Below are 71,155 nucleotides of genomic sequence, written 5' to 3'. Positions count from 1 at the left end.
AAACAAGACCTGACAAACAGATTACAAAACCCATGGAACAAAAACCAGTAAACGATAATAAAACAATCAATCAAATAATGTCAGTCCAATCCATCGCAGCCCGGAGGAAGAGCCAGGTCTGGGCAGCCTTTCTGAAGCCAGCCCAGATGGGGCTAATCCTGTGATGGGGGGGCAGGGGGAGGTCCTTCCGAAAGAGGGGTTGCCCCCCCTCCCCGAAGGATCTAGCAGCTTTCTGTTGCCCAACAGAGTGGAGTGGATGTCTTTGTGATGCAGGTGGCATTCTTTGACTCTTTCCCAGTCTACTTCCGGTTTGTTCCTTTAATTTCTCCAAGGAGAAGGAATCTTTCTGATGAAACATGTTTTGCGTGAGGATAACAGAAGAACAGGAGTTGGAAGGGATCCTCTAGGCCAACCTGCTCAAGGATGGTGGACAAAACATGCAGAGGAGACCACGTCCTTCAGTGGAGTCTGGGCCGCTTTGGAGAAACGTTTGAGATCCAGAGCGTGTGGTTTTTTAAAAACCCTAAAGATTTGGTGGCGATGTAGCCAGCAAAGTTCTGCTTGGATTTTTGGTCATGCATGTGCGACACATGTTAGAAATAGGTGGGTCTTTGATTAGACCATTACCAGAGGTTTCTCTGCCGTGGCTTGTAGAGCTCCCTGCCATCACTGTGGAAATTAAGCAACTGATTTTCAACTTGCACCTAGATAAAGACCCCAGTAGTTATCTACCGAATTGCTTTCCCTGCTGAGAATCTCTGCAACTCCTTTCTCCACAAAATTGTCTTTTATTTCTGTTCAGGACCCAAGAAACAGCCCCCAAGGAGGGTGAATATGAGCACCCACAAAGCATATTATGGGTGAGCAAGTCCTCTGAATGCTTGCTGAAAGAGGCAAAGCAATTAACTTTAAAGGTTAATGAAAGGTTGCCAAGAGGGAATGTAAGGATTTTTGGATTAATTTACTTCTATCTTTTTCTTTGTTTTTCTAAAAGTGACTCTGGATGTGTTTCCAGCTTTATCAAATAGTATTCTATTTACACAAGTGTTTCTCTGCTGCACGTGTGTGACACTTTCGGTCCCTTGTCCATGGGATACAGCTATGAAGCTAAAGAATCTAGAAGTTTTTGACATCAATGCTGAAGTTTTCACAGATGGGCAAACAGTGACTCTGTTCTTGGCCAGAGAGAAGAGCAAAGGACCATCTTGAGAACTTTTACAAAGAATTATGTGCTCTGGTAATAGTCATAAACATTATAAAATATGTGTGATTGCGGCATGAATTCAGATCATTGAGATTTTATTAAAATAGTCCTAGATCTCAATGCATTTATTCTATGTTGAAACAAATAAGAAGCCCGCCTTCTGAAAGAAAGAATTCCATTCATCTTGCAGATCGTAAAGTTAGGAAGGAGAGAAAAAAGTTCTCACCAACAGACAAGAAAGACAAGCCTGTTTCTTCCCCAGAGATCCTCCACCCCCCTCCCACAATGGCCGCCCTTGTCCGTAGCAGAAGGATGGCTCTCCACATCACATTCCACTGTGGAGAAGGACATGGGCATGGCGCATCCCGGTGGGGGCTATCTAGCCCATCAAGTCTATCCTAGACCCCTGGCTCTGCCCAGCTGGAGGACTCCATTCCTAGAAGGACCCTGCTTGTTCTTGGCCCTGGATAGGGACCGATCCTCTGCATACTACCTCCTCTTGATGGGATTCTCCAGTGATATATGCTCCCTCTTGGCCACTAATGCTCACTGTGCTCTATGCCCTGCGTACGTTTAAAAGATAAGGAGCCGGACGGTGACCCACCAGTCAAATGTTCAGAACTTGGGAGAAAGTCTCCGAAGAAGACAAAGCTGAGAAGGTGTCAGCCCTCCAAACTAGCTCAGGTCAGGAAACAGAATCCAGAAGCCATCCTGGGAGTCTACTTTACCTTAGCCTTGAAAGCCTGGCAGCCTTTTCCCTCCCTCCCTCCCTCCCTCTTAGATCCCCGGGAGTTAAGGCAGAGCTAGTTTGGGTTTCTTTCCAATGTTTTCTTCCTGCCCTGGACTTAAATCGTGTTTTGCTAACTGCAATCACTGTAGTTTCTCCAAGGTCATCTCAGTGGCTGTTTGCAACAGGGAAGGAGAGGGCCACCTCCTGCCTTTAATACCTCTGAATTCCCAATGACCGCAAGGAAGAGCATGCCGGGGTTCTGGAAATGGTTTCTTTTAAATCGCACTTCCTAGGAAATATAGTCTTATAAGGAAATGTGATCTAGCCAGGGATCTTCTGTATAATTTCCTCTAGGGTCTTCTAAGTCCTTATGGAAGGCGGGTATTGACTGGCGAGCCTCTTGCCAACTTCACTGAAGCCAGGAAGTCCAAGGTTTAGCCTCCTCTCAAGCTGTGGAAACGTTATCATGGCTCTGGATATCCCCCCTCCTCCTCCACTGAGGAAGCATGTCTACAGGGGGCCCTTCTTTGAGAAAAGGCCGGACCACACGGGTGCCATCGTGGCAAGCAGGTCCAATCATCCCTTCAGGAGGATCAGCTCAGAGCCAGGCAGTTATCTATATCAGAAATGGGCAACTGCGACCGGTGGACTTCAACTCCCAGAATTCCTCAGCCAGCACAGAATCCTGAGAGTGGAAGTCCAGAGCCCCCCCCCCCCCGCCCAAGACCTCCTCCTGCCAGCCAGGTACAAGATGAAAGAGAAACTGCTCTCAGGGCATCCCTGCCACCGGTCTCAGGTCAGCTAGCAGAAAGGGGTCAGCCTCCCTCCCAGGCTCTGCTCTGTAGCCACAGCCCTGCAGAAGCAACGGCCTCTTATTGCTGCTCACAAGGAAATGTGGAATATATTCCAGCAACATGATTTTTATTTCCTGGGAAACGGGCAGAGAGGGACTCCATGTCTGCTCTGTTCCTGGGTGCGTCTCTCCATTGCTGCCAATTTTGCTTCTCCTGGTGTCTCCTTCCTGCCGATATTCAGCTGCCCTTCCTACAAGGCCACCCGCCTTTCCCCAGGTGAGCAACCTCCGTCAGATCCCTGGACCTCTTGTTTCCCAGCCCAGGAAACCCCCAATCACGACCTGGAGGCAGCACTGCCCGTCCTTCGGAAGCCACCGGTCTCAGCAGGGCAGCTCCTGCTGTGGGCCAAACACAGTCCAGGAGGGGAGAGAAAATACACACTTTGTGGGTCCGGCAAAGAAGCCGAAAACCTTGCTCCCTTCCCACCCCATGGCAGGGCTCTCTGCGTTTATGGGGCCAGCACTGTATCCAGGAGGACCCCAGCCCCTGTTAAGGCCCTGGGCCAGGCAAAGTTCTCCCCCCCCCCCATGAGAGCCGTCTTGGCTCCCCTTCCCTCCCCCGCTGTCCCTGGCTCTGCTGCCAGCCCGTCCAGAGGGGGCTGCGGAGGCCCCACAGCCACGGCTGAGGAAGTGCGAGGGAGCGGCCACCCCCTTGGGAACGCCCTCCCTCGACCGGTGCCTGCCCCCAAAGGCCCAGGGGAGGAGAAGCCGAAGATGCTGGAGATGGCCATGGACGGTTACGGAGTCTCCTGCTCTCCTCCGTCTCCCTCTTCCCAGACCCGGGGGAGGGACCTTGCTTCCTGGCACTTCTCTGCTCCAATCAGAACCTGGGGGGTGGGGGGGGAGAGATGTCAGAGGATCCGGAGATCCATCATCCTAATTTTTGTTCCTGTCATTCTGCTATCTCTGCACCTTAGTTCTGGGACTCTGGGATTATCCCATGGCTCGGCTTTCTGATTTACTCCCGATCTCTGTTTATATTGGGACTGTTTGTGAGACCCCTGGACTGACCCCGGCTATTTACAGACTCGCCGAGGCTTCCTGACTGCAAGCTCTGGCAGAGACATTTGGTCTGGGCAGAAGAGGCTCTCGGCCGCCCACCCCTGCTTTAAACCCCCACCCCACCCCTGACCCTCCAAGGAGCATGTCTGCCAAGGGTGGCACCAGGGTAGCCCAGGGGTTGCTGGGGGCAGAGGGAGCCACGGAGGCCTCTGCATCTGACCTCCCACCCACGGCAGGAATCGCCAGGACCCCCCTCCCCTCCCCCTTGACTGGCCATTTCTGCTGCATGGAGGGCCAGCAGTGGGAAGAGAGCAAGGGGGGCCCTGGAGGAATTCCTGCCTCCTGAGAGGACGACGGCTGGAGATTTTGCACAGCAATATAAGCCCATTCATGCAGAAAGCTAAACAGTTAAACCGCTCGGGACAGAAAAGATTAAGAAGCAAGCAAAGAAATGTTTTCCCATTTAAAGATCGGGGAGGACGGAGGGATGGAGGGATGGAGGGATGGAGGGGCGGATACAGATAAAGGAGATCAGATAAAGAGAGGAAGTTCTGAAATAAGGAGGCGTAATTTCAGATAGCCCCTGCAGATGGCAGTATCTAGCCAACCTTGGATGATCTAGAACAGAGTTTCCCAACCTTGGCAGCTGGGAGATGGATGGAGAAGGCCGGCTGGGGAATCCTGGCAGCTGAAGTCCACACATCTGCAAATTGGCCAAGGTTGAGGAAACCCATCTAGGAAGACAAGGAGGTCAGATCTGTGAACCCTTGGGTAAGAGACGCCCAGGAAACGCCGGACAAGACTGGGAAAGGGAACCAATGTTCTCAGAGAAAGAAAGTGGTGGCCGGATTCTTCTGCACTGACCACCAAGCGAAGCTCTTGGACGTATCCGTGGAAGCCCCCCGGCCTCAGCCTGGCCTCCAGGGAGAGCTCACTTTTTCATGAACTTTGTCGTTTGGGTGTGAGATTTAAAAGGGATGACGAGGGGGGCCCAGTGGGAAATTGCCATCCAGCGTGGCAAAGACAAAAGGATCATTATGTACAAGATATGATGATGCCTGAGTGTGTCAAGGCAAATAAACAAACCCTCTGAGCTGCTTCCAAATGGATCTCCTTTGAAACAAAAAGTACCATTTAATTGGAATTCAGAGGCAACCTGCCAGTTTGGTAGTGACTCTTCCCTTCTTTATATATTGGATTTCTTGTAATTCATCTGGTGCGTGGGTGGTTTTGTCTGTGAGTGGATAAAGGAGGCCCAGAGAACAACATTCCCCACTGTGCTTATTGCAAAAACCCTCCCTCCTCCTCCGGGCTTCCTACTGGGGTCGTAATAAAGAGGGGCGAGAGACGATGTGTGATATCCATAGGACTAGAATCTTCCATTTAAAACAAAAAGAAGCTGGCGGATGACAGACGTCGGATAATCCCTCTGCATCTGAAGCCCCCCCCCCCCAATCCTAACCCGAGGGGTTTTGCTCCAGGCTGATTAAAAGAACGCTTTGAAAAAGTTCAGAGGCTCTGATTTCCATACCACCTTTATTATATAAAAAATGGGCCCTATTTCAAGGGGACGCATGAAGAAGAGAGGCCCGGCCCCCCTGCAGCCATCATAAAAGGGCCCCTTGATTTTTGTCCTTCTGGGCACAGCTTCAGGTCTTCTCTTTCATCCATGAGCTGCATTTGGGGGGGGGGGCTTCGCAGTGCAAGCGTTACAGTTTCAGACCTCTGTCTAAAACGTTTCCCAGGAGGGGATTTGCCTTTTTCACGGCCTCTTCTGCTGCGGCCCCATGGATCATTTTCTTAGCCCATAAAATGAGGCAGTTTTGCCCCGTTAGGCCTTTTATTCAGCCTCTCTTATGTTAGCCGTTTCGTTCGCCCAGTTTCAAGAGTTCATTCTGGAACTCTCCTGAACCCTTTGGCTTCTACCATCTGGAATAGTTTAGGATTATCTGGAAACTCTGCTCACTGCACACTCCGAAGTCCAGATGGTTTATGCGCTGGTTGGAAAGGCCCTGGTCCCAGCACTGCTTGCTTCCCTCCGCTGGGAGAATCACCGATCGACAGCACCCTCCTGCCTTCTGCTTTCCCACCGGTCCTTGCTCCATGCATGAGGCTTTGAGGAGGTGATCTGCCAACCCTTTGTGAAACCCCAGGATCAGCGGGTCTTCTCTCCCCTGCTCTGCCCCACCGGTTGGCCGGGGGAGGCGGAAATTATCTTTGCTGATTTCTCTTTGGCCAAGCTTAGTCCTCCGCCTGCCTAACGATTCTTCCCCTGATTAGCCTCCCTTTGCCTGGAACAGAGCAGCCGGCCTGATTTGGGGTTTTGTTCTTTCTGGATCGGCCCTGGTCCTTTTTTAAGCACCGGTGCCACGTTGGCTCCCTCCCTTCCCATCCTCTGGTGCCCAGCCTGGCTTGAGCGGCCAGCTACCTGCCAAGAGGTGAGCAATCTCCCCTTTGTGTTCTTGGACTTTTCCTGAGCAGATGCCATCCAGGCCAAAGGATCCTGTCTCCGAAGACTCCGATTTCCCATAGTTTTTCCAATTCCTTCCCTACAAAAGACAATGCTGGCTGAGGATCCGTCCTGTACCTTCATCAGGGAAGGCAAAGAATTAATTCTGTTCCTCTGTAAATCCCAAATCCCCCTTAAGTCAAGTTTGGAATCCTTTGCCATCTAGCCGCTCCTCCAGTTGTAGTTCTGCTTTGGATATAATTTTAACGATTCCTATTTTCACCCCACGTGCCTCTTTTTGACCGTAAATAATAATATCCACAGTACGAAAGAGAAAAATACCTGGAGAGGAGACCTGGCAGGGCAGAACAGAGGAGAAAGAACTGGAGGAAAATCTCCCAAAGTGCGAAATCCTGCACAGGACGTGGAAGGACTCTGGCAAAGAAAGCAAAGATATTGACCACCTCGGGTCCAATCCCAAAACATCTGGAGCCCCCCTTGAACATTACTGGCATTGGCAAATTCACATCTGTCAGTTGCAACAGGAAAGAGGCCTTAAAGACCACCAAACTGTCCCAGGTCCTTGGCAAGGGCTGGATAGGCGGACAAAAAGGCTAAACCCTTTCTAAACCTCTGCCTGGCTGAGCCATAATGATTCCTCCTCCTCCTCTTCCTCCTCCTCCTCCTCCTCCTCTTTTTTCCACTCCTTATTGCCACTTTATACCTTTTAAGCAGAGGTCGCCTCCTTTCCTAATCTCCTCAGCAGAAAAAGTTTCCCATCTTCACGTTTCCTCCCTGAATTTTACAGTTTTCTGGGAATTATTACAAAACCCCATATTTCCCCCCTGTGAAATGGATGCTGCTGGTGTGGAATAGCACCCTTGGCTGCGGCTTTAACTCGCAGCAGGTAAGATACTGATTGGGCCCATCTGTTTCCTGATGGTCCCCTTGTCCATTCTGGCTGGGTCACCTGTGTGTCTCCATTCCTCACAGAGAGGCCCTGCCAGTCTGGGTTGAATCAATCCCTTCCTTCCTTCCTTCCTTCCTTCCTTCCTTCCTTCCTTCCTTCCTTCCTTCCTTCCTTCCTTGGATCAGACAAATCTCCATCCTTTCCCATCAGCTGAAGAACGGGCTCTCCTTGCTCTGATTGGGTGTTTAAAAAAACCCAGGGACTTGCACTTACGGAGTATTTATGGGGCTGTTCCTAGGCAGGAAATCAAATACACCATAAGGCCTGCCAGGGCAGAAGAGCTGTTATCTGTTCGTTGGCACATTTGCTTTTCAGAACAGCCCCGGTAGTAAAGCGTACATTTCTTTTTTCTTTCTTCTGTGCAGTTAATTGAAGATAAGCGTGTAACTGAGAAGGAAAACATTCGAGACTCCCGCTTAATCTCTCCCACCGTGGACTCCCCAGGTGCCTCCGTGGACTTGCCCTCTGGAACTCGCCTCCTTGTGTCCCAGCTACAGTCTCCGCTCACTGAGCAGGAAGCGGTCATCCACGATGGGCAGGGAGCCGCCTTCAGGGTGTGCATTTGGCTGGATTCCTGTTCCTTCCCTGCAAAACCTGAGCGGGCCTTGTCCGGCGGCTGGGCTCCCCTGTTCCTTAGACCCACAGCTCTTCCCTTCCTTCTGTCCGCATCGTCCTTCAGCGGGATGGCACTTGCGAATGCAGCGCGAACCGGGCCTTCCGAAGCTCTTCAGTGTCATTTCTCATGGCTTAGGAGAAATGCCCGGGATCTTCCCCTCTTCCGTTGCGTTTCGGATCCCTCCGGCAGCCTCTCGCCCTGCTCTGGCAAAGGACGTTGATTCCCTTGACAGGCCTAGAGGGGCAAAATCCAAGACGGGAATAAGCCAGTGTGAAACCTAAGCTTATGCGCGATGCTTACTCAGCTGGAATTCATTTCCTCTGTGGAAATGTTGAAACGACTCTACATTTTCCCCCTGCTGCCACTTTCCCCCCATTCCTGAAATAAAATAACTCTAGATCCTTGTTTTCCTTGGAAGTCTTTGCTCCCTGCCTCATGTGCCCAGGTGTTATGGTCTGATTCTACTACTCCTACTATTCACGGAGAGACTCGAGCACAGAGGAGGGAGGGACACATTCCACAGAGCCTCCAAGCGCCAGTGAGGGGCACGAAGGACGGCCATAAGTCCAGTGGGCCTTGGCGCCTCCTTCTGGAGCCCAAGGCCTCCATTTCACGGGGCACATGGCTTGCGTCTGGGAATGCACCGGGGGGGGGGATGGGGGGAGCCTGTGTGCAGCTGTCACAGAAGGGGCCACTGAAGCCTTTGGGTCCAAACCCCCCTCCCCCCTTGAGGCATAAATGGTCCAATGGAGCCTCCCTTCCTGTAACCTTGAACCCATCGTTTCAAGTTCTGCTCTTTGGAAGGAGAGAAAATGGGTCTCGGACTCCTCCTGCAGGAGCCCATTCCAAGTAGTTCAAGAACGCTCTCCTTTCTATGAATATAGCAATCCTGTGCTGTTAATATTAATTTAATGAATAAATAAATAATCTGCAGAGGAAACACGTATCACCGTCTTCAAATGCAACTTTCCAGTAAAGCCCTTCATTATCATGCCATTCAGCCACGTTTGACTAGTTCATAACTGCACGGTGGCTTGATAAACTCCGCTCGCGCGCACACGCACCCACACGTATGTATATATGAACGGTTGCAGGATTTGGGTTTGGCCAGTCCAGAGAAAAGAAGGACTGGGGGTTGGGGGGGGTGTTCATGATTAGCAATGTTCCAGTGCAAAGAAGAGGAAGGTCAGCCTATTCTCCAAAGGCCCTGAAGGAAGGGATGGAAAGGAATCAAGGAGAGAGACGGAACCTGGAAGGAAGGAGAAACTTCCTGAGAGCGAGGAGGAGAATTAACCAGTGGAAGAGCTTCCCTTCATCCCTGGAGGCTTTTAAGGCTGCACTGTCACTTGTCTGAAATGGTATAGGATCTCCTGCTTGAGCAGGGGGCTGGACTAGATGACCTCCAAGGCCCCTTCCAGCTCTATTCTGATTATGTATGTATTATGTATTGTCAATATATATATACACACATCTTTCATTTTTCTTCTCCAGCTGCCTAGAGTAACCCTATGGCGGGATAGGCAGCAAGTAAAATTTAAAACTAAACAAATATGTCTACAACGTTCCCATACTATCTACTGCTCAACTTAGCCATGGGGGGGTGGGTGGGGGGGAGGAAAGCACAAGGAGGTCTGGAAAATGTGTTCTTGACAAGCCCCTGTTGGCTTCTGGTAAACGCACATTCTTTTCCAAAGTATTTCCAGAACTCTTCCTTCAGAATCCATTCTAGAATCTTCTTAAGTATCACCATCAGAAACGGCCCCTCCGTCCACAGAAACCCAGAGTGAACCAGCAAGCCTGAAGCTCAGCCACTTTCTTCCCTTTCCTCGAATGGGATCCACTGGGTCCTCCTGGGTTTTTCAACTCCTTCGGAGGGAAGGTCCCTGGCTGCGTTTTCTGCCAACCGCCAGCTTCATCTCCTGTGCGTGTTTCTCGGGCTTCACCTGGGGCTTTTTGCAGGAAAACTCTGGGCCAAAATAATTCTGATATTCTGATGTTTCACTTCTCTTTGCAGAATGTGAAACGTGGAGGGGGGGGGAGCACAAAAGTCATTAAAATGTAATGAAAAAGAGAGAGAAAAGTACACCGAATCCTTGATATAAAGAGCCCGAAAGAATGCCTATCATAATTACTTCTTTATTCCAGACTGTTGCCTTAAACCCTGGGAGTGACCCAGCTCTGAACTGGAGGCCAGTAAGTGGCTATCAATCTCAGGGGCCGCTCTACCTATTTGTCTTGGCTGCCCCTCCGCCTCAGCCGGGGGAATGAATTATGGCAACGGGGCCATAAAAACCAGGCAGCCGGTTCTGCAGGGTCTCCTAAAGGTAAGGAACAGCATTCCGACCACCAGCGACTTCCTCCTTCATCTGCCTGGAGCTGTGAACTCATTCAAGGGGAGCAGGTTATATTCCTATCAGGCGGAAGTAGAAATAATCCTGCTCCCGGGCTCTGCTCTCCCCACTTGAAACCCCCCTTTCTTAAATCTTCTGGGAATCTTGCCAAGAAAATTGCAGGGACCGGCCCAGGTAGCCATCAGGTGTACAAACGCACACAAACCCAGGGGTGGCTGATGCCCATTCGGAAAAAGAAGTCAGAGTTCTTCAAGAAAGAATCATGCGCAGCAGCATTATTAGCAATTAGCAAGCATTGAGCAAAGCAAAGGTATGAATCCTAAGCCTTCCATGTCAACTGACTCCCACACCAAACTATGCTCAGGTGGCTCACCCACTTTAGGGAGAGGCTCCAGTCCCTCTGGCCACCCCTTCCTCTCTGGGGCTGACAATTCCCATCAGTGGCCTCCAGTCTTGGTGCTCCCCTGCAAGGAGAACCCTCCCCTTGCATGCAGAGTCAGCTGGGAAAGCCCCCTCCAGCCGTTCCAGCTCTTGCCCCCTTTTGGACTCTGCCTGTGTTTGCTCTCTCCCCTTTGTGCCTTCGCCCTGCAGCAGTTTAGGACCCACAACCTGGCCAGAAGTTGTGAGGAATCAGCAAAGCCGGCCTGCCTTCAGCCTCCCCTTTCCTGGCCTGCTGGCTGGCTGAATCAGCACCCAAACAGCTGACAAAGGGCGTTTTGGAACCACACTCAAAATATAATAAATACGTTTATTCAATATAATCAATAAGCTCAATATAATGCCAAATAATGAACATGGCTGCTTCGCAAACCGTCACTGAAGGAAAATCCAATCCCTTATTGATGTATGGCGAATATGATGGGTTTTGCGTATGATGGGTTTATTTTCCTCCGAGCTGAGCAAAACAGCAGTGTAGCAAAGATAAACAGGCCAAAATGAAGCTTTCTGGCAGATTCATAAGACTCTGATAAAGAGTAATGGGCATATTGGGGAGAATTAGCTTTAAAACATGAACAATAACAGCAGCCGAGTGAGGAAAAATGCGTCAACATCAGGTTGGCAAAAAACCAGCAGCTGTAAATGCATAGAAAGGGACTCAACTCCGCAGAGACCAGAAGATAAGCCTTCTCCATATTTGGTCTTTGGAACAGCTTGGAGATAAAACATCGATTGGGCTTAAAAAAAATGTAAATATTTATTTCTTGCGCAAGGACAGAAAGTTGCTAGGATTGCGCATCAAAATGCAAAAAAGGGAAAGTTTGCTCCTTTATTATGCAATTACACAGAATCCTCCAGAGAGCCAGAATACGGGAAAGACGGTGTGAAATAAAAACGCACTATTTCAAAATCCATCAAGAAAACATGAAGCTAATGCGTTCAACAGAGGAAGAGTAGAGATCGAATAAAAGCACAGAGGAGACATTTTGCCTTTGGAGCCTCCTCACAGCTTTTTATAGGCAAAGCTCTCCGTTGCCTGTCAGGCGGGGAGCCAGCAGCCGTTCCCACGCAGGGAGGAGGAGGAAGAAAGTCACGGTAGAAATGGAAACACGGAGCCCGGTCTATCATTCTAATTCAGGGACAATCGATATGAGAATGATGACCAGGCAGCCAGAACGGATCCATTCCTCACTGAAAGGCTCTCAGCTCAGTCCGCTGTCAGGCCTTGCTGGACGATGCGCCCAGGGGCTTAGAGACCCCAACCCATCGCAAAGTGGCCGCCCTTCTCACCAGGCCTCATCGTTGCAGGGAAGAGCAACAGAGAAGACCAGGCATCTGACCAATGGATTAGGCTTACACACCGCTTCACAGCCCCCTCTAAGCGGTTCATGTGCCATCAGGCCGCCCTTGGCCACACATGCAGGGATTCTCCGGGGCCACCTGTCCCTTCGGTTCTTCCGAGGGAGCCCCCATCGCTGCTCCCCCGGAGCCCCTGGTTCTCCTCTTCCTGGCTTTCCTTTCACCTTTCCTGGCCTGAGAGCCTCCTCTGGAGAATTCGGGCTTTCCGCACAGGGAGTCCTCAACTTACAACCGCAACTGAGCCTGGAATTACAGTCATAAGTCATTGCAGGTGGAAGCAGAGGAATCACCTGAATCCACCTGGGTTTTTGACCTGTTTTGCAGTAAAGCAAACACCATTTATCATTAAGGAAATCCATTTTCCCCAGTGACTAGTTTTTGGGTTTTTTGCTAGAAATGGGAAGCAAATGCCAGAAAAATGGCAAAAATAAATAAATTGCAAACAGGAGGCTGCAAACACCTGTAAAGGTGAGCCGATTGCCACATGCCCAAAATGTCACCAGGTGAGCGGAGGGGGGAGGTTGCCACTATGGTAACTTTGGAAATTGGTTGTAAGTAGCTGTGGGTCGTCTCTCCTAACCTCAAAGGATCATAAGTTGGGAGCTCTCTGCAATGCGTCTGAAGGAGGATCATTTGAGCCCCGTCAATGGCTCCTGGGGTGTTTGGGATGCCTTTGTTGGTTCTGGGAGGTTTTCTCCCCATAAAATTCAGAAGCATCAACTCCTCCTCCTGACCTGCTTCTTCAAAGTCCACCTGCCTGGAGGGCTACAATAAGCTGAAGGCTTTCCGCAAAGAGGCCGCCTGGAGTCCTTGGAGCAGGGTCTTCTCATCTGATCTGCGGCTCTGCCTTTCCCATCACCCACTCCGAAGGAGGGACTCCGCCTCCCTTCCCTGCCACAGGGATGACTCCTCCTCCTCCTCCTCCTTCCCAGTGGGGGCGGCTGCAGCGTGGAGGGGTCCATCCTTCCTAAATGGGCTCAATCGCAGAGAAGAGTTTTACAGCCCCCGTTAAGCTATTTCGTTTCCTATGTCCATCTTCTGCTCTCCTTACAAAAGATCCTTTTTCTGCTCCTTAACCTTCCCAATCCTTTGGGCATGGAGGCTGCTTGTCCGCTTCAGTAGGTGAAGCCTTTCCAAAACCTTATTTAACGGGTTCTAACATGAAGCAGATAAATCATTTCATGAAAACGACGCTATCGAGCTCTGCACACCAGGACAACCAGAGACAAGGACAGTTTCCCCCCCCCAACGCCATCACTCTGCTCAACAAATGATTCCCTCCCCACCGTCAAAACTATTCACCGAGGCTGCATTACTCTTACTACCAGTCTTCTCATCGTTCCCATCACCCATCTCCTCCCACTGATGACTGCAGGAGTTTAACTTTGTGGCTTGCATCCTTACGATTTATATGGATATTGATTGCTTCCTGATTGCTTATTTGTACCCGAGGAGGACTATCATTGCTCTACCTTGGGATTCTTGACGAATCAATCTTGTCTTTTTATGCACACTGAAAGCTTAAGCACCAAAGACAAATGTCACACTTGGCCAATGAAGAATTCTATTCTAATCTTTACTCTACTCTACTCTATTCTGAATTCAATTCTATACTATTCTATTCTATTCCTTATTCTACTCTACTCTATTCTGTTCCTATTCTATTTCTAAATCTAATTCTTATTCTATTCTGTTCTACGGCCATGAAAACAGGAGGCCTCCTTTGCTGGCTGCCTCCGTCTGCTGGGAGGGGTCCTTCTGGGTCCCGTCTGGTGTCACCAGCTCAGCCGCAGCCGGAGGTTGCCAGACCACCAGGCTCTCCCACCCACCTGGCTTCCCCCTCTTCCATCTCTCTCTCCTCCTTCCCTTGTTCGGTGAAGCGAGCGATCCTTTCGTAAGTGAAACATGCACGTCTCCATCCTCGGGAAGAACGAACAAGTTTCCCTTCTGAGACTCAGAAATACGAGCCCCTGTTTCTCTGCAATGCGGAGTGATCCCAGATCTGGTCCTATCCCCAGAGTTATGGAGCAGAAGAAGAGGATCTGGGCAAAGAGGGTGTAAGGCATTAATGAACCTGCCTGGGAGCCACGGGGAAGGAAAACAAAATGCACGGGGCCAGGAAAAGCAGCACTGTAGAAAGTTAAGAAAACAGAAGAGGTAATTTAACAACCCCCCCCGCCCGCCCACCCCCGCAGCCCCGTTCCTTGATGGCTCCTCGGATGCTGGGCCTTCCCCCTGCAGAGCCCCCCCCCCCCGCCCCGCAGGCCACGCCGCGTAGTCAGTCCAGAGCAAAATTCCCCAATCTTGGCAACTTCCACGCGTGTGGACTTCGGCTCCCAGAATTCCCCAGCCAGCATCTAATTTAATCACCTAACTTAATCGTCTCATTGTGCCCGAGGAATTTGGGGAGTCAAAGTCCAGGCGTCTTGAAGCTGCCAAGGTTGAGAAAGGCTGTTGTAGAGGAAGGGGCTTCGCTGGGTTTTCCAGGGAGGGCAGAGACTGGGCAAGGGCTCCCCCTCCTTTCCTTGGCAAGGGGCAACCGCAGCCCCTCCCCCCTCCCGAGCGTTGAAGTTCACCCGTCCTCCGTGGAGCTTCCAGAGGCTGATCGGGGGTTGCGTTACAAAGAGAGCAAGAACACATTAAAGCCCTGAGAAGCAGACGGGTCCCTGAAGCTACATTAAGGATGCAGCATTATTATTATTATTATTAAATCTTTGTCGTTACAGAATGAAACACACTTACAGGGATTCTCTTCCCCTTCACCTTCCACACGTACGTCCAGAAACGCCTGAGTAGGCAGAAACGCCGCCTGGCCAAATGACTGCTGGAACCTTGGCATCCGGGCAGGTCCCTGAGATGCAGGCAGTGCCCAGGTTTCCAGAGCCACTCGGAGCCAAGCGTCGCTAACGGCTTCCAAATCCGAAAACAGAAATTCATCTGGCAGCCGTGAAATAAGTAGAATAATAGCTGCCTTTTATAATGGAGTTCCGAGGGCCAGATTTAGCAGGGGATTAATGGTTAGCGAAGGGTACCTGGGCCTCCTGGTTTAACGTGCCCAACCTGAGCAGGATGGTGTCCTTAGAGTTAGCAGGAAAGGCAGCAAGTGGCAGGACTGCCACTCAATCAGGCAGCCTCTTCCAGTCTGATTTAGCCTCCTAGGAAAGTGGGAAAGTCTTGGCTGATCAATAAATACAGTGAAACAAAAAAGTTTGCGATTGTGAAACTAAGAGAGAGGAGACGGACGTAATAGCAGTGAGTGACTTTGTAGAGTGGATGAACAGAAGTGAAATGATAGAGAGAGTTAAAATCTACATCAGCAGAATATGAATTGCTGTCATCCTGACAGTTGTGGGTAGTAGGAGATTGTGGATTGGTGTTACATGGTATATTCTCTAGGCAATAATGAGAGAGATAGAAAGATATGAGATATAGACAGAGAGGGGGCAGAGAGAGAGAGTGAGAAAGAGAGAGAAAGAGAGACAGAGAAAGAAAGAAAGGAGGAAGGAAGGAAGGAAGGAAGGAAGGAAGGAAGGAAGGAAGGAAGATGTGGATACAGCTTTTGCTTTGCCTGGAAAAACTGGGTTGGCACATGATGGCATGAAGTACACTCCAAGGGTTTTCCACACATATTAAGAGCCGAGGTGGCGCAGTGGTTAGGGTGCAGCACTGCAGGCCACTTCAGCTGACTGCTATCTGCAGTTCAGCGGTTCTAATCTCACCGGGCTCAAGGTTGACTCATCCTTCCATCCTTCCGAGGTGGGTGAAATGAGGACCCAGACTGTGGGGGAAATATGCTGACTCTGTAAACCGCTTAGAGAGGGCTGAAAGCCCTATGAAGCGGCATATAAGTCGAACTGCTATTGCTATTGCTATGTGCGACGGGAACCCCTTCTTTAGCTCCTCACTGCTTCTTCCCACTGTAACCCAACTAGCCATAGAAGGTTAGTGAGGGGGAATAAGACAGGATGCTTTTATTGGGGGAGGGAGGTTAGGAATGGGACTAGTTAAATTTCAAATGAATTCGTTCCTTTTCAATCACACTGTTCTGCTTATGGATGGAGTCCATACGTTACCCACAGATCTATGAGTTCTCCTGTGCTGTGCCTGTATTGCAGTGAACTTTCTGGGTTGATGTTTATGCATCAGAGTGAGATGTGCGTACGGTGCCTCCTCTTTATTTGCCTAAAGCCTGTAATTTCTGACTTTTGCCCCATGAAGCCCCCACCCACCCACCCGTTCCCTGGTCAAGAGTCCCCAGAAGGCTGCTCCCTGTGGGGGGGGGCATTTCACGTCCCCTCACCTCCGTGTTCCCAATCAGCCCCAGATGCGATTCTGCACATCCCCTCATTGTACAGTTTAGCCTCTTTGGCATTCCAGGGGACCATTATTTCCAGCCTCCTGTGAACAAGAGAGATGTTTACGTTAACTAAAATGATTTTTAATGCTAAGAATGGGCAATTATGGACTGAAAATATGACACAATGTAGTATTTCTTTTATGACATCTAGGAATGGCCTCCATAAAAATAATTCCTTGGAGACGTTCAGATTTAGAGACTCTGGAACTTACGGCTCGCAACGTGAAGAGACGTGAATTAGGAAGGCGCATTCTGGAGCCCTGAGGTCATTCCGGTCCCATTGTTTCAGCTCTTTTAGCAAACTACCTGATTGCCAGGCCTTTGTTTCCTCACAGGAAGTTTACTCCATCCCTGTCCTTGCTTCGTGGCCTTCGCCGTTTATAAAAAGCTCTCCTGCAGAGGCTTATGGTACCATTCCTCAAAGTCAGGACGGCTTCGTAACAATTGCTCCAGTGTTCACGAGAGCCCCCCACACCGCCCCCCCCCCGCACCCTCGGTCCCCACTCCGGGGTGTGATCAGCCACTCACACGTGGGTTTATCTCAGATCTTTCCCCCACAGGGGCTGCCTCAACAGAGGGATGGCGTCAGGATCAGGGGGGGGGGGGATAATAGTGGTCTATATGCCACAACTGGTGAGGCCCCATTCGGAACATGGCGTATAGTTCTGCTCACCACAAAACCAAAAAGATTCTCTGGTGTGACATTAAGGAGTCCACAACCCATGGACTATACTTTCACCTAGAAAACTGAGCACCCTAGTCCAAAAACACCAGAGAATTCCTGGAGGCACTCAGGCAAATCAGCCATCAATGGGCACATAGAAATAAACAGCATCTACACACCATTCAAAAGAGACAGTCAAAAAGCCCCGAAGGAAACAAAAACACCGAAAGACCTTTTCGTCAGTAATCAATGACCAGAAATTGATACCAAGTTTAACACCAGATTAATAATCTAGAAGTAAACAATACCCCAATCAAGAAACTGCTAACGAAGACAGAGAAGCTAACAGTAAACCACAACCTAATCAAGGAACTACCAAGATCGCCCCTACTAATACTGACAGGGAAAGCCACTGGTATATAACATGAGAGCAACACCCACCCACCCTTCTTGCACTGACGACGTTACCTAGTTTGGTAATGAAATGTCTGCAAGAAAACAACCGAGCTCAGAGAGCCCCCCCCGCCCCCCCCGAGCAACAGATTTTCTCTTCTATGGCTAAGGAATCCAGCCTCAGACGATCGCTGTGGAAGCCATTAAGAAGAAGAACCTGGCGAGGCAGAAACTTGGTCCCAGAGGACTCTGACTTCCTTGGACACCGTGGGAAGGAATGGAGTCAAAGGGGGGGTGGAAGTGATGCAGAAGCTTCAGTCGTCTTCTATCCTTATGGATTGCAAACACTTCACTGCAATCTCCTTCTTCTCGGCAAATGGGGGAGCAAATATTGTTGTAGATTGTAGAAGTTTATTTGTATGCCGCCCTTTTCCCTGGGGGGACTCAGGGCGGCTCACAACCCAAAGGGGAGGGGGAGACAAACTTTTAACATATAAGACAATACATCATTAAAAAGCACAACATTCATACCATTCGGGCGGGTTACAGTCTTAGCCCCAGGCCTGACGGGATAGCCAGATTCTGAGGGCTGTGCGGAAGGTCTGGAGGGTGGTGAGGGTACGAAGCTCCACGGGGAGATCGTTCCAGAGGGTCGGAGCTACCACCGAGAAGGCTCTCCTCCGCGTGGTTGCCAGTCGGCATTGACCGGCAGATGGGACTCGGAGGAGGCCTAATCGATGGGATCTAATTGGTCGAGTGGAGGTGATTGGCAGTAGGCGGTCTCTCAAGTACAAGAGCAAAGAGCAAAGCTGTAATAAAGGAGGTCGGAGACGGCATAGCCCAGCTCCACATCCATCTGCTCCTAACATCTCCAGGCCCGGAGTTGGAAAGATGGTGAAAAGAGCACCTGGGATTGTGGTGGGAAATCTGTGCATTCGTGGTGTGTGGGCTGCGGTCTGCTCTGGGCGTTGAGAGACGGATTGCATGATCTTCCAATGGGGGGAGAACTGCTGAGCCTGCACAACAGCCTCATCGATAAACATTTGCTCGGATTTGGGGGCTGAGCCATCGGTTTACAATTTGCTTCTCATCCATGGTTGCCTTCCTGAAAGCAGCTTACAAATATGTCAGAGCTGGCCTGCTGCACAAATAGTTCCCCTTTTTGGCTCTCGGGTTCCAAACATCTCCCGGGAGCATCAATTCACCTTGTCAGGAGCCTGAACCGATTGGAAGAGGCGCTTGAGTGGTTTCAGGTAACTGTTAGTGGTTTTGTCCCGGGGGGGTGGGAGGGGGGGCACCTTGCTCACTCTTACAGCCGGCTGCTGTTTTTAAAGCTGCCTTCAGATCAGGAGGGAGACAGGAGAGAAGAAAACTGCTCTCCGTATAGTCAAGGCTGCAGAACATCTTCCGGGAGACTGAAACCGTCGTCCCAGGAAGGAGAACTCTGTTCCACCAGCCTAATTCTTGAAGCAAGTTTGCACCTTTGAGATTCCCTTGCAAAGTTCACCTTTCCCTCCCCACCCAAAGCGCCTTTGACATTCCAGTCTTACAAGCTGAGATTTAACAGAGGCAAGTGCAGAGTTGTTCTCTTGGGAAAGAAAAGCCCAATCCCCACCTACCCCTGGCCTTGTGTGCGCAGAGCAGGCCCCGCCATGGGGTTCCATTGATCCCAATGGCTGCCGAGATGATCACTGAAAAGAAGGGATCAGCCCAGAGGGCAGCCCCTGTTCAAGGCCCGGCTTACCCCTTCCAGGAAACCCCGCCACGGAGGCTGCTCAGGCCGTACCTCTTAAAATCGCTGAGAGAGACTCAAGGAGAGAAAGAGCTCTCCTGTGAGTAAGCCATACAGTCTTGGCAAGGAAGGCAGCAATTACGAACGTATCTTCCAGATAAGCAGGGTGGAGAAAGGACTTAAACCTTTCAGCAGATCAGAGTTTGTGTGTTGGATTGTTTCTAAACTCCCTGCTTCAAATCAAATAATGTCTTTGGTTCTCTGTGAACTTGGTTGTCTGCTTGCAGATGTTTCTCTACTCAACCAGGGAGCACCGTCAGTGAGTTTGAGCGGGGCCGGTGGGATTTGCTGCTCCCTGTGTACATACAACCGCTGGCCCTGCCAGTGTGGCTGGAGGTTTCCTCCTTGGGGCTTCCCTGATTAGGACATTGTTCTCTGCCTGGCTGTTTGTGCCAAAAGGTCAAAGTTATTGGGAAGCAATCAAAGGTTAATTTCAACCCAATTGGAATTTACCTTTAAAGTCCTTTGTGACTTGGAGCCAAGTTAGTTACGGGAGAGTCTCTCCCCAGTGGCGTCTCCTGCCCTGTTAGATCCAGCAGGAGATTCATGCCTCCTGCCAGGAAGGGGCACCCGGCAGCCCCCTGGAAGGCCCACCTTCTTCCCAAAGACCAGGCTCAGGCTCCTCCGGAAGATGGCTGGCCTCCAGAGGTTGTGGCTGCTCCCTCACTGGAGGCTTTTCAGAAGAGACGGGCCTGGCATAGGGTCTCCTGCCTGCGCAGGGGGTTGGACTAGAAGAAGACCTCCAAGGCCCCTTCCAGCTCTGTTATTTGGTTCTGTCCCTATTTCCATGTAATGCAATAGAGATTGGAACACAGCTATTTAATGTTGTAATTTGTGCAGCGTAGAAAGGTAGAATAGCGTTTGTAATACTGGCTTCCCCTATAAGAAATTGGCAGGAATAGCAATAGCAATAGCAATAGCAGTTAGACTTATATACCGCTTGATAGGGCTTTCAGCCCTCTCTAAGGGGTTTACAGAGTCAGCATATCACCCCCAACAACAATCCGGGTCCTCATTTCACCCACCTCGGAAGGATGGAAGGCTGAGTCAACCCTGAGCCAGTGAGATTTGAACAGCCGAACTGCAGAACTGCAGTCAGCTGAAGTAGCCTGCAGTGCTGCATTTAACCACTGCGCCACCTCGGCTCTACAAAGGAAGCTTTGTAAATGACCATCATGGGAACACAGATGACTGGGTGGCGCATGGCAGCAGCACTGAAGTGGCACAACGTTGCCACATTTCAATCCCACGGGCATTATGGGTCCTGAATTCTTTAAGCCCTTTTTAGGTCCTTGGATACAAACATTGTCCCCCTGTGATGCACCCTTTTGCCCAGTTGACGGTTACAAACAAACATAGGTGAGGATTTTAATGGTCCATAGTTGTAAGTTGAGGATGGCCGTATACACGTTTCTTCTTCCGCAGGCAAGACCAGGAAGCCGATTCCACGGGAAGAGCAGGACTGTCCCTTACGAAGGGGACCATAAGAGAAGCCCCCAAGAATGACTAGGCTCCCCCTCCCCTCTCGGCCTCCCATCCAGGGAAGCAGGGAAGATTCCGTCCCAGGGGCTTCCGGGCGCTGCCTTCCTTCCCGAGGCTTCAGACGCCTCCAGCCCTCTTGGCTCAGGCGGCGGCTCTGTGGCCCAGAGGGCTCCAGCCCAGCCTGCTTTGGGACCCAGAATTGGATGTCCTCAGCCCCACGGGGGCCCCTCCGTGCCATGAGGCCCTTTGGAGAGAAAAACGTGACCCTTGCATAGGATCGCTCCCTTCTGCCACGCAAGGCACCAGGAGTGCTGCTCCCCCTCTTTGGATAGGGCCCCGTTCGGCTTATGCCGTGGAACATGGTCAGGGCGGCCCTTGGGAACCGCTGGGCTGCTCGGCTCGGAGCGCCTCATCTTCTCCTCTGATCCTTGGTGGGAGGGTGGGAGATGGGGGGGGGCGATCTAGTGTGTCAGTCGGAGCAGCTTCTTTTGCACAGAGACCCAAAAACAAGCAGGCTGGAAAGAGCAGAGAGAGAGAGGTTAGCCTTTGCTTCTCTTTCTTTCTTTCTTTCTTTCTTTCTTTCTTTCTTTCTTTCTTTCTTTCTCTTTCTTTCTTTCTTTCTTTCTTTCCCTTTTGCCGCAGCTGTTTTGCATTTGCTTGAGAATGGGCTCCTCCGCTGCAGGAAAGGCGCTTTTCTGTTGCACATGCCAGCGGTGCATGGGAAGAGCATAAATATAAACTCTCTTGAAATGTTTCTGCAACTTTGAAGCTTCTGCTGATGAGCTGCTCAACACTTGGACAAGCCAAGTCTTCCTGCGGATTTGAGAAGTCGGCTTGCCAAATATAGTTATTTATTTAGACAATGATATGCCACATACTCCAAATCTGTGCTTGTAGGCAACCTATGGTCCCAGGTACATTTTCATTTACATGCCTCCCGCCAAGATTTCTCACAGTTGAAGAAATTTCTTGCCAGATTTGAAGTCTCGGATTTGCTCCGTAGACTTAGAAATCCTCACAGGAACTGCAGCATCGTAACCGGATCATTTATCTCTGATGCCTCCAACTAAACTCTACAGAAATTCAATGGGAATAAATCAAATTAAAACTCTACAGACTGATACTATTTTTGCAGGTCATATAGGCTTTGATATATGGGTGCCAGTTTCTGCTGAAGGATCTTATCTGGGGAAAGATTTTTGGCAGAAGCATTTCGGTCTTTTTGTGTGGACACAGAGGGTGGTGGACCTGTTCAATTTCAGCCTCCACAATGACACCAGGAGGCGAATTTTGGAGAAACACAAAGTCCAGAAACAATAAGCCAAGAACCTCATTTATATAAGCATCTAAGAGCAACAAAACTTTTATAGCTGATGAAGTGTGGATTTCTCAAGCATGAGTGGACATTGTAAACATCTCATATTCTCATCCTTAAAGTTGTCATTTGTCATTGTACAGAATCCTAGATTGGAGGGCATGAATAGTTAGGCTGTTGTGCTCAAGTCCCTGCTCATTGCAGGAATCCATGTTAAAGCATCCGATACAGACGGCTGACTATCCTCTCTTAATGCCTCCAGGGAAGGGAATCTCACCAGCTCCCTTTGTAACTGGGTCTCCTGTGACACACGGGGAGTCCTGGAGATGTGACAGGTCACGTAATCCTAATCCCTAACCCTAACCCACTCCGTTTAAGAAGAGACCGGACAGCCGTTTGTCTAGAATGACAGGGGGTCTCCTGCTTGGACTAGAAGACCTCTAAGGTCCCTTCCAACTTCGTCATTGTGTATTCTATTTAGATATAATTCACTATAACTCAACTGTGAATTAGCCAGATGTTTAATATATTTCATTAGAAAAAGGATGCATGCAATGAACTGCAGATATTTAATTCATTATTATACTGGTGTCCTTTCCTGGATAATTGGTCAGTGCAAATTCTCTGTAATCAACAGTACTTAATTTTTTTAAATCATTACTGATATTGATTTCAGTCCTGATACCTTCTTGTTTTAAAATTCAAAGCAGTATTATGATTCTCATTCTTGTTCACGGAATATTTAAAACACAGAATGCAAAGTGCTTTAAGCGAAGAGCTTCATTTAGAGGCAGCCTCAACTCACTCACATTACCCAATCGGTTGGATACCAGGAATGCTCAAGGAAAGCCCCCAATCATCTATTACAAAAATACCAGAGGGTTGAAGCAAACTCAGAAAATCAGTTTCATTTATTGCAAAACAACCACGTTCCCATTCCCAGAAATGGACCGATGGAGTCAAATTTCTGGGTCAAAGATTTGGGGAGGAATAAACGAAGGCTTTATAATTGTGTCCTTTTGCCAGGCTGTCTCAGCCCTTCAAGAGAACCAGTTCGGTCTGGGGCAGGGAGGTCCAACCTTGGCAATTTTCAGACTTCTGGACTTCAACTCCCAGAGTTCCCCAGCTAGTCACCCCATTGATTAATTCTTCTCTGGAAATTTCTCCTTAATTCTGGGTTGGATCTCTCTTTGATCGGCTGCCAACTGTTACTTCTTGTTCTGCTCTCAGTCTTGGAGCCCCTCGTCTCTGTGACAGCCCGTTTCTCTCTCTCTCTCTCTCTCTCTCTCTCTCTCTCACACACACACACACACACACACACACGGTTGCACTTTCCAGTTATTTGCAAATTAGAAGGAAGAAAGCAGGGACAAGGGCCAGGCTAAGGCGAAAAGGAAACAGGCAGGCAACCAACAGGTGAGACCTGGCCTCTCTCTTTACCAGCCAGGTGCCCTTTGGAAGGACGGCATGACAAAAGGAAGGTTGTTGCAAGCTTCACTGCATGAAAAGGCAGCCTCCATTCACCCCCCCTCCCCCCCCCTCTCTCTCTGTGTCGCAAGAGGCACAGGTGTATACAGGCTTTGAATAATGGCTGCAGGTTTTCTTCAGCATTAGTGAAAACATGATGTCACCGTTCTTTTATGGTTTTGGCCCATTATGCCACCTTCCTCCCCCCCCCCTCCCCAAGACAGGCAGCCCAAAGGCACATGGAATTTTAGGGTGAAAATGCACCCTCCCTGCTTCTCCAAAGCTTCCGGCGTGGTTGAAAGGGGCAGAAGGGGAAGAGTGATGGAGGGAGATGGAGAGATGGAGATTTATGGCTCTCAAGATGAGTTGAGTCGCTGGGGGGTTGTGAAGTTGCTGGTGACATATTCCAGGCACAAAAGCCATGGGACTCTTCCTCCTTGGCTGGAGAGGGACACGGTTCATTCATCCTGCAGTTGGGAATTAGGAACAGAAGGCAAAACTGCCATTTGGGCCTGTTTCACAGCTACTTTCCTGCCAGGACAAAACTGCTGTTAATAAAGTTTCAGCAACTGGTGCCAGTTAATTGTCTCTCAGGAACTCCTGGCATGCAAAAGTGCCTCCCATTCATTTGCTGTCGTTTGCTGTTTGGGCCCTTCTTGGAAAGAAGGGGATTGGGCCCACATTTGGGCTTCTTGCTCTGCCTGGCCAACATCTATGTGACAATTCAACAGGTGGTGCTGTTCCTAGAGAAGAAACAGAAGAAGTGAAGAGACGATAACCAGCCTTCCTCTTTCTTGCCTCTTGGAGAGCAGGATTAGATAAGAAAACTCAAGGGCTGGCTTTGAGATTTGAGGAATTAGATCGGATTTAACTAGAGAAATATCGGGTTTTCTTTAAAATATACGATTCATACTTGACCATTTGAAATTAAGAATATCATGTGAATATTGATTGATTTGAGTATTTATTAGTAGTATTTTAAGATACTTTAAATGTCAAAAATTCATTTAAATTAGAGGTTTGTTGCAATAATTATCTCTCTACTGAAATAAGTTGGAGATCAGTTTTGTTACATAATTGTTTGATGTATTTTTATTCGATTTTCACCTCTCCAGTCCCCTTTTTCCTTTTTATGTTAGTTTGTATTTTAATGTCTGCTTTTGGAACTTAATAAAGATATTTGTAAAAAAAAAAAAAAGAAGAAGAAGCAGCTTCACCTGTGGAATGTTGCGTAATGCGTTTGCCTGTCTCCATTCCGGATACATTCAGTAGCATAAGAATAAAGTTTATTTCCACTGTTCCAGGCGCTGCTTTTCTGCGTCAGCCTGTAAATGATCCCCTCAACGACCAGTTGCAAAACAGGAGGGCCGCGTCTCTCTTACATGCTTATATAAAAGTGAGAATTCCCCAGCACTTCCCCCAAAGCTTCATTTGGAGCATCCTAAATCTATGAAGTCTACTTGAGAGGCAGAAGACGTAGCTCTCCCACGCAGAGTCCAAAACATGGACCTGGTATGTAGGCGACACTTTCGTCATCACAAAAGAAACATAAAAATCAGCAACATTTTCAAAGGAATAAAATTCACAAGGAATGTTATAGAAGAAAACTGCGCCACACGGCCCTTGCTGGATATGCTCAGCAGAAGAGGAAATGGCAGCAAATTAGAAACACAAGCCTATCCAAAAAATAAATAAAAAAAATAACCCACCCCCACTCACCAAGTGTTGCATTACCAAACCAACAACCTAACCTTCCACAACAGGAGCTGTGCAAGAACATTATTCAGCTGAGTCAAACGCACTACAGCAACCCAAAACATCAGAAGAAGAAAGAAGAAACCGACTGGCCTCTGCCGATTACAACGTCCTCCAGCAAAACTTCATCTAAGAGTCCTCGATTATTGAACCCACAACAGCACAACCAATACAGGCTACGAAAACAGGACCATGAATCCAAACCTCCTCAGAAATAACCAAGAGGGCATTTACAACCGCACAGAAACAAAATAAAACGTCTTAAGGAAACCAGAAGGTCCCAAAACCAGAACTCATCTCCAGCATTCAATGTCAGGCTGTCACAGCCCCAGTGGAGGACAGGCAGGCTGAAGGCTAGCAGGGCATATTCCATGAACACCACCCAGAAGTCAGGAGACGTGATGGGAAGTCCTTAATCTCTCTCTCCTCTCTCAACACATGGACAGACTCAACTGCAGTTTCAACTGGGAAAATGTGGTCATCCTAGACCATGCTGAATCCAGAAATGCTAAGGCATCTGAAAGCTTGGGATCCAAGCAATCAGCTATCAACAAACACATAGAAATGAACCACACTTACGTACTATTCAAAAGAGACAACAAAAATACCAGGACACATCCCCTCAGGCAGCCCACACCCAAATAAGCAGGGATTAATACCAGACAAACAGGCAGAAGACAATGCCCCGATCAAGGAGAAAACCATGCCCTCATTAACACTGGCAGGGCAAGCTACTGTGCACAGGCAGGGTGGAAGCCCCACACTTCTTGGCACTGATGATATTACCTAGTTGGGTAATGAAATATCTACAAGCAAACAGCCAAGCTCAGGGATCACCGTGGGCTCCACTGATTGATTATGTGCCATCACGTTGATGTCATCTCCTAGCGACCACATAGATAGGTTTTGTCCAGGATGATCTGCCCCCCACCTACCCTTAGGGGCCATCTCTGTAGATGAAAACTAGGAGGCGAAGGCTCCTTTTTTCAACCACGACGCGGCACTCAAAATGTTACAAAGGAGGCGCTTTTGTTTTCCCAACAGCATTTGGCGCTCCCTTCCGATATCTGACCATATAGACATTTAATATTAGCCACCAATTACTTCTTTCAATCAAAGAAAATCTGCTTAGGAATCAGCCCTACACGATGGACTAAACCTGGAGAGATTCAGGTTGAAATCACTACTCTTCCAAGCAAATTACTGGGTGATTTTCCAGGAATTGTTGCATTGCAGGTCGATTGACAGGGATGACGTGGAGAGAAATTTTAGGTTTTCCCAGGGATGCTACAAGGAATTGATTTAATTCTTCTACACTAAAAAGTAAATTGTTTCTGGAAAACTGGTGGGCCTTCTCCAGTATGGTTGGATGGAGAGAGTATGGACATGAAGCAAAGCAGTATACAAATGTCATAACTAAACAAACAGACGGATGAAGTTAGAACTTGTTAATGTGGACAATAATTGAAATATTCTAAACCTTTCCCCCCGTCATTGTCTCTGTTTTGTTTTCCTTTGGAAGGTAATTTTGAGAATCTAATTTGGCCTAAGTGACATTTAGGGATTTCTCTTAACCCGTCCCCAAGCTTGCAATCAAAACTCTTGTTTCATAGAAATTGTTCGGAATTTTCTTGATGTCCAACAATGGTCATATCCTTTGTTGTTGTAAATTGTTTATTCTGCAACACTGTGAATTGTTTACTTTCTCGAAAATGTTTATTCCGAACTGAAAAAGTCGATTGTAACATTTTCCACCTAGGAAACAAAACTGCATAAATACAGAATGGGCCAGGAGAATAACGGCCTTCGGATTAACACGACTGCCGTAGCGAGAGATTGAATAACTGAACGGGATCCAGGAGGGTGATGTGGTTATAAAAAGACAAAGGCAACAATTCATTCATTCATGGAAATCTAATTTCTGAACCACTGGAGATAATTGCCAACTTTATTCTACATCCCAAATATTCCATCCGGTTCTGGACCCGAAACTTTATGGAGGATTCAGAGAAATTGTGATAGATTTGGAGAAGGGCAAGAAAGATTATCCAGGAAATAAGAAGATAAGTCCTATGAAGAGCATTAGAAGGACCTGGGCCCGCTTCATCTCAGGAAAAGAAGAGACGGAGAGGGGAGGAGAAGGCGTGGCAGCCTTCTTCAATGGAAGGACGGAAGGAGGCCCATAGGGGATCAAGGCGTGGAATAATCCAAGGGGACATAAAATGGATTTAAGTTACAAGGGGGCAAATTCCAACTGAATGTCAGGGGGGAATCCAATAAGCAACAATATTCAGAAGCAACAATAACCCGGAGGTGAGCTTGGTCTCTCATCCGTAGGGTGGATTCAAGCACAACCACCTAATGGGAGCGAGAGCTCAGGTGCGCATTCTGGCCCTGGGCAGGGGGTCTCCGTGGCCTCTCCCACTTCTGAGAGAGCCGGATGGTTTTCCTGAGAGTGAAGGGCAGAGAGTCGTTTTCCTGAAAATCACAGCCGGGAGCTCAGTATGCAGATGCGGAAGCCCAATTTTGTTTGGTGCTTATGGAGCTGCTTGTGAAACAGTGAGTGCTTCTGCCTCCTCTAAATATTATGACAGGCGGGGGCGGAGGGGGAGGTCCAGCGGAGTTAGGGGGTTTATTCAAGTGGGAGAGATTACCCGACGGGCCAATCGATTCAGCTGGAAGAGTTGGGCTCATTCTGTACAGACATTTTAAGCCTTTAAAATCTGAGACTTTCAGCCAATGGGTAGAATGTCCTGGAAAAGCAGCATTTATGGTCCCTTCGTACATTTCAAGGTTAGGGAAACGACCGACAGTTGGTGCTCCTGCTGTGGAACCAGCGAGGCCAAATCTCATGGAGGAGCCTGTAGGGGAAACAGACGGTGGCCAGAAACACTGAATTATTATTATAGGAGTCCTCCACTTACGACCCCAACTGAGCCCAACATTTATGTTGCTAAGCGAGACAATTGTTTCACCCCATTTTACAGCCTCCCTCGGCAAAGTTATTAAGTGAATCTCTGCCGTTGTTAAGTGAATCTGGCTTCCCCGTTGACTTTAGCTGAACAGGAAGGGGTCTACTTTCCTGACTCTATGGGGGAAAGGAGGGGCTAAAATGAGAGAGAGAGAGATTTTGGGTTTGGGTTACCCGTGAGAAGCATCGTGCCCGTCTGTGTCACAGCATTGTCATGTTCCTCTCTGTGGCCCTTTGCGACGCATGATATCCAGGCACCGGTTTTTCTGATTTTCCCTCACTCTCCCCTGGCTCCTGAATTGGGCTCAAGACTGACTCTGTCCTGACTCTTACTGAAACCCCACAACTGAACGGAAGCAAGAGGCGCCTCTAACTTTATACCGGCCACTTAAGCAAGTGTGGGAGAAGTCTGCCTCCAGAAGGCCTGCTCACACTGTGATTTCCGCCAATCATTCAACCTTAAGAGTCTGCAGGGATTACTCACCCAAGGGGGTCCCTTCTGGGGAGAACCAGCGTGGTTCACAGACCTAAATGGTCTGAATTGTATGAAGCAAATTCTCTTTATTTCTCTTATTATTATTTTAGCTCACTCTAATAAAATGTTCCTTGCAACTAAAAGACCCCCATTCATATTTCACAATATTAGACTTGGCCTTTGTTTAGCAACAGATCTCCCCAGTCCGAAGCACATGGAAATCCCCAAAATCCTTCCTCTCATCAGTTGTTCGCCAGTCCTTTGGCTGCTTCAGGAGGTGGAGAGATAAAGGCCTCTCGTCTCTGGGAATAAGGAAGGCAGGACTTGCTTCTGGAATGACATTCTGATGCTTGGCCAGTCTCCCCACCCCCTACCACGAAGGTCCTCTAAAGAAGAGTGCTAAGAATTTCTTGCAAGACGGATTCCGGGGAAGATCAGTCGGCTCTTAGAGATTGATTAAATGATCAACCCGGGTCAGGCAGCTTGATTGGTAAATCCTATCTGGGAGATATCAAAATAAACGAGGCTCATAAGGTTCAAGGATGCACACTAACCGTCTGTAATAAAAGGCTCGTTGCCGTTACACTAATGCTCAGATTATGGGGGATAAATGAGATTAGTGTGAGCTTTTATTATGGGAAAGATAATTATGATTTCATTGCTGACTCCCATAACTGGAATTTAAAGAGCCAATCCATCAAAATGAACAGAAGCAAGAAGGGGGGAGGGGGGGCTCAGAAAACCACATGTTGAAAATATCCATTCTTGCTCAGAAATGCAAAGACGCTAACTGAGTTAAAACTAGCGATTAAACAAATTAAGAACAGGGGGCAGTTGGTGTTTAGGCAAAGATGTATTCCAAAACTGTAATGCTGTCAAAACGGCATGAAGTTATAGAGTTGGAGGGCTTAATTTCCCCCAACCTCTCTGGGAGGAGAAAGCCAGCCAAGGAAATTCCTGAGCCTTGCCTTGCTGACAACTCTTTCCTTCAGCCATCCAAGAGGATTGGCTGCTATCTGTGACCCCGTCAAATGCAGAGCGATAAGGGACACCTCATTGCTTCAGATGGCAGGCTGGTTTTCAAAAACCTTCCCTATGGGGGGCCAAGAGAGGCCATAATTTCTCTCTTACAAAAGGCATGTTTTTCTTTGGGCAAATAAAAAAATACATTTACAAAATTTCACAGCGACAGACAAGCAAAACTTCAGCGGGCTTTTTCTGGTCCCCAATCCTCAGGACGATCGGGGGGGGGGGGTGTCACTTTATTGCTGTTCTCTGCTGTGGATATAAAATGATAATGCAGATTCTATTTTTGTCTTCAGTACAATGTCTTATTTTTCAGGCCCCAAGAATCTGGCAACCTGTGTGGTGTAATAAACAAGGAGAACATTTATAACTGCTGTTACCGCTGCCAGGACCAATTTTCGAAATCAACCAAATGACTGTGGACTCTCTTTTCGGCATTTGGGTAAGAAAAATGTATCATTATTCCTCTTGAGGTCAGAAAAGTCCTCTAATAAGAAACACATTTTGGAACCAACAATTCTGTTATTTTGACAATATAATTTATAACCCCAGATTATGCGCTACACGAAGCTATACCAGTTCCCATTTGCCAATCTTCCTCCTCCTCAGGCTGGTTGTTAATTTAGGAGTGCTACCTAATACCCTCTATTTTAATTCATTGCAATGTTTCAATTTTGGTGCTTGGTCTGCAACTACCCTCCAGTTCTCCCCCATCATCTTTTAGTAAAAGATGTCAAACCAAAATATATTCTTTCAGTGTCAAAATAGTGCATGTTTTGTAAGCCGCCCGGAGTCCTTCGGGATTGGGCGGCATATAAATATATTTAATTAATAAATAAATAACCAACAAATGCTCCTGTCACATCTAGCCCAGATCCACGCAATAATCACAACACAGATTGAATTTGTTTAGCCGGCCCTTTTCAGAAATCATAAAGGTAGCAGACCTGGCCTGCAAAAATCCAGATGCCCCTTTGTTGGCCACAAAAGATACAAAGAAAGTTTCCATCCTTTGTGATCATCTTCCAGCAGATCAAATCTGCCACCCCCTTATTCACCATTTCAGGAAGAAGAATGGAAAACCACAAAAGGTGAACACAAACAGAGAGCATGTTTTTCATAGGCTTGAAATATGCTTGGATCCCAGGTCTTGTTCTGAGATCTAATGATGATGAAAAGAAGCAGGTCTGGGTCTGGATGGATCCCAAATGAAAGATCCCTGGGGATTCTCATGTGAACTATTCCATGATGAAAGAAAACTGGATGACAAAGGCACAATATCTCTATTATTAGGGAGAATTTTAGACAGGAGATTTTGAAGGACTGAAGACTTTGCTAAATAGTAGATAAACCTTCATCGAGGAATTTTCAAACTGACCAAAACTTGAATCTTTCCTGATGAACAGTTGCCTTCTCTCCTCCACCCTCAAGAGAATGTCCAAAAGGGAAGGCGGGGCTGACATCATGACAGTACGACGTGCCGTCAATATCTGTCACTGGACGGTCCTTTTGGACCTAAACCGTCCCGTAGAGACGGTGATAGAGAAGGGCACATCCTGCTGATCCCAGGGACATCGCAAAGTCCCTGGTAGATCCAGGAGAAGCCCTTTTTTCCCAGTGACAGAAAAGCAGCCATTGAAGCAGCTCCAGAAATGGAAGTCAAGTGGAGAGAAAGTGTGTCAAATTGATGATATAACTTTTATTATTAGATGAGAGAACACCCCAAAAGATTAAAAGTAAAGTTAAAATTGAAGACAGAATAGGTCAAGCGGCGAGATTACGCCTGAGTCAAACTTAGTGTGTTATTTTTCTTTAATCCTTTTACTGCTGGAATTTCTAAAAATGCTTCTTATTTTTTAAACTGGATTGATTTTTTTTTAAGACTTTCATTCTTTTTCTCTTTTCAATGCCCTATTTTCTTTTTAATTTTTTTTCTTTCCTGGACTATAAAGAGGGAAGTGAAAGTAGATGAAAAGAAATAACACTGCCACTTAGAGGCTTGGAGGCTTGGAAATATTGTTTTTCTTTTCTTTGTTTGAGCATTTGATAATCTTGTGCAAAGTAAGAGATGGTGTTACATTTCAAGGACTCTGAGCTTGTTTATTGAAAATGATAGTGGGAAGAGCACGGATGTTTATAGAGGTGCTTCTCTGGGTACTATCAGAGTGAAAAGTTGGAATTGAAAGAATAAAGATTGCACTGAACTTGGAAAGAGAACAGTTAACTTTGTTTGGAAAAGAGCCTTGGATTCTACATAGTGGCAGTGTTTACTATCCGAAGGAAAAGATCAATATATATGATGTTGCAGCAGGAAAAAGAAAAGGAAGGGGCATTGCAGATGATTATGCAAGGAATTCAAAAAATACAAGTAAGAACAGAGAACATTGAAAAGAGAATAAAGAATATTGGACCAAGAACAGAAAAAAACAGATGAAAAAATGAGAATATCCACCAAACGATGATGAAATATGAGGACAGATTTCAAAAAATTGAAGAAAAAGATGAACAAAGAGATAAGAAAATTAGAGATATTGACAGCAGATTGAGTGTGATTGAAAAAGACAAGAGTGGAATATTGGAATGGGAGATCGACAGACTAGAATTTATCCTCAGATTCCAGAATATAGAAGAAGAAAAGGGAGAAACTTTGGCAGAAGTAATGATAGAAATTCTGGCAGAAGCATTGGTGATAACTAAAGGGAAGACGATGGAAGGAATGGATGAGGGGTTTCGAGCCTTTACAAGATAATGCAGTGAAATATAAGTTGCCAAGAGATGTCCATGCAAGATTTACTAAAAAAGCAATTAGAATACAAATACCACAAATGGCAAGAGATAAAAGATTGTACTACTATTGGATGGATACAGGATGATGTAATGAAATGTTAAAATAAAAATTAATTTGAATTTATTTAAAGTTAGAATATTTTGAATACAATGAAGTAATAATAGTTATAGTCAAATAAATGATTAACAATGATAATATTGTATACATATATATTAGATTGATAATATGAGATTTTATATAATTTGTAAGTGAGGACAATGGAGAGGATGCACAAAAGTTTTGTAACCAAAGATAAATAATTTTATAAAACATGGGACTTATCGATGGTTAGACAAAAAAAATATGGAAGCAAAATATGCTAGAGAATTTTATAAAGATGTATTACTACTGGATGGATTTAGGATGATGTAATGAAATTTACTCAAAATTTAGAATATCTCACATAAAATGAAGTAATAATAGTTATAGTCAAATAAATGTCTAACAATGATAATAATTTTATACATATATATCAGATTGATAATACGAGATTCTATATAAATTGTAAGTGAAGACTATGGTGAGAATGTACAAAAGTTTTGTAACCAATCAACACACTGTACGAAACTGGAAGATGGTTTTATGTCTGTGCTTGTTTGTTTAAAAATAAAAAAAATGTTTTTACAAAAAAGAGAATGTCCAAAAGGACGTCGTAATCTTAGTCTCTCTGAAAGGGATTCTTCACACTCACCCCATCCCATCCCACCCATTTCTGCCTTTAGAATGAGCAGAGGGAGCTTCTGTGTCCCTGGGAGCACTGAGGAATCTTCTTCACACCTTCTGAAGACCATGGAAAGAGAGCTTAAAGGTTTGTTCCTTCTAGTATGATGATCACTTGAGCCTCGAAAGGCCAAAAACAGGTTCTTTAAAATGTAGTGACATTCCTATCCTGTTGCCCATTCAGTGTTTACACCTGAGGACTCTCGCAGTTCTTGGATTTCCAAGCATTTGACAAGAGATTAAAAGGGCCCCTGGGTAGCCGCCCGGAGTCCTGCGGGATTGGCCGGCAGATAAAAGTTATTAAACTCTAAACTCTAAACTCTACCAGGCATGGCCTCCAGAGTCAGAACTCAGCCTTTCTTCTCAGCTTTGTCCTGAGTGCCTATTCAGCCATTGTTCTACTCTCCAAACAGAAATAGATGATGATGATGATGATGATGATGATGATGATGATGATGATGATGTCCATTTGGACTCTTGGTGATTCCATGGTCTCTCCACATCTAGACTACCAAAGTGGATGGCAATCAGTGCAGTGTTGGAAGACCTGAAGGATCATGTTAGACAGAGGTCATTACGGAAAAGAAGCTACCTATGTGGTCAGTAAGAGTTGACATTGGCTTGATGGCACACAATCAGTCAATCAATCAGTCAATCAATCAATCAATCAATCAGTCAATCGCTTGAGAACATTTCCTTGTTGGTTTCTCACTCAAAATACAGCAGAGGAGCAGGTAATGCTTATCGGGAGAGATCTCCTCTTGCCAAGAAGTGTTGAGATTAGCCGGGTGTGAACTTAAATCGGTTCAAGAACTGCTCTCAGGGCTCAGGATCCATTGGTTCAAATGCTGGCTACTCAGTGGTCAGTTTGCACTTGTGGGATAATAACTACAGATCCGAATGTTCCAAATAAATAAGTTGGATTGTACTAAGCAGCATGAGAAATGCATTGCAACTAATGGATTTGTTTTGCTTTATTAAAATAAAAAAGCAATACAACAAAACAAATCTGTCAGATGCATTTCAAATGTTATACAATGTATGGTTTACATTACTGCCTACTGCATTGTGTGCATGTGCAACTAATGAAAACAAAAGGGAAAAATAAAAAATGAATTCTTTAGTGAACTTGCTACAACGGCTCAAACATTTTCAGAACAATAATTGCAAAACTTAAGAGCTTCCAAATTCAAACTAAAAATAAGACAAAAAGCTTATTGATACATATTATGACAAAAGTCTCTAGCTAGGAGTGAAATAGGACATCACCCTTCGACATTACAAAAATGCTGAGACTATTTTCACATTTGAAGAGAACAGGATGAACAAAGATCATTTTATTTGTTGTCCACCCAAGTAACAACTCTGAAAAAGTTGTTTGCCCTTTGACCATCCACTTATTCCCAGGATATGGCACTTCTCAGTGAGTGCAAGTAGAAGAAACCAGCCATTTTATTTAATGCTTGCAAGAGGGCTGCAGTCTTTTCAAGACATAAAGTGCTGGGAAACCCCAAATTAATCCAGAGTTGTTGCAACAACCCCAAGAAATCCTTGCTACACAAACAGTCCCACTTCTTCCTGCCCTGAGCCTGTTCTGATCTGGAACCAATTATAGGCCGGGGGGAGAGGTCACCTTTGCCGAATGTATTTTATGGGAAGCCTAGTTATCCTTCAGTTGGGGATATTTTGATTTGGATTCCTACCCTGGATTTGGTGGCCGTAATTGGCCTTTCAAATATAAGATCCTATGAAATCCCGCTTGAACAGAGGAATTATTTGGACATAATTGAAAGCACCAGCTAAAACCCTGGAGCAAATGTAGCTATCAGAATCCTAGCAAGCATTTAATGCCAGGAGTGTTTCTAATTTGAAACACCATTTTGTACTCAGAAAAGGCCATTTCAATGTGTTTGAAGGGGTTTCATACTTGAAACTGTGTGTTTAGAGTTCGGAACAGAGTTGTTTTGTGTTTGAAACACCCCCCCAAAAAACATCGAGGCAATGATCAAATCTGAAACAACACGCAAACTCAGAATGGAGTAGTTTCAATTTTGAAATGATTCAGACTCCAGACAGTTGTGCAAATCACTGAAACATAAGGAAGGCAATCATTTCGAATTTGATAAAATGTACAGTAGTGATATATAAAGTAAGGTTATGTTTTAAAAGCATAAAATAGTGTAAACGTCTATTGCGATTCTCAGTCCTCCATCTCATGGAAGGTGCCCGTCAAAAGACAACTGGGTTTTTCTTCCTTTTTCCTTGAAGAGGTTTTGCTTCTCACCCAAGAAGCTTCTTCAATTCTGAAGAACTTCAAGACTGAAGAAGCTTCTTGGATGAGAAAGGGGGGAGGGGAGTCCAGCTGCCTTTTGAAAAGCACTTTTGGGATAACATTGGGTGCTGCTCAAGCCAGGTATATTATACTCTTTTTATATGAAAAAAAAGTCCATCAGATCAACAGGATCATGTCCACACTTCTTGAAGAAAGAGGAATAAATTGTGGTTGTCAGGAAACCCCCTCTGATGCCCTTGGAAGTAAACTTAGAAAAAGAAACCTTCAGCTGGTCATGAAGAATTATAGCTACAGTACAGAATAAGACGTATAATCTCCTTACATTATCCCATAAATATTGCAGGCAGAAGATATGGAGTTAACCTTGGAGAGGTTTATTTAGGCCACCAGCCAAATTAAAACATTCTCAAAAATACTCAGCCTAGACTGCGTCAAACCTATAGCAGAGAAGTAAAAAGAAGCCTCTTCAATCTCTTTAAGACAATTATCAGATCAAAAAAATAAATAGCTTAGGCTGCCCATCACCACACTGACTTGCTCTTCAGGAAGGCTTGCGAAGTAGAAGCCTGAGTGGCAGCTGACAACTGTCCTGCTTGCCAATGGGCGAAGGCCCGTTCAAAGGGATGGAATAACCTGTACTAGGAAGCCACGCCCACCATCCCGGCTACCTGGACCCCCATTTTCCCACAGATGCTGCTTTTCTGGAGTCACTGAGTCACTGAGAAGGATCCCCCGCCAATTCTCATCTGCATCCAGTTCCTCAACCTGGACTCCTACCCTTCTTCCATCTGAGGAAATTGTACTTTGGTATTAAAGACGTTGGACTGAAAATAGAACTTAAGTCACACTTCCTAATCACATTGCAATAAATCAAATCTTGCTTTCTTATTTATTTTTGCTTCATTGATCAGTTGATCTACTGATGCTTCCCTTTCACTCTGAACGTCTCGGTGGAAGCCCTTCGCATTTTTCACCCGCCTGGATCCATTCCCAGCCTTTGCTTTCCTGGCTCATCCCTCCCGTCCTCAGCCGCCCGTGTCCGCCTTTCTCCTTGACCAGGCCCGTCTTTCCACTATGTCGGCTTTCTTGTCTCTGGATCCGCATCAAGCCCATTGTAACTTTGGGCGGTCACTGAGCAGATGGTCGTAACTCAAGGATTACCTGTACCTTTGCTTTCTTTCACCACTGTCATTCTACTCCTCTTTGCAGGCTCTTTATATTTTATGACTTCTCCACTTCTTCTTCTTCTTTTCCTTTTGCCGTCTCCAGATGTTACGATGTCTGCTATCCAGACCTTTCTCTTTTTTGTCTTTCTTATCCATTGTTTCACACCAGGTGTTTTGGGATGCTGCTATTATAATGGAGTGGTGATGTCATGCTCCATACAGTGTGGGGAAAATGCTTGTTTGGTGCGAGAGGCAGAGTTTTTAAAGCACTTTAAACGTGGCAACCTTTATCTGGAAGCTTAGTTTTAGCTTTCTTGTTTCCTATCCAAAATCCCCGGGCTGAATTTCTGCAGTTTGCTACTGAATCTCAGCCCTGGATTCTCGGAGGCCTCCAGGGTCACGTGCAGCAAAAGAGCGACTCGCTTCTCCCCTCTGGGATGAAACTAAAATAAATGAACGAACGAACCCTAAACTTTCCTAAACCATCTGGAAAAATTGGTCGGATGGAACAATGGGGGGGTTTGGTTAATGCCTTGTGTGGAGAAACTGCCCCCCCCCCCCGGTCTGTTTAGGCTGGTGGAATATCCGAGCGGGCCCTGCTTTCTAAAATGATGGTGATGAACTGGGAATTAAACGAAGCTTAGCCTGTGCTACCCTCGCTTCTTTTCATGACATATTGAAGCAATCACTTACTTTATTGTTTCACAAGATCAAAATATGTGAATCTGGCCATATCGCGCCAGATGAAAAATATGGAGCGGGATGATGATGAGGGGGGAGGATGGGCAGGTTTTTCTTTTGGCCCAGAGTCAGAAATTGTTTTGAGCTGGAGTTTCCCAGGGCAGGAAGGCTGGATGTGCCAATGCCTTACCTTCCATTTGCTACAGAAAGGCATAAACCAGGTTTAAAGTTAAGCCACGGGAAGGGAGGGAGGGAGGGAGGGAGGGGGGCGTACCGAGCTTAAATTCAAGGGGCTCTAAGAGATGGGCTGAGGCCCTGGCTGTCAGAATGGTTGGGAGTGAGTGGAGGTCCGGTGGTCTGACCAGGCTGGGAAGCCGGGAAGCCAAAAGCACCATGAGAGCCGTATTTGAAAGGAAACATTTCACCTCCTGAAGACTTGGGCCCGTTACTGAGGCAGTGATGCCTATCAGCAAGGGTGCACCCAAACTTCTTCCCTTGCGAGGATTTAAAGGAAAATGGCTGCCTTAAGACCAGCAAAGATCTTACGAATTTTCAGTGTGGTTTTCTTAATTAAGAAATAAAAGACCAAGAGTCTTGCCCGCAAAGTTTGACCCTTCAGTTTGGGGCTGAAACTAGGGGGTCACATATGGCTCGAGGCTGTCCAGCTTTCCTCCAAGCATACAGAAGACCAGCAAAAATAGTCTGCAGACACGCAGTAACTTCTGACCTGCAGGAGATTATCTTGGTCCTTCTGACCTGGACCTCCGGGGATTGTAACTTGCTTGAATCCTTCATGGGTCGGGATTAGACGGCTATCCCTAATAATAAAAAAAGAAATTGAACACTGTTAATTCCTTGTTTGGAATGCTGGAGAGCAGAAGGCAGCTGGAAGTGCCAGAGGAGACCTTAAGCTCCTGAGATCTGCGCTGCTCTTTCTTCCAGAAACCCTGGTCTTAGGATGTCTGGGAAAAAAGCAAACAAAACATCTGCGAGGAAGAGAAAAATAATTTGTCTGGCAAATAGGCCATCTCACCCGCGGTGTCCCGTAAGTAGAACGGCCCTTCTCTTAAAGCAGAATTACAAATCCGAAGCAACAGATCAAATTACGCCTTCTACTATCCAAGGGTTCGGTTGGGAAAACATTCCTCGTGTTTGAAATAAGGCTTTATTTTCTTCTGAGTAATTCTATCGGTCCACCTTTTGTTGACCTATTTCAACTTTCATTTAAGATTTTCTTGTGACGGATGGCGCAGAATAAGAGAAAATGATTCTGTTTCCATTCATGCCAACAACCAGTTGAGCGGTTCAGAAGACTGAGTTAAAAAGAAGGAAAGACATGAAGAGAGGAGGGAATCTGCCACTGAAACGATAATTGAGACCAAATCCATTTGGGTGCAGTTTGATCTCCCTTTGCGCTCTTAGTTTTTCCCTGGCAATTCAATCCTGATTTCACAAAGAGGATCTGAATGTCACAGCTTGTTCCTCGGTGGAAAGTCCTGACAACATGCGGTTCCTGCCTCCTGAGAGCCCTTTTACCACTGAAATTCCTTCAATGAACTTGAGTTGCACTTCTAGCCAGAAATTTTGCCACAGAATTGTTAAATTCCCAACAGTTTTGCAATTCCTTGTGGTGATCACACACACACACACACACACACACACGGATCCATTGATGCATGTGCACAAAGTGTGCCATTTCTTCCTTAGGTTGAAGAGCCTGAATTTCAGTTGCAAAATATTAATGTATATGTAATTAATGTGTATCTTATTGAAATAGAAAGGCATGCATTTCTGTCAATTATAAAGGTCTTCCAAAATTATCTCCTTCACACACACACACACACACACACACACAGAGACTTAAATTGAATTCCTTTGCTGTGTCCTGAGGACCCCTGAGAATCTTTTAGTGTTGAGTCTGTATTTTTATTTTAACCTTGTGCCGAGGGTGCTTCCTGTGGTTCCACCCTCCAATTTCATTTTCTTACCTATCTACAGTTGAGGTGAGGCCCTCTTGGGTAAACCTGTATCGGAAAACCTTCGGCCAGATCCGATCCATTTTATGGGGCATGGGAAAAGACGAGGTTTCCACTCTACAGCCTGAACCTCAAGTAGGAATTATTTGCTTGCAGCAATTAAGCTACTCAAAGCTAAAATGATTAGGGTTTTTTTCCCTTGCTACATAGTGTGGGGGTAAGGATGCTTAGAGAGCATTTTTGACTTCCCAGCCCAGCAGGTTCAGGAAGACATGAATTTTTGGTTCCTAAAGAAAATTCCTGATGCCCACCGCAGGCACATGGCGAGACCGGGGGGGGGGCTCAAGGGGGCTGGGACGGGGGGCCGAGATGACATTCAGAGCAGAATTTCTTTTGCTTACAGGATGTTCTGCACCCAATTTTTGGTCTCTGGAAAGGAAAACTCATGATGCTGCAGTAGGCGAAGGGCAGCGGGTCCTCAGAGGAAAGAATTTAAAAGTGGCCAAGCTGTGGTGTCTCCTTCTAATTGTGCCATAGTAGTTTCTAGACTGATTACTTGCATTCTATAAAGAAACAGAAGTCAAACCATACGTATAACAATAAAACTGAAAATATGAAAAGCTATAACTTCCACTATTATATGCTAGCTGAAATCTGGACAATCTTAGGATTTATCCTCCCCGTATAAAAATAATTTCATGGTCTGGTGAAATAACTTAAAAGGATCAACATGGTTATACCTCCAAGTACTCTTATCAAAGCAGAAGTAATTTTTCATTTTATAAACTTCCCTTTCCTCATAAACTTACTCAGATTATAGGTCACCCATTTAAAATATCAATACTGGACAAGGAGATGAGGTGCCACCGTGCACGATCAGGAGAATATTTACCAGACTGCAAAATCAGAAGGATGGAATCTCATCGAAGGAAGTTGGAAAAAAGTTGTTCCAAAAACCATTATTATAGACGCCCAATAACGTGGGAGCTAAGAAAGTAACCCTATATATAACTCGTACCATTCAATCGGATGGCCAGTGGGACAAGCAGCTCTTCCTGTTTTCATAGGTTTAATAATATCTATTATTTCCTGAAGAGATAACAGTGCAGCAACAGCTCAATTATCTGTAATGTTTGGAAGAAGCGCATTATTTTAAAAATTATTCAGGATCATAAAGTTGACAGTGTGTGTCATGTATGTGATTTATTAGTTGAGGGTCTGTTACAGACTTCTCCCTGAATCTTAATGACAGTAGAAATAATAATACTTTGTTGATGAGGTTTCATTTAGGAGGCTAATAAAGGATCAGACTTTCCACCTCACACCTAAGATCTACTATATTAAGTGTGTGTGTAGTTGATCCCAACTAGACAACCAAGTCTTAAACTGATCTTTCCAACACTGCACCCATCACCACTGTAACTGAGACTATCCACATTAATATTGGTCCTCCTCCTCCTCCTCCTCCTCCTTCCACCTTTCCCAGCTTTAGAGCTTCTCCAGAGAGCTGGATCTCCACATAATGTGCCCAAAATAGGATTATTTGAGCCTGGTCGTTTGTGCCTCTAATTAGAATTTTGTGTTGCTTTGTTTGATGAGCCATCCGTTTGCCTTCTTGGCTACGCCCAACATTCTCCAGTGTCTACCCCAACCCAAAGTTGAAAAGCATCACGACTCTTTCCCGCTTCTGAAAGTCCAACTTTCCCACAAAGAATCGCACAGTTTGTGTGATGCTGATCTTTGTGACTGTAGTTGCATCACAGCATAGAATAGAAACCCGTCTAATTTTACCTGTCTTATCATATTGAGAAGATTGAATCTGGCAGATCTAAAATACTCCTGCTCAGATGTGTTTGCGTTGTAACGAGTACAACACTTGACAATTAGCAGTACCTAGAACACCAACCTGAATGTTTGGATGACCTAGGAGAGGTTGAGACCCTGCTTATCTTTGTTCTGACATTATTCTCAAACAGAGTAACAGGAAACAGTTCTGTGTTAAAAGTTGTCCTATTCTCGGGAGAATCACAGAAAACCGACTTCAAGGCAGATCTGGCCTATTTGAAAAATAGCATCTCCAGAACTTCTGAAGGGAACGAAATGGGTCATGAAGTGGCCCTGTGTGGCAAGAGAAAAATGTTCTGAAGAGTTCTTTGAATTGAACCACAAAGACGGAGGGCAGGAGGGGAAAAGGCCCCTTGCAAAGCACACTTGGACTTTCTCCATCTCGGACCATCCTGAGGGACAGCAACCCGCAACAGAGTCAGCCTAAGGTTTCTGCCCTGGGGGAAATCCTCGCCGGGCCCTCAAAGTCCCATCAGGACAATAAACGAAGCCAAAAGATTTCGGACTCAGGAAGCACTGAAACAATGTCAGATTGTTTGCAAGGCCGCTTGGCATTGTGCTGCGGTGCTCGTGGCAGACTGAGTGGAAGCTTCCCAACCTCTTACAAAAGACTTACATCTGGTCCACTCTGGGGAGAGCGAGAATTTTACACCCAGGAGCCAAGCGGGATCACCTTGACGGCTGCCCTGTCTCCTCGCCACTTACTCCTCTCTTTTGCAGGATACAATTATAATTGTGTTTTTAGAGTGACTTCAGTGGCAAAGACTTCTGCAGCAAGGAACTATATTTACACTCGACATTCAACAAATTAATTTCCAAATTAGAAATTTCAGGAAGGCTCCTACTGGGGCTTCCTCCGAAGGGGAAATAAATATGCATGATGCCCTTAGAAGGGAAAAAGGAGGACAATGCCTTCATGTAAAGAACCCCTCCCTCCCTTTTCACATAATGCCTAAGAATTTTAACAGAAGGGCCGAGACTCTGAATTATCGCTCTGGGTGTATGAATTATAATGAATGACTCTGCTACTTGCTCCCTATCAGAAAAACAAAAACCACTTCACTTCCTCTCCCTTATTTTAAAATTATAATAAGACTGGCCTAATTTTACCTCAAGGCTGTCCTCAGTCACGTAACCCTTGTTGTAACAATTAGAAATCTTTTCTCAAATTGTTGCCCTTTTCTGTCACCTTTCATTATACATTTAGAGGGGAATCTGGGCTTTTTGATCTTGCTGTATTTCCCATCTGGGCTTCTGAAAACTCAAGATGGAGCCCAGTTTCCACAAACTCTCTTTCCACAAGGACAGAAGGAAATGCCAAGAATGGACATTCTTGGGGGGGGGGGCTGAGGGAGAGGGACTGGTCCAAGGCCGCCTAGTTTTCCATGCCTAGAGTGGGACTAGAACTCACCGTCTCCTGGGGTTTGGCCCACAGTCCCCCGGAGGCTTTCATGCCGCTGGAAGGGAAACGCCCTTCTGGGTTCAGCTCCAAGTGGGGGGAAAGAAGGGACTCTGGAGACACGGAGGCCGCTCAGGAAGAGGGTTTCATGGTGGACAGGACCACCAGGTGGCTTGAGCTCCTGGACAGAAAAGGGGGGTCACCAGATGCTTCCAGATGTTGGGAGAAGAAGAAAGGAGAGTGAAGAAGGGGCTTGCTGGGCTTTTTATACTCTCTGTTCGGCCCCCACCTCTCCGTTTCCTGTTCCCATGTAAGAAATGTATTCTGATTGGTTGTCAGACTCCCATTTGGGGCCATGCGGGGGCAACTCTCTAGGCTGTGCTTTGAGTCCAAGTTTGGTTGAGCATCGCTTCTTCCCAGGGGCCCTGCGGGGAGATGGGTAAAGAGCTAATACTACCATGCTTTAATCCCATCATCCTGGAGCTGAAGGGGGAGGTCTTTGTTATGTAGAGTAGACTGACTCAGGCCTTTTAGCGGCCCATTGACAAAGGTGGGGGGCTATTAAGAGAGAGTCTGTTTCTTGCCTAAAAACATGATTCTCCGTTTCTGATCCAGGGAAATAGAATATTCTGCCTTTTCAATATTTCCCACTATATTTCATTTTTCTAAGAGAGGGATGGGTGCTAACTCCCTACAATGCCTAAAATGGGACTAGAACTCACCCCCTCCTGGTTTCTAGACTGCTGCCTTTGCCCCTGGACCAAACATCTTACAAATTGCTCAACTCCACGGGTGGCTCAGGTCGAGGAGCATTGATCTGGTCTCCTTCAGCACCCGGTGCCTGCCTTCCTCGTTCACTCAAGGCCAGCGAGTCTTCCCAATGCAGGCAAGGGGGATGAATTAAGCACCTTGACAGGCACACAAAGCCCCTCCACCGGGTGCTTCCATGTGTCCCTGCCTCCCGTCATGCCCAGAACAGGCGGGGGAAATCCAGGCCACCATTAATCCGGTCAGGAGAGGCAATGCGATAACCTGCCATCTAGTGGCCACATCTGGACTCTCCTGCCCAAATGGGGCGGCCTTTGCCTTCACAAAGGCCGTCGGCCGTTCAGGAGGGCTGTTTTCTTAAGGTATCGTATGACGAGGACTTTGGCCCAGGGTGCCTGAAGAATTTGGAAGACCTCCCGCAGGACTGGCTTTGCTGTCCCATTCCGTCCCCTGGGGGTGGGGGGTGGGGAGAATTGGAGCCCCTTCGGAAGGGGAAACTTCTCCTGGCCTAATTCTCTTAGAAAGAAACGTCTATTGGGGAGGCCGGTAAGCTTCACTCGAGTGGCTGCAAAACAGAGAAATGTTTTCCATCAAAAGCTTTTGCAATTAGCTTTTTATTTACTTAAGCAATTGCTGTGCTAACCATGTTGTGTTAAGTTTTAACTGATTTATACGTATTCTAATTATGGTTGCCTGCCATTCTGCCTCACTCAGTGTTATCTGCGATGACCTCAGGTTGAAACAATAAACAGTGTGGCTGATTGACAGGGCAGAGCCGGCTCCAGTTGGAGGCACCAGGGAAGACCGATGTCTCTGTGTTGGGGGGGGGGACGGGACCCTGTCTGAGTTGGCTGCTGCTGGCAGTTTCCCTGGGAATCTCTTCCTCTTCCTGATTGGGACGGAACAAGGGAAGAGAGAAGCATCTACCATAAAGCACCACTAGATGGCAGCAAGTAGTTTCGAGATTCTGCATTTCTCTGCTGCCATCTAATGCAGGGCTGGAGTTTTTCCACCCAAATATTGTATGCTTGAAAGAGTTTTGGGGGAGACAGCCAGGGTGTGTGTGTGTGTACGTGCAGCTGTGTGAGTGGGAGGCCAGTGGTTCCTCCCTCTCTTCTACTGATTGAGCAGGAAAGCTGAAGAGTTACAGGGGAGGTCAGAGGAGATCAAGCCAGGCTCCGGACACTCACAGCCACCACTGAGGGGCGGCTGTAAGAGTCTCTTCCCTTTATGCTCCCTCTCGTCCTTAACTAAGCTGGGTGGGGAGGGGTCCCTGCACTCTTCCTCATTGGGGAGCCCCGTCTGTGGAATTTGCCTCCCGGTCCAGCAAATTCTGCTGACGTCCCAGAGCATCCGCAGGTTCTGTTCCTATCAACCCCCAGGCGGAATCCTCTCCTCCTCCCAGCTTTCCTGGTTGACCTGTGGGGTCCTCCTTCCTCCTCAGAAGCTCTGCTCGGCTTCAGCTCCACCTCTGCTGACTTCACCAACGTCTCCCTTAGCAGAGCAGCTAGTGGGTTGCCCTGCCAGGGCCTTTGATTAGGTGCTGCCACCTTCTCGGGAGACCAAAGTGGGAAAAGAAACAGGGCCCTTTTGCCTCCGCTGTCCTTCAGCCATTTTTCCCCGAGAGGCAGATTCTCTTTCCCTCTATGTTTGAACCCATCTGAAGAATCGGAAGGACTTTTCGGTTCTTTGTAAACTTTATCAACCTTAAATCACCTTCAACTCTAGCTCTAAGTGTAGCCATGTTGGCTTCTTCTGCTGACCTCCATTATTTGCCTTACTGTAATTGTTTCCAATTACTTCTCTTAATACCCCCCCGGTCTCTCTTTTATTCTTTTGAAATTATTACTCAGTTTGGACTGTTTTCTCCATTTGTTTCTTCCAAAGAATCCAAAGAATAATTATTGCTATGGGTTTATTAATCTCTGTTTCCTTGAAGTCCAAGTGGCTTTTAGCTGGCATTCTTTTTGATTGAAGCCACATATAAATTTAAGTAAGCAAATAGATACATAAAATTCGACTATGTTCAATTTTATTTTCTCTTCGTACGTTGACTGTGCCTTCTGTATTGGTTAAGATCAAGTTAAGAGTAGTTGATCCCTTTGTGTCTTCCTCTCTCCTCTGAAGGATTTCCCATGTCTTGTGGGAAGGGGAGAGATTTTAGCTAGGAATTTGTACTTCCTGAATCTGCATCGATATCTGGGTTAAAGGAAGTGATAAATAACAATATCTGTGTTTGAATTCTCTTCCATGGATTTTGCTCTGTGTACTTTATCTACTTGTTTATCTAGCAAGAGTTTTCCCAACATTAAGTTTTTTTTAAAAACATTAAAGCATTAGAAAAAGGCCAGCAGTGCATCGTAGAGCTCAAATGTTATGAAATGTCAATATTCTCCCATTCTCATGAATGTGCAAGTCTTGCAAATTGGGGGGGGTGTGTGTGTGTGTGTGTGTAAAAAAATACATTGCCATTTGTGATCGGGGGGGGGGGGGACAGAGGTTGGGGACCTCCTGGGCCCTACTTAGTATTGACCTAAATGTAAATATTTCTGACCAGGCATTTGTTGAATGCCTTCCGGCAGTCTTGGCCCTTCGGCCTCTGACCCAAGTAGAGGACGGGCAGAACTTCACTGCGTGTCCAGTTCAGAACCAACTATTCTATTTTAAAGAGAAAAGGCAAATTCCTATGTTTTCAGGCCCAAAATTGGGTGAACTGAATCGTAAGACTTTCTGAAGTCTTATGAATCCCAAATCACGTTCCTCCCCCACTCCATGACTTCAGGGAAACATCTTCCGAGGGGCGTCGGAAGACGGGAAACTCAGCGGCAGGACAAGAGAGGGGCTGCAGGGGATCCGGGCCCCAAATGTCTCCATCGTCTTCCGCAGGAACCTTTGCTCTCTTCGCTCTCTTGGCCTCGTCCGACACCTCCACCGCTACGTCCCCCCCAAGGACATTTCAGTGAGGGAAACCTTTGGTTTCTGCTGACCCAAACTTTGAGCTGGAAATTAGGCAATTGCCAAACTCTTGTGAGTTGCGAGCGGGAGGTCCTCCGTGTATGTCAACAATAATTATGTGGTTGTGATGGAGACACGGGAGACCTTTCACTGGACACCACATTCTCCTTTTCAGAAATGAATATTTCACAATGTTTATTATCCTGTGACCAAACTGGGGCAGGGTGCTGAAATATGTGGCCGGTTCCTCCTCCAGCCGTTTGCATCGGAGGCTCCGGGAGGAAACTGTGAAAATAAGCAGAAACAAATAAATATTTTAAAAGGAAAAGTCTTTGGGTTTTGCCCTTGGAAGACCAACCCAGGGATCGCAATGGCAGCATTGGTTACAGGCAACTAATTCATTACAGATGCAATTAGCAGGGCTACAATTTTAAAAATGAATCCGCTGTTCAAGGTAAAAGACCTTAAAAGTCTGATACCTGGAATCATTTGCAAAAGTAGCAAAGGCGGGACACACCGAAAATGAAGCATAAACGAGAGAAATAAACTGGATGTGGAGAGAGCCTGGGGCCGATGGCTCTCCTTTCCTCCGCTTTTGCCACCCGAGGATGCTGTCTGGAAGAAGGGCGGAGGGGCTGCCTGCTTCTCTCACTGCCCAGGAAGCCTTCCGCTTAGGGCCACAGCTGGGACCGGGATTTCCGTTGCTAAGGCTGGCGGTGTTGAGTGAATCACACCCGATGTGGTGACCATTTTTGCCTTGGTTCTTGAGTGAGCCCGGCTTTGCTTATCAGAGGCCAACTGCCTCCCGGGACCCTCGGACCCTGCAACCCTTGTAAAGATACCTGAGGTTTGATCCCAGCAGTTGTAAGGGCGAGGAGAGCAACCATAAGTCACTTTGTCCAGGGCCGTTGTAAATGCAAACGGTTGTCAATGGACGGTCATAAGTCAAGGACTACCTGCGTCCTAAGGGGCCATGGCTAATCCAGCAGGGCTCAGAACGGAAGCAGCGCCTGCGGTTGGCTTTGGCAAGAGATCCGCTGGTTTTCTTGCCCTTGAGAAGGCAGCCAGAGGGTTTCCAGTCCATGCGGGAGCAGAAGCTACCATGCGCCGGGTTCCTAGAAAGGGGACTCAGTAGAATTGCTACTCAGTGGAAGGAGAAAAGAGTTCCCCCCCACCCGCTAGGAAAATGAACTGGAGTTGAATCCAAGAATTTCCCCCACTGACCAACTACCAGCCAGGCCGGTGTTTCTCAGCCTCAAAACCTTAAGCGGCTTAGTCCTTCGAGAGTTGGAGGCCACACATCTTAAAATTGCCGAGGAAAGATATAATTCCCAGGCTTCTCAGCCAGCGGCCGTGTCCCCCCCTGCAGGAGGAGGGTTCCCGGTCGCCCACTCGGCTGTCATTTGAAGATCTGTCTGGGGGTCTCCAGGAAGCAAACAGAGGTGAATAAGGAGGGTCCATTTAGGGGACGGATAAAAATATCCAAGTGCAGCTGAGCCATTAAAGTCAGGATTTTAATCCCCCACTGAGAATGTGGCTCGGTGCCATCTTTAAAATCTTCAGAGACTAGAAGAGCATCAGGGCAACCGGAGCTGTTCTGAAAATCCCTTCCCCACATCCACTGGGGAACCTTTCCTGAAACCCCCAGTCCAGGACCCTTTCCATGCCAGGAAACACTGGGAAAAGGGGGAGCCCCAGAGTGGTGACGCCTGGACCCCAAATTAAATTTGCTCTGGGCCACGAAGCGAAGGGGATCAGAGGGGATGCAGAGTTCTTCCGTTGAAGGGAATTCCATTTTGTCTTCACTCAGACTCTGCACGTGCCCATGTCCACCGGGTGACTTCAGAAGGAGCCGGGCCAATCAAGGCTGAGACGGGAGGAGGGCTCATGCCAGCTCTATGATTGGCTGGTGGTAAGAAACTTTATCGTTCCTTTATTCATTTGGGGCTAAAAAAACAGAATCTCCACCTTTGGAATCAGTGACGGAAGGAGGGCTGCCAACGTCTCAAGAGCCCTCAGCGCATGCAGCGACCTTAAATGCACCCAGAGGTCAGGAGGTCCAAGGATCCCGGGCTTTTCTCCTGCTTGCCCTGGAGTGGATTAGCTTCCTTTGGAGCCACAGTCTTCTTTGCTCAGATCCAGGACAGCCTAAGTTGCAAGGGGAGACAAAGTCACAACGGCCTCTTCAACCCTCACCCTATGCCTCCCTCCCTCCTCCTCCACCTCCTCCAGCCCTGCTTGGGACCCCGAGGGCTCCTTCTTTTCTCCTCACCCAAGGAAAAGGCTCCATTGCCTTGCACAGAAAAAGATGCAGCCACCTTCAACGTTGCGGCCTTCTTGAAGGGCTCTGGGGAGGAAGGGGGCGGATGGAAGGAGGACCAGCCCACCTTGGTTTGTTCTCTGCGAAGGCATCTGGGGGGGGGGGGTGTTACCTCGGCTGCTCCTTCACCCGCCAGCCTTCTCCTGCACAGAGATCAGGCTAAAGTAAAGCCTGAGTCTGTTTGTTCCCCAGATGTTGCTGTCAGCATTTTGCTGTCCAAACATCTGCAAGCCAAAAGCATCAAAAACAAACAAGCCAGGCCCCTTCGATGGATTCTAGAAGCAACGGGAGGTGTAATTCCTTCCTTTGTCCTTTTTCTTCAGCTGTGCAAACAGGAGCAAAAGGGCCGTGCACCTGTGCTACCTGAGGGAGCCCACTTCCTGTGATGAAGCTGATCAGAGACCGGCAGGTAAGGAAGGAGGAGGAGGCCCTCTTGGAGAAGAGCCGGCTGTCACCTGTCCACCAAGACGGTTGTTTCCTCAACATTGCAAAGGGAGCCAAGCCAGAAACAGCTGCTTTGGGTGAGAATTGAGTGTAGGGTGGTGGGAGGTGCTAAGGGTGGCGCAGTGGTTAGGGTGCAGTACTGAAGGCCACTACAGCTGACTGTTATCTGCAGTTCAGCGGTTCAAATCTCACCGGCTCAAGGTTGACTCAGCCTTCCATCCTTCCGAGGTGGGTGAAATGAGGACCCAGATTGTGGGAGCAATATGCTGACTCTGTAAACCGCTTAGAGAGGGCCGGAAGCCCTATGAAGCGGTATATAAGTCTAACTGCCATTGCTGTTGCTGAATGACAGGCTAGCAAGTTTGAACCTTTGGACACATTAAGTTCCCTCTCTGCTTTTGAAAGGATGCCTCTCTTTCCCCAGACTCTCAAAGGGAAGAGAGATCTCAGAGGGTTGCTTTACCTGGTGGGGAGGGAGAGGAGGAGGAGGGGGGAGGAGGAATGTCTATTGAGTCCAAGCCAGAGTTGGAGCGTTAGTAGATTTCGCCATGAAGCTCTCCAAGAAAGGAAAAAATGAATTGCTGTGGTTGGCGGAGAAGCCGGCTACAGAAACCCTGAGGAGTCTGGGGACGAAACACATGAAACGTTGCTGGAGTTGCATCTTCGTCCTGGAAGCAGAGGATGTGGGAGAATTCTGGGTGGGGAATTTGAGCCGTCTTCCTTCAGGGCCTGCTACTCCACGGCCAGGTGCCCCAGCAGCCAGCAAAAGCCAGCAAAGTCTTCGCCCTTTGAAGTGCCCAGGGAGGTCTTCGTTCTTCGCTCTCTTTTTTTTTAAAGAATGAAATACAGCCCCCTCCCCCCCCCCTCACTGGACTGGCTTAGGCCCAAGGCAGTGGAAGTGAAGCCGAGAAGGTCCCAGCGGAGACGGAAGGAGAGAAATGGGTCCCCAGGATAGAAAAGGCCTTAAGAAAAGCATTTGGAGTGCAGTGACTTACAGCAACCTTTGGAAGCAGCTGACCCAGGCCGGCCCTCGTGCTTAGGCTGGCCCTGGCCAAGGACTCGCCTCTTCTTCCAAGGACTCGCCTGAGCTCTCGCCCACCATCGTTCCAGAGAGAGACAAAGGCAGATGGAGCAGCAGGCAGAGGGCAACGTCCCAGGTTCAGCTGATGGGAAGCAGGTGCTGGAGGAACAGCTCCCCCCCCCCCAATCCCTGCCCTGAACTCTCCAGGGTTCTGACAAGCGCTGGGACACCCCGTCTCACTTGGGCTGGCCTTGCTCTTCCCCAGCCGCCTCTTCACAACCGGCCCCCGTGTTAGGTCAGGAGACTGGTTCATTTTGCTTACTTGATTCAATGTTGAGGTTGCCCCAAAGGACTCTCGGGGGCTTTCGGTTCAAAGCAAAGAGCAGGGTCTTTTCAGCTACCAACGGACTCTGGTCTGTAGTTAAGATCCTCCTTTTCCCTTCTTTTGACGTTTGTTCCCCTAGGATCCCTCCGTCATGATATGTCAAAGGCTTATGATCCCCCATCTCTCCCCGATATCCATCCATCGGTTGCTTATGGATTCTGAGAGGGGATTCATCTGGTCTCGGAGATCGTAGGAAGCTCTTTCCTGCCTCTCTTCTCCTCCTCCTCCCCGCCTGTCCTTTCCTTCCCCCCTTCCCAGGCCCTGGGTGGGATTCATGGGTTTGGCCCTTTTTGCCTGTTGCCCTGATCAATAATTAAATACACGGCTTATTAAATAAGCGATTTAATCAAATAAAATAAGAAGAAAAATAATTAAAACAATAGTTTAATTAAAAAGGGAAAGGGGAGAAGCAAAACAGCAAAAACTAAAGTAAGAAATGATAAATATGTAATATGTGTATATGTAGATAAAATGTGCACATAAAAATGTTCACCTTAGAAAACTCTGAACAGCCAGAATAGGAGTTGAGCAGTTTTGCTGTCCTGGGGCAGAAAGAGGCCAATTGCTGAAGGCTTCACCCTCAGGAACCGTCCGGGTGTCCTGCTTAGCTCGGCTTTTGAAGAACCTCTGGGCCAGCCGAGGGCTGCAGCCCCCTTGGGCTCTCCTTCGACAAGGCCGGGGTGGCTGCGGAGAGCAGAGACCCACACCTGACCAGGCCTTTCCCTGGCGCCATTGGGGGAACCCGGCCCTTCCGCCTCTGCAGCTCCTTTTCTCCTGCCTGCTGCTCTTAGAGGAGACCCAGCTCCTTTGTATTTAGGGCCCTTCACAGGTCATCTTTCCTCAAACGCCAACCGTTCAACATGTGTTGCCATGTGGTGAGTGGATGACCTTAAGGGAGAAGGGAAGGAGGTGCTGCCCAAGAAGCAGTCAGGCAAGAGAAGGAAGAGCCCCCCCCCCCCCAAGGACTTCATGGCCAGAGAAAGAAAAGGGATCAGGCAGTTAAAAGTGGTGGTGGGAAGTTTGTGCTTCGGACTTGCAAGACTCTGTTAATGTATCCTTAAAGCAGATTTAGCTCATCTTCTTGTGCTTCCTGCCAGGGTCACACCAGAGGGCTAATATCTATTCAAGGTTCCACTTCAGCTGCACAAATCGGGTAACCACTAGATGGCAGCCAAGGGATTTTAAAAATAACCTTTAAATCTTTGCTGACTCCTAGTGGTCAATGAATAATAAAATTTAAAATGTTCAGTGAGTAATAGGAAGTATTGTGTTGTGTGTGTGGGGGGGACACAACATAGTGTACAGAACACACTGCATGCCAACTGAAAGAGGGTTTTCACCCAATAGTTGATGTTGAAAAGAACTGGAGTTCTTTTCAACTATTGAAGCTTTTTCCTATCCAATAATATACAAAAAGGAACAAACAGTTAGATATGGTGAAATATTGAATGCAGAGGGTGAACTTAAATCTATGCAAGAGTTGAAACAGGAAGGAATAGGAATGAATTGGTTTTCATATGTGCAAATACAATCTAGATATGACAAAGATCGGAAAACGGAAGGTTTCTATGATAAAATGACTGAATTAGACAAAATGTTGACAGGTACTGATGAAAAAGTAATTAAAAATTATATGGACACTTACTAGAGGTTAAGTTAAAGGAAGAACAAGTTAAAGAAACTATGATAGCTTGGGGAGAGGAATTTTGGACTTGGGATTGAACTAGAGAAATGGCAGAAATTGTGGTCTCAAAATTATAAAATGACAATGTCAACAGCATATAAGGAAAATTTGTATAAGATGTTTTACAGGTGGCACCTACCCCCAACAAGAATAGCAAGAATGTTCAAGAACAAGTCGGAAAAGTGTTGGAAATGTCATCAGACACCGGGTTCATATTACCACATGTGGTGGACTTGCATAGAAGCTAAAAGATACTGGACTAAAATCCACACGTGGTTGGAGAAAATGATACAAAAACACATAGACTTTAAACCAGAGATTTTTTTTATTGGGAATCATATCAGAAACATATAATAAAGATCTGAAATATTTGATTGTAAATGTTTAACGGCAGCTAGAATTGTATTTGCAAAAAAAAATGGGAAAATGAGAAAATACCAACGCAGGAGGAAGTTATTCGAAAAATAATGGAATCTGCTGAAATGAGTAAATTGACATTCGAAATTAGAGAACAAGAAGATGAACAATTTTATAAGGTATGGGATTTGTTCCTGGTTAGATTAAAAAAAACATGGAAATGAAAAATTTTGGAGAAGTCTTTCACATTGTAAGAATAATAGAACAAGATAGGTGATATCATAAAGACATATTATTATTAGCTTTATAATGATGCAATGGAATATATATATTGTGTTGTATTTGTGCTGATAAATAAATAAAGGGCATACCAGGGATTGTGACACTATATATATATATAATCTCTAGAATATTTGTTTAAAATGAAGGAGTAACAATTGGAGCTGAACGTATGATCTATAATGATAATGATGTACCTATGAATACCTGATGGACCATCTGTGACTTCATATATCATTGAAAGAGGTGATGCACAAATGCTTGTAACCAAACGACATGCTAGATGTATATGTAATTGATGATGGTTTTATGTTTTATGTCTTGTTTGTCTTTGTCTGTCTAAAAATAGAAAACTTTTATACAAAAAAAAAAGAACTGGAGTTTTGGTTAAGTGACCCACCAATTATGGGCCTCAGAGCATCACATTAAAACTGTACCAATAGCAGCACAACGTACGCCATCCTCAATGTGGGAGAAGAGCCCACTCTGAGAGCAGCAGGAGTTTTGACAGTTTCAGGATGGGGACTAAACAAATTCTGCGGATATGATGGAGACCAAAGTTATTTTTTTTCAAACTTGGCAAATTTAAGCTCCCAGAATTTCTCATCTCCCCTCGGCTTCCATCAACTGTGGGAGATGAAGCCCACATATCCTAAAGTGGCTAAGTTGGGAAAAACCTGGTCTACATCTACAACATCAGTGCAACTCAGGGAAATTGTGGTCCTCAAAAATGCCCTTGAAAAGGAATAGTGGTGAAAAATACACCGTCTTTTAGCAAAAACCGTAACGTTATCCTTTGAAGAAAGGTTTGTCTGTAGAGATCGGACCCAGAGACACAAACGACTTCAAGGGCGAGAAGACGGAAAACTGAATACAAACTTTATTAAGAAAATTAACAAGTGCTTACATACTTTGCAAAAATATATATTTACAAAAAAAAGTTGCATGAAGTAGTTAATACATTTTTCTTTTCACGATGAAAAGTCTTTTTCACATTATTTTGGGAAAACCTGTGGGCCTGCCAACTGGACCCTCCGTAGAACGATAGCACGAATCACTGCTTGCCCTGAAAACGACCCAGGCGTCAAAGCCGGATCTGATCTTCCTCCAGGCCGAGAGAGCCGCCTGTCTCTTAGGGAGTCCCTGCCGGGCTGCCTCAAGATGGGGCTCACCTGAGCCCCTCTTTCCCCCCTCCCTCTCTCTCACGCCTCCTTTCTCTCTCTCTGCTAAGCCACAGCAGGGCAGGAAGGCTAACTGGTTTCTGACGGAGGGATTTCGGAACTGCTGCCTGAGCGCAGCCGAGGGGCGTCAGCAGGAACCCCTCGTAAGCATCACGCGCGGCGGGACGCTCCTGGTGGAATCCGCGTGATTTCTGCCATCCAGCAATCAGCTGGTTTTTCACTTCCTCTAAGGGTCTGCAGAGGCCTCTGGCCCCCTGCAGTTTCCATGCCCTTTTAAAAAATAGGGTTACTGAGATACCTTTGGGGCATCTGGAATTTGAACCCTAACTCTTGTGTGGGTCCCTCGATGGTTTTTGGAAGTTAAATTCATTTTCTCCTTAGTAAAAGCGTATATTAAGAATAGGAAGTATTAATTAGCACTCCCAATATGTAGCATAGCCTCCAAAGGTAACACCTGCCCAGCAAGTTCCTGTTACTAACAGAATCCTCCACGATCCAAAGGAAGGTGGGACTACTCTCAGTTGAACAGCGTTTAGCTTTGCCAAAGGTATTTAGGAACATAGCATAATATGCGGAATACTCTTATTATTATATCCGGAAGCAGGTCATTGTGCGTGGAATGGGTAGGACTAGAAGGTTGTGAGTGTGTATGTGATGCGCGTGTGCCTGCAGTGTTAGATATAATTGAACCCCCAGCAGTCCACAATGATACGCCCCCTCCCAACGTCCCATTATTTAAGTTATTGCTTCTCCACCTTGTCAACTGTAATCTCTTTGGACTTCAACTTCCAGAATTCTCCAGCCAGTCATGTTGGCTAAGGAATTCTGGGAGATGAAGTGCGGTGATCTTAAAGTTGCAAGTTGAAGAAGCTCTGATTTAAGTCATTGCTGGGCAATCTGGAGCTGCCTTGATAGCCCCAATTATAGCTACTGAAAGCTCATTGCATCTTTTATTTTGAGGGGGGGGGATGCACAAAACTAAACCATGCTAGCAAAACATCTTACGATCCTCCCAATAGTAACAAGCTGATGTGTCTCATCTTTGGTACACTGAATTTGGAGATGGGAAAATATATTTGAAGAAGCCGATTAAGACTGGCGACCTAGTGCTAATTGGAGTTTATCTTTGGCATTTCAATTTGAACAAGAAAGTAAATATTTTTGCATTCTAGCTGCATTTAAAGGCCACCGGAGTCCTGAGTCTCCACTCTCGTATCCTGGATGGCAATTTGTTGTTGCTGTTTGGGTGGTTAAAAGTGGGAGGAAACGATTGGGAGAACCTCTCTGTTCGCTGTGGTGCGGATTGTGTGAGGAGGTGCGGGGTTCCCTTTCTAAGGGGAGGGAAGTGGCTGTGAAGGCAGCTCGTTTTCCATTTAATGTAATAAAGTCTGATTTTCAAAAGCTACTTTTTACCACAACTAAAAAAAAAATGTTCTGCTATTTGGTCCAGGAGCAAACTCCACAGGGCTCACTTGTAAAAGTGTTTATAATAATTCATAGTATCCTAGAAATGATTACAATAAAAATCTCTTCAGCTTGTGAGACATAAAATTTGGTCGCTTACGGCACAGATAGGGTTCCCTGAGAAGAAATAGAAATATCCGCCATGCACTCCTTCTCCCGATTCTGAATGCGGAGACCGGAAATCCTTTCCATCTCTCTCACTCTCTGAAAATTATCTTTTGGCTGCCTGGAGGCCTCCCTCGCTGCCTGAAACCACTATAGCGTAAGACAGCGTTGGCCATCACACACACACACACACACACACACACACACACACACACACACACCCTTTGAATGATTCTCCCCAAAGTCTCCCCCCTCCTCCCTCCCCCCTTCTCTCCCATGCAAACGTATCAAGGGGTCACTGCCCGGATTCTGCACAGCAGAAGAAGAGGATTAATGCTCTGTTCATACAAGTTGCTGCTCTTGAAGTTAGTGACACAAAAATAAAAAAATAAAAATAAACCAAGCAGTTCCTGCTACATCAGACAATATTGGCAAAGACAAGGCGTTTCTGTGCAAATAAGGAACTCGGGGGGAGGGGGGGGCAAGCGTGGAGCCTCGGGGGGCGCCGAGAACTTCACCGTGGAGCCCTGAGCCCGAGGCTCTCCTTTGCCGAGGACTGGGGGGGGGCGTGCTGGTGCCTGGAAGAGGGTGCTGCGTACGGAGCCATTTCCTACGTGGGGGACGGAGGGATCCGGCTCCTACGGAGAAGCATCCCGCAGGCAGGCAGCGCTGCTCCTCGCTTACAGCTTGACTCTCCTGTGGGTAAAGAACAGAGGGGGACTCCATCAAGCCAGGTCTCCACGGGACGAGGTCGGAGCTATCAAAACGAACATGCCAACTCCAGGCCCACCGGGGGGGGGGGGGCATTGGCAGGAAGCCAGCTTTCCACCCCCATTTACAAAATAGGAAGTCGTTGCTCGCTAAGGTCGATTCCAATAGTGTTCATAGTACAAAATCAGAATTTAGGCTTGGGAATATCTTAGGCCCCCTTTAAGTTGTTTTCTGCTGCCTTTCCAAACTGGAGGGCTTCTTTACGGAACCTTCTAGATCTAGCTATGAAGACCCCCTCCGAGCAAATAGGGCCAGTGCACGCCAGGAGGGCAAAGTGATGCACGATATCAAAGCGAAGAGCCTTTCATGCCTTCCCATCTGGCCAAGCGAAGACCCTCGGCTGATCCTGGCTGGGGCAAAAAACTAAGATAAGCAGAGCTCGACCTCTTGTAGGTGAATGCAGGGTGAACACTGGACTCAAAGTAGCAGCCCAAAAGCTTTCAAAAGGAAGCTGCTTCCGTATCTAGAAAACCATCCGGATGTGTCCTTCAAGCCAACCCGAAGATGTGCTCAACTCAACAGAAGTTTCTACATTTTGGGAGGTGATTTCAACTGTGGATGAAACCCGGAAGGAGTTCTAGCCTAACGGGACACCTAATTACAACAGAGAACCAGCACCACAACAGGGGCCTTTCTGGGAAGGTAGCATAGAACTGAATTCTAACCGTGGCCAAAGTTTTATTTATACCGCTTGCTAATTTTAAGTTCTGAAGTATCAAAGCATACCTTTTTTAAAATTTTAAGTGAGGAAAGCAAAGCTTTTCCTTTGTTGGGATTTTGACTTAGTGGTATCCTGGGTCATTAAAACAGGAGTGCTTGCCTGCCTAAACTCCCCCCCCCCACACACACACACAATGGGAGTCCAATGTTGAAGGCAACAAAGTTCCAGGGAGGGAGAAAGAGGCTCCTGGAGCAAAGAGAAGAAACTGCAGAGAGGAGAGTTTCTGCCTGCCTAGCTGCTTCCTGGAAGCCCTCCTATCGACACGGCTCGCCTGGGACCTTCCTCCCACGGAGCAACACAAGGCGGCTGTGCCTTTTGCCTGAGCCTCCCGATTCCTGTGCCAGGGAAAGGCCTGCCGAGCTCAAGTGGAGCCGCTTGGATTCCCTTTTATTGCCAGCGCTGCTTTCTCACTTGACAAGGAGGGTTTGCGGTGCAACGGATTACTCTCACCCCGCCCGAATGTTGAATGAATGTTGTGTTTTTATGGATAATTTTCTTTTATTCACGATTTTTTTTCCTTTAAGTCTTGTCTTGCACCCCCTTCCCCTCACTATTGTAAGCCGCCCTGAGTCCCTCCAGGGAAAAGGGCGGCATATAAATTCTTAATAAAATCTAAAATCTAAATCTAAAACGGACACAAAGGTGAAGAATAGCAACAGCACTTAAGACGCACACACCGCTTTGCAGTGCTTTTACAGCCCTCTCTAAGCGGCTTACAGAGTCCGGCTGTTGCCCCCAAGAATCTGGGTCCTCATTTTACCCACCTGGATGGAAGGCTGAGTCAACCTTGAGCCGGTCAGGATTGAACTGCAGGCTGCGGGCAGAGTCAGCCTGCCATCCTGCATTCCAGCCACATGCATGCCAGCAGGGCTCTTCACAATATACAGGATAACAGTAGAGGAACCATGGGGAGCTAATTCAATGGCAGCCAAAGAATCTTAACCTAATACCCCCCCAAAAGCACCACCACCACCTCCTCCTCTTCCTCAGTTCAGGGGCAACAAGCATGTATGCGGTTTACTTGGATTTTTAACCCACGACTGCCTGGGAAGAAAGCACTGCATTGTCCTGAGTAGCAAAGTCCCTTTGACATGAACTAGCCGAAATCTGTTGATCTTGGTGCAATCTCATTCCCCTCTCTGAGACTTGCTAGGCCAGGGGCTTCCTTAACTGGCTTTGTAGATCGCTATTAACGTTATTTTGAAATACGCAGCTGACTTTTTTGCATCTTTCCAGGCGTGGCTCCCTTGTGACCTTTATTTTGGAACCCTGGGATATGTCATAATGGAGGAGGAACAGATACGCTGGTCCTCCTGGGCCGTTGGGGGTCCTGTTGAAGTCAGTGCAGCCCCAGAGGCTGCCAACAGGATCACAAGGGCAATTTGGAAGTGGGGGGGGGGGAGTCAGCAGGTGCAGTGATAGATAACTCTTATCTGGGATTCTAAATCAGTCCTAAAATGTTCAGAAGCCGAGCCAAAGGTTTGAGCAGTGGCCCCTTTCCTTCTGCCACCACCTCTGCCTTACGCCCGCTGTCATTCAACTGGGCTGTTTTTAGTGGGACTTTTTGGAGCATGAAAAGACTCCGGGGGGGGGGGGAACACCCACCAGAGTCCTGCTGTCACCCTGTTGGAGTCACAGCTTCACAAAGGGCTCCTGGGAAAAGCGTCAGTCCCAAAGTTTTCAGGATTTGCAGAGGTTGATTGGCAGCTCCAACTGAACAGCTACGAGGCCAACTGGGAGTCAGGGGTAGGAAAGGTTGACAATCCCCCGTTGCTCTGAGCGGCAGGACAAAGTGGCTGTGGCTGTGGAGCAGGGGAGGTGAAACCATCCTCCCCTCTCAGCCACCGTAAGGGGCACCCGGTGTGTGGAATCGGCCGTAGTCCATGGGTGCCATCTGCATTATTTGGGGTAATAGGGGTACTGCGCTCTGGGTTAACGGGATTTGGGATGGTGCAAAGGGCATAGATTAGGAGACTCCCCAGGTCACTTCCAGCCCTCCAGGATCCATGGGACGACAAATTAAAACGGAAACTGGTCAGCCCCAAAACAACCTTTATCCAGTATGCAGCTATTTAATAACACAACTTAAATGGTTTGGTTTAGCACGACCAAGGACTGACTGTGGCGCTTTCACCTAGTTGTGGGTCGCTGAATCTGTATTCTTGGTCCCCTGCACCCACAACATGGAGAAGAAGTAAGAAAACAGGCAGAAGAGATTAGTGAGCAATGAGCTGATATTTTAGCAGGAACCTTCAAGGCTTCAAAATAAGTCTTGAACTTCCCAAAACTGCATCCTTGCGACAGCCTGGTTAACACAAGAAGAAAGCTGAGAAGATGAAACCACGGACGACAGCCCATCTAAAAAAGCATAATTTTTATTATTTAAAAAGCATTTTTTAATAAATCCCCATATACAGTAGGGCTTTTATAGTATTAAACTAGCCACTTTTTTGCATGTACAGTACATAATACATGCAGTACACTGTTAGAGCAAGGGAAAAGTAGATAGGCTGCTACATTAATGTAGATTTAGATATTCGTGTTACATCTGGCCACCTGTGGGCAAGGATGCCTTGAAGCAGCCGAGAGAGTTAAATGGAGAGAGGGGAGGAGAGGATCTCACTTGGGGTTGGCTTGAAATGTGGCCTTAAGCAGAGTGGAAAAATAGATCTCCGGGGTGCATTGGGGGGGGGGGGAATTCAAAGGCTCAGTTCGGCAAGGACAGCTATGGGGCCAACTCTTTTGAAGTCCAGCGCCTACAAAGACCCTGGTCGTTCCAGTAAAAACATTCATATATAAGATTGCTGCCAAGAGGCTACCCTCACTGCATCTGGGGTCAACGTCTTCCTTCAACTGCTGGAAATGAAAAGCCTGGATGAAAACATATTTAAGCAGAGACCATCTGAACAGATCCGGGAGCACAGGGATAAAGAGCTTCCAAAACTGGCTCTGGGGCAACTTCAGAAGAATGTGCAAAAAAGGTCCAGGAAATCTGGTGCGTGACATTCACAAGTCCTCCACTTGTGAGAACTACTGTGGGGTACCTGATGGGCACCTGGTCCACCTGAGTCTTATCTCTTTTGGCCCAAAAACTGAGAATCTCTCTTGGTGACAGACGTGAAGCAGCCTCCAAAAACTGAGCTGAAACCAAGGCCTCAGTCTCTGCCCATCACAGTTTCCCCCAGGGGGTTTTTTGATGTGAGGCCTTTAGGGTTGCGGCTTACTTTTGAAAGTATTTCTCCAGGTACTCCTGGATCCACTTTAACTTGGAGTCGATGCAGATCTGCTTGCTGCTGTTTTTCAGTCTTGCGCTGCCGAAAAATAGGGGAGAGGGAAAAAAGAGAGAATAGAAAATAAACTCGCGTACATAAACCAAACCAGAATTTGCTAGTTCAACTTTTGCGACAGGGACAATAAAGGCATCTGCTCCTTATAACATTACACAATGAAGTTTTTTATTATTATGGTGAAATTAAAACCATTAAAAACATTTGTGGCTGTTACCACAAATTGACACAAAGCAGCCCTCTTGAGCGATAGCTGGGCCACCTTCAAACCAAGGTCATGGTGGCCGGAAGTTAAATGCCCCCAAAGCTTTTGAGTTGCCTTCGGAAGGCGCGTGGTAAGTTACACTGTTTTTATTTCCATTTGGCCAATTTGGGAAATTTTGAACCTCTTCCAACCTCTCTATGGAAAAAAAAACCTCCTTCTACAGAGCGAAGAACAATAGGGCATAGTTTTGTGAGTGACACTTCTGGCTGCTAAGCAGAAAACGCCGGAGAAGGGATCTCAAATGATCGTACTTTTTGGAGGTGAACTGAAAGAACAAACTCAACAACATTTTGTACTCTCTGACAGCAACAATATTCAGCAACTCTGCAATGGGAGAAGAGCCTGAGAGTCAGCGATTGATAAGAGCAACGGAATTGCTTGTCTGAACTCCTTCATTGGTACCAAACCATCTTTAACAGACAAGCACATCTAGATGAGTAGACCAAAAGAGCTTTTCTGAACCCCTTCCCCAGCAAAGGCTATTTTCAATGGAAATTTCAATCTGCTGGTTTCCTCAACACATGGAATACCCTGAAAATAGGTTGTTCAAGCTACAGACTGTGTCTCACCAGTGAACTGATAAGGGAAGTCCGAAACTGCTTTTTGTGTTAGCCCTACACTCTATAATGAGTGCTTCATACGCTGCAGGAAAGCCTTTCAGCAGGACACGTAATTAATCTGTCTTGCTTAATCTTTTCTATTTAGCAATCCACGTTCTCAGGCAGAATTCTCTTTATAAACAATATAAGCAGAATACAAATCAATTTCCAAAACCTATCAGTCGAAAATGCAAATATAAAACATTTCATTTTCACATACTTTACTCTTTCCCAAGAAAGTGTATACTTTTGCTTCATTTCAACCACATTTAATGGTAGAAGAGAAAGAAGTTAATTATAAAGCTTCTCTATAAAATCACCCAAGTTGAAGTACTTATGACCAATTTTAATTTTTCTTCAAATACACAACCGTACTTATAAATAAACTGTGGCTCTGTTTAGCATAAGGGAAGCATGTAAGGTTTCGCCCCCTCTTCCTGTGTGGTTTTAACGTTTATCTTGTTTATATTAGAGGGATGCTTTAAGGGGAAAGGATAATGAGGATAAAGGAGACGGGTTCTTCTGCATTTTGAAGGCCCAGGATGGAAGCAGGATAACAAGGAAGCTCGCCCTTTTGAGCTCTGGTGCTGGAGAAAATTCCTGGTAATGCCACAGGCAGCCACAGAAGTAAACAAATGGGTTGTTGAACAAATCAGCTGAAAGAGTTCTCGTTTGAGACACGGATGACGGGGCTCAAGCGATCCTACTTTGCTCAACTCTCGTGCTGGGAAGGGTGGAAGGAAAGGAGGCCAGCATCAAAGTCCCCGTGCCCAAATCATGAGCATCCGACCGACCGACTGACCGTGGGGATGATGCTGGGGATGATGCGATGGCCAGGCCACTCACAAGTCGTAAACCTGAACAATCGCTAAACGAGAGGTCGGTAAGCGAGGTCTAGAGAACAAAGGGCATAAAGCCACAAAACCCATCCCGCCTGAAGGACAAATCCAGCCCCGAGAACAACTTTTCTACTTCCCCACCATCAGAACTGATCCTGCCAGAGCTGAGCCTCGAGGGCCCTCTGGCAGACTGCGGAAGGGCACTGCCCTCATCACCCGGGCACACTGGATGGGCAACTGGTACCCGGAGGTTGGTGGCCCTGCAGATGCCAAGCTGGGCCCAAGAGATTCAAAGCAGCGGTTCCCCACCGCCACCGGTGAACTTTGCCTCTTTTGATCCGTGGGAACAAAAACCCCCGAGGACCCTCTTAGTCCGGGGACGGAGGGTCGCCAGGAGATCAGTGTTTGCAACCCCCGAGTGCCAGGATCCTTTCCTTGCCCGCTGCCCTTTGCACTGCGTCAATCACCAAGCGCTATCCGGTTCCAACCTCCGCGACTTCTCAGGTCCCTGCGGACACCCAAATGGTGCCGCTTTTTAGGCTCCGGCCTCTTCCACACAAACACCGTTATTTTAAAATCCTGAAAACAGGAAACCTGAGGTGAAACCGAGGAGGCCGTGTTCTTTCGGAAAGCTCCCTCAAACATGTTTGCCAATTTTGATCCATTCTGCCATTAAATCTGCCAAACAAAATTTACAATTTCCTTCGTAAAAGAAGAACAAAACCAGAACTTAGCATATTGGAAGAATTAATCTGCCCAGGAAAAAAAACGGCTACTCCTGACGGATGTGATCCAGTTCTGTCAAACCGGTAAACAAAAGGAAAGTAATGCCTTATTTCCAATTAAGAGTCGATGGGAGGCAGGGCTCGGATTTCAAAATCACAATTAGAGACTAAATTGAATCGAGAGGCTAATCTGAGGTAGAAAAAGTCATTTTCTGAGTTTGTAACTCAGGGTTTGCTAACTTTAAGGCGCCGGCTGGGGAATTCTGAGAGTCCTAAAGACATCTTAAAGTTGCCAGAGTTGGAAAAGTCTGCTGCATCTCATGGCCTAAACTAAGGTTTCTCAACATGGGTGGACTTCAACTCCCAGAATTCCCCAGCCAGCTGTAGTAGGCTGGCTGGGGAATTCTGGGAGTTGAAGTCCACCCATCTAAAATTCACCAAAGTTGAGAAACCCCAAGGCTAAACCATCCATAAATTATAACTTGCTGCCGAGGCGTAAAACTCTTCCTCGAACAGATGCAAGTACTTATGGATTTGTTTTTATAGCTGCATCGTTTTTATTTCCCAGAGGACCCAGGATAGTTTACAAAAGGAGAATTATAAATGAAAAATAAAACAAAATCAAAATACAGTAAAATAGAAAATAGCAGCAAATACAACTGAATCAGGAACCCACAAGATAAAAGCTAAAAGAAAACAAGTCTTCCTGGAGGCCTCCAAAAATAGAAAGATTTGCCCACCGGGGCCGGCAGAGGTTGCAAGAAAAATGGGGCCACCAGGCACCTTCCAGGCCATGAAATCGGATTCTGAAGGCTCCATTCTAATTTGCTTCCATCAAGTCTGTTCCTTGTTCTTTTTCTTTTTCTTAAAAAAAAGCTGTTTCATATAAAACACACCTTGAAGCACAAATGAAGCATTCAGCTGACATTACCAAGGATTAACCTGCAAACTAGCTGGATCAGAGAAGCATCGTTTACTCTGTTTTTACAGTAAATAGAGCAAAAAAGAGCAAAAAGCGAATGAGAGGAAATATTACAGATGTTAACCACAAACCCTCATCGTTATTCACGAGGGAAAAACGCATGCAAAATAAAATACAAAACTTTCACTGGAACAGCGACAGCAATTGAGCAACATTATTGGCCATTACCAAGACTATAATTTTCCCATGCAGTTCATTTAATCATCTTCTTGAATTAAACCTAAATTTCTAGGCAACACAAAGCATTTATGCCAAGGAGCCACAAGAGGGCAGAAAAACTTCTCCTGTCCCTTTTCTGATAGTTTTTTTTTCTGTTTACATTCAGGAAGATTTCGTTGGAGTTTCATAAAAAGCAGGAGGATTCGGGTCTTTTTTTTAAAGAAAAAAGTGGACCGCTGAACTCTCTCCAAATCTCAGTCTCCGCTTCCGCCATTTCAAAGACAAAGACCGTTTTTCTAGACTTAACACCATTCTCTTTTCCAGCTAGATTAAAATCACGTTTCCTAAAAACGCTGCAACCCAAAATAAAAATCATAGCAATAGTAATGTTTTTAAATCATAAACACCACTGAAAATAAACGGAATGCCCTCAAATTTCACAATAGCTGGAGGGAGGGAGGGAGAACGTGCTAATCGGGTCTAGAATGAAAACTGACCTGCTTTTCCACTCGGACACTAGTTTACATCTTTTATTGCAGACTAATTAAACGCCGTATCTCGAACTCGAGGCAGAGCGAGCGAGCGCCGGCCTTCTGAGGATGGAGCCCCAGCGCTTCCAACCGGCATCCCAGGTGTGCGAAGGAGACACTTACATGACCTGAAGGGGGCATCCAGGGACGGTCAGGATCTTCAGGTGCTTGATCTGGGACTTGGACACGTGGCTCTCAAAATACCTGCAAGGGCAGCGGTACGTCAGGCTGATGGGCTTCCCTGCAGGGCAGAAGAAGAGAGGAGAGGCTCAGGTTCCCTGCCCGACGGGCACAGATAATCCCAGCCCTTCATTCTGGTTGATGGGTTTTGGGAGACAAAAGTGGGGCGAGAACCTGGAACAGGCATTAGCGGGTTTTTTAAAAGGAGCCGGCTAATTGTCCGAGGGGGGACTGGCGGCGATTACCCAAGATAAAGGGGGCAGCTGAAAGGCACTTGGCCTCCCCAGTGTTATTCCTGCTAAATAATTTGACCCCGGGGCAGCATGAGAAGGCAGACAAGAAAGAAATCGCAATGCAACACCCCCCTCCCCACATATGCAGCGCCTCCTGGGCAGGGAGGGAGGGCCAGGGGAGGGGAGGGGGGAGGGCTCGCTCCAAGTTTGCAACCACAAATCTTATGGGGGGGGCGGCAATTACTGCAAACTGGGCTGCAGGTAGAGCCGGGTTCAGTCTCACTGCCAATTAGTTTTCGGGGGGGGGGGGCAGCTGTGAATGTTTGAAGTCTTCACCCCCTTTCTCCCCCCCCCTCCCTCCCCCCCCCAGCACTGGCAGAGGAAGCCTGATGGTCCCAACTTCATCATCAAAGATAGGAGGGATACTCTTACAAGTCGGTTTCTTTGAACAAGGAATCCTTAGGAGCTGCTCCTTCGCTGCTACAAGCGCATTGGAAGCGTCTTCCTCCCGGCTGCTGCAGCCTCGTGGCAGAAGCAGCAGATAACCGGTTCCCCCCACGCCCCACCCTTATCAGTCAGAAAACCTGGCTGGCTTTAAGGTCAAAGGAAGGAGGGAGGAATTCCTTAGGAGAGCCCAAAGCTACCAGCAGCACAAAGGAGCCCAAGTGAACAGAAAAGTCTTGGCAATAATGCAGCATGCAACAAAAGAGAAACACAGAAGCAACGGAGAGTATCTGGCAGCCCAGGAGGCCAGAGAGATTGCAGAGTATCCTTATCTACGGGGGGGGGGGGCAGGTAGCCTGTAGTTGCTACGTAAAAGAAGCTGCTACAATGTGAGGAGCAGCTGCCTGCGACCCACAACGGAAGCCACGGGGGCGTTGGATGGGGAAGCGGGCGGCATCGTGTGTTGCACGGATAACACAACTGGGATTGTTCAGATCAGGTTGTCTTCAAAGCAGGTCGCTTCATTATGGGCTGCACTGGATGCCTATGAAGGGATTGCACAAGGGGGGGGGGCTGGAATATGTGTTAAAAGGGGCGCAGTGTGATGATTAGAAAGATTCCTTATAAAACGCAGAATAGATTTTGTCTGGAAGGGCATTTTCTGAGCTCCTTGTTTCTCCAAAAGAGGAGGAATTGGGGGGGGAGGAGATCAAACCAGAGACAGAAACATTAAGCCTTGGCCTTGGTTTCCAAAAACTTTCTTAACATCCTGATAACTCTCCTCTTAAACTCTCCCCGTGAGCAAGGGGTGTGATGGGGTTTAGTTTAATTTTTATTAAACTAAACTAACAGGCCGATGCGAACAGGGGCGCTGCTGGCCCAAATCAGGAGAAGAGAGCCGCCATGCCGCTGTCAATGGCCCTGGGGATGTGGGGTCCGGCTGCAGGGGCCGCTCTTTCGAAGGGAAACAGGGTCCCTCCGTGAAGCAGGTGTGCAAAAGCCCCCCTGGGGGATGGGAGCGCCTGGGAGGGTCTCATTTCCAATGCAAAGGGGGGTCTGTTTTGTGGTGAAACAGGACAAGCAGGACAGGGACCCACGTGGTGTAATTCAAGCAGGGATTTAAGAGGAAGTATTAGGTCTCCCCAATCAAAAACAAATGTTGCACATCAGCCCTTTGGATTTGCCCCAATGCTGGAGCTTTCCAAGGCCATTTGGAGTTGCGATTCCTCCCCTCCGAGGTATTAAACGTTCCCCTCCAGCTTGCAATGCTCTGCAAATTTGATAAGCATCCTTCTGGTTCCATCCAAAGCTGCTTAAAGGGAGCCTGGCAAAGGACCAGCCCCACCTGGTATTCCCTGCTCCCTGGGAACAGATCCTCAAGCAGATGCAACTCCAACACGTTCACATCCATCCATCTCTGACACAAAGACATTAGGGGGGGGGGAGTGTCCGACTCTTTGCTGAGAACAAGGTGGGCCAAATTCCTTCTTCCCCGGCTCTACCAAGCTCTGAACGTTAGGAGGAGTTTATGAAGGTGAGCTTGGTGCAACTTACTGGCTCCTAAGTTGGCAATGCTCTGTCCTCAAAAGCTTGGCCAACTCGATTGAGCTGTAGCTCCCGTCTTCCAAAACCCTGGTCACCCCGGCCACCTCCTTTCCCTTCCTGGGAGCCAACGGGGGGGGGGGCTGCTCTTCAGCAAGGACACCCGGAGTCTTGTCACCCGTGGATGCTCAACCGTTACTTACAGCTTGTAGCTGTTGGCCCAACCTACCTTGCAGGGTTATAAGGACGGGAGTAAATGTGCTGCCCTGGGCTGCAAATAAATAATCTTTCTTGGTTTGGAGGGTTGAATTTGCTAAATGGGGGTTCTTGCAGTGCTTTGATCGATCTGCAGCTCTCTTTGCCTCCCTTCAATCATGCCAGGAATGGTTTCTCTTCCAAGGAAAAGAAATTCAGGCAATGCAAATGAAGTGTCCAAACAATTCCGCCTTTCCTCATTTTTATTTTCCCTCCCCTTCTATACCTTCTCACAGCACCCTCCAAAAAATTCCTTACCTCTTCTGAGCTTTACCTTTTTTTGACTCCAACCTTGCCATCCTGCTACGGGTTTAACCCCTTCTAGTCCTTAGTCCCCGCGTCTATTTCCTTGTGATTAATCTATTTGAATATGTTAATAGCGCAAGGAGTTTTAAAATTTAAAACTAACATCTTACATTAAACCTTCATGATTTGGCTAATACAAGGGACCCACCCTTGGTCTGGGTGTGAAGATCCCTGGGGAACTCTTGGAGAAGGCATGGAGGGCTGGTTTTACCCAATGCCCTTTCTGCCCCCCCCCCCCCCACACACAAGGCATGCATACCTCTCTGAGCCATCTGCGCCCCTGGGCTTAAGAGGAGCAGCACAAGGAATAAAAAGAAGGGGTGCACTGGATTCATCTCCAAACTGAATTATTTTTGAAACCATAGAGAAGCACTGATTGTCCATCCAGGTTGAAAAAAATGTATCCTCTCAGTTTGTTCTCTAATGCAACTTTGAGACATGCAAACAATTTTCAAAACATGGAAGAGTTTAGCCTTTCGATACATGAAGTGGGCTGCAGATAGAAAACAATGGGATACCCTGGAGCCCGGCTTCTCTCAACCTTAGCAACATCAAGATCCGTGGACCTCAACTCTCAGAATTCTGGGGGCAGAAGTCCACAGATATTAAAAGTTGCCGAGGTTGAGAGAAGCTCTGGAGTGCCAAACTTTATACAAATCTTACTTGCACCCTTCCTCAAAAGCACCCCCCCCCTTTATAGTTATGCAAAGTCTTTTCCACAAGCACCAAGCCAGATCCTGTCAAGGTGAACCCTTCAGAAAAAAATTTGGATTAATTAACGTAACAAGAAGCAGCCCCGTATTTAGTCCTCTTTTCTTACTGATAGATTATTATTCAGCTATTTTTCCTAATGCCTAATTTCCTAATGAAAAGAAAAGCTCCTTTGGAAAAAATATGCCTAGAGAAGCACGGCTCATCCATTGTTAGGGAAAGTCTAAAATTAAGGATGTAAGCTCATGCAACTTAATCATAATTATAGCCTCCGCTGGGTTGGAAATCCTGTGCAATCAGGATTCCTAATTTTGCAGATTACAAAGTTAATCAGACCTTCACAAGGGGAAAGACAAAGAGGGAAGTGAAGGAGGGGGGAGAGGGGGGGGAAAGAGAAAGGTGTGAAATGCTCTATCTGTGTGCGACCTATTAAAGCAGGTCTGTCTATTTGCAGGATTACACAGTTGTGGTATATGCTCTTCTGCACATCCAGAAACACCTTCTTGTGAACCTTACTGAAGCACCGCACAACGCTGGAGTGTAGCTTTCTTTCTCCATAGCTAGAAGAAGCTGGAGGTGCAGAAGAATTCAGGGAACAGGACTAAATGTTATTAGATTCCTCTCTAGAGTAAGAAGTTCTGCTTCTACAAGTCACATTCAGCCAAAAAGGACATTAAAATGGATTCAGTAATGTATGTATGTATGTATTAGCATTAGCATTGTATATTTGTCACATATAACGTAACATTGAAAGTGGAATCATTTTTAAAGGTTGTTTTATGATGCAAACCATCTGCAGACCAAAGAATATTTCTGCCTCCTTCTTTCAATCTTGCGCTTTTTATCCCAACTTGGGGAGAAGGTGAGGCACAAGCAACCTCCAGCCCAGGTGAGCCCCTGGGGGGGGGGGAAGCGCCAGGGGTGAGGGTGTCCTCTTCCCTGCTTCTTCCTCTCTGCAATTAAAAAGTGGGAGCCCAGGAAGGAGCTTTCTCATCTATCTTCTACAAAGGGTGGATCTAAAATCCAGAACTGATTGATCCTCCGCATTAACATTGAGGAAATCTGATTTGCCCCGTTAAAAACATTTTCTCCTAAAACTCTAAACCCCCTTTTTTTTTGTAGGTCGGACCTGGCTCTCAAGCTGTGCCCCTACCACATTTCCTGAGGGCACCCATGCAAAGTCCCTGCGGAATAATGTAGACTGAGGAGGAGGAGGAGGAGGAGGAGGAGGAGGGGAGGAGACCGCTGGCAGCTTCAAAATAACTTCATTTTTAAGCTGCCATCCAGAGCAAGAAATGGGAAGGAAAGTTGGGTATCTTGTGTGCAGGTGTGAACTGAAATTCCTCCCAAGAGCCTCCTGAGTGAAGCCGTCTCCGTGTTTCAGAAATGAACATGGATCTCAGCTGGAAGGCTGAACCACCTTTGACCGGGACCCCTGGAAGACCCTCCCCTGGAAGCAGGAATCCTCCAGAGTGAGGGGGAAAGGAGTAGAAACAGAGCTGAGGGACAGAAAAGGGGAATAGAAAGCAAGGAGAGGGAGCCTCACTGAGAAGCCTCCGAGGGGCCTCGGGGACTCTCAAGGGCCAGAGACCCTAACAGTCCTGACCAGAAGACCCCCCACCCCCCAAAAGAGGTCTCCTCCGGGTGGCTCTTGGGCAGTGGGCTTCCCTGCCTCCCAGCCTAGCCCAGACCCAGAAGAAAACTCTCTGGAGGGGAGCGGCAGGCTGAAAGAGGAGCCCGATCACACACAGACACACAGAGCAGGGACCCCCTGCACCCCACAGCAGAAGCGCTGGAGGCTTCCGGAGCAAAGATGCCAACTCTTCCCAGGGCCATCGGGGTCTCTGCCTGATGCCAGCAGGCCCACAGGCGGGCTCCAACCTTCGATGCTTGCGGGAGAAGGGACCGAAAGCCTCTGCACCCCCAACCCTCTTTCTTCAGGGGATTTGGGGGGGGGGGGGCAGAATAAGGGGAAAGTCGGGAAGCCAGGAGCCCCGCAGAGGCCGAAGCACCGGCAGGCCAAGCGGCTCCCTCCACCCGCTGCCCACCTAGAGGAGGCGGGAGCCCCGCCAGGCACTTTCTGCCCGCTTTCCCGGAGAATCCGCGCGCCCCTTTCGCTCCGGCGCTCAGCAGTCCCCGCCGGAGCAACGCGGAGTCCAGCGGCTCACACACACCCCGGGCTCCCCCTGCGGGCTCAGCCGGCCCGGCCCGACTCCAGCGCTTCCCTCGCTCGCTGCCCCTTCGGGGGTCGCCGCAGCGGAAAGGCGCCCAGCGGCTTCTCGGCCCACTTCGCGCGGCTCCCTCCCCGCCCGCCTCCCGTTCCCCCCGCGGCGCCCAGCCTTTCCACGGGGCAGCCCCTGCCCGGGGGAGCCCGGTCCCCGAGAGCCCCGCGCCCGCCCGGGCCCCGCCGCCGCCCGCCTCCCTCCAAAGCAGGCGCGGCGCGTGGCGGGGAGGCGGCGGTGGGCGGCGGGAGCGGCGCGGGGGCTCCGGCGGGCACTCACCGCGGGAGCCGTGCAGGGCGGCGAGCAGGAGCAGCAGCAGGAGGGCGAGCGGGCGGCGGTCCATGGCGGAGCTGGGCTGCGTGTGGCCGGGCGAAGGAAACCCTCTCTGGACGGCCCTCCGCCCGGCCGGCCTCTATAGAGGCTGGGGGCCCGGGGGAGGGGGCTTCGGGGGCGGGGAAGGAGGCCGGGCGGCTGCCTCCACCAGGACCCTCCTGCCTCCGAAGGGGCGGGAAGGCAGCCAAGCCCCCCCCCCGCCCGCGCCCGCCCCCCGCCCGCCTTCCCCCGACGGCTGAGGAGCCGGCCCGGTGCCTCCCCGCTCCCCCCCCCCCTTCGGCTTCTGCTGGCGCTGCTGTCCCGGCGGCCGCCTTGAACTTCGGGGGCTCCTTGCCTGCCTCCGCCGCCCCCCCCTCGCAGCGTCCAGGGACGGAGCGGGGGGGACCCAGCGGGGAGCAGCGCTGCGCCCCCCTCCCCCCCCGGGGCTCCCTGCGCGTCTCCTCTGGGAAGGGAAGGCGGAGCGGATCCCCGGCGGGGGCCGGGGGAGGTCGGGGGTCGCCCTCCGACGGCTA

The 71,155-nt window shown here is 47.5% G+C and overlaps 1 protein-coding gene and 1 long non-coding RNA gene across 2 annotated transcripts; one reads left to right on the top strand and one right to left on the bottom strand.

Moving 5' to 3' along the window:
• The first annotated feature begins 43,653 nt into the window (after positions 1–43,653).
• On the top strand, positions 43,654–49,215 carry LOC116515002. Its single transcript, XR_004256175.1, has 3 exons — positions 43,654–43,706; positions 48,110–48,211; positions 48,943–49,215. It is a non-coding gene; the product is annotated as an uncharacterized LOC116515002 (long non-coding RNA).
• A 4,436-nt stretch (positions 49,216–53,651) lies between these two features.
• Positions 53,652–70,831, bottom strand: CXCL12 (C-X-C motif chemokine ligand 12). Its single transcript, XM_032226876.1, has 4 exons — positions 70,590–70,831; positions 64,541–64,658; positions 60,256–60,342; positions 53,652–56,235 (listed from the first exon to the last, which is right to left on the bottom strand). The coding sequence occupies exons 1-4, from the start codon at positions 70,651–70,653 to the stop codon at positions 56,220–56,222; spliced, it is 285 nt and encodes a 94-aa protein (XP_032082767.1). The 5' UTR covers positions 70,654–70,831; the 3' UTR covers positions 53,652–56,219.
• Between the last annotated feature and the right edge of the window lie 324 nt (positions 70,832–71,155).

Source organism: Thamnophis elegans, chromosome 11 (genome assembly GCF_009769535.1).
Source record: "Thamnophis elegans isolate rThaEle1 chromosome 11, rThaEle1.pri, whole genome shotgun sequence".
In the NCBI taxonomy this organism is placed as follows: domain Eukaryota; kingdom Metazoa; phylum Chordata; class Lepidosauria; order Squamata; family Colubridae; genus Thamnophis; species Thamnophis elegans.
This window is presented reverse-complemented; position numbering and strand designations above follow the sequence as displayed.

Bases quoted from the DNA above. Each gene is read 5' to 3' on its own strand.
- CXCL12 (XM_032226876.1), bottom strand. From the start codon at position 70,653: ATGGACCGCCGCCCGCTCGCCCTCCTGCTGCTGCTCCTGCTCGCCGCC. The intron at 64,659-70,589 runs GTGAGTGCCCGC...TCTGCCCTGCAG, and splicing joins CGCCCTGCACGGCTCCCGCG to GGAAGCCCATCAGCCTGACG. The intron at 60,343-64,540 runs GTAAGTGTCTCC...ATTTTTCGGCAG, and splicing joins GGATGCCCCCTTCAGGTCAT to CGCAAGACTGAAAAACAGCA.